Below are 70823 nucleotides of genomic sequence, written 5' to 3'. Positions count from 1 at the left end.
GGGACCCCGTGTGGACACTGTCTCTCTCACCCAAGTAGAGCAAATCTATGACCACATGGGAATTGAACTGAGGTTAGAAAAACACCAAAATTTAAATGGGTTAGCTCATACAGATCAAAGACACCATCAGGTAAAGTGATATGAAGAGTAACCATGACAGAGTGAGGACAGAGAAGGTGGGAGGACGGGGGCGGTGGGGGAGGGGACGGGGCAGGTGGGGGAGGACAGAGAAGCCGGGGTGAAAGGGGTGCTATTGGTGCAAGTGGTCAGGGCAGAGGTCACTTCTCTTTGAGTAAAATAAAATGAAAAAGGGACGTTCATGAGCATCTGGAATTGGAATGTTCTAGCATATGGGTGGAGGGAGTGAAAACCAGCTTCCCAGAAAGTGAGGGAACGGTGAGTAAAACAAGGTGGTCACGAAGGGGAAACTGAGCTAGGAATCCAAGGTTTGCCTTAAATGGGCTGGCCATTGGGAGGAAGGGCGTGTCTAACTCCACATCCGTAAGGGTGCCATGTCACAATTTTTTACTCAGGTGATGTGAAGAGTGTCACGACACCATTTTTTAAAAAATCATTCTTTATTCAGTTAATGTGACATCCAGCAGACTCTTGCCTTCTTTCCCTCCGTATTCACATCCTACTTATCTTTTGTTTCTTTTCTTTCTTACCCTGGCCATTTCTCCCTAAGGCCCTAAGGTTGGGAAATTACCCACCTAGCACTTGAATTAGGTCTATCTTTTTTTTTTTTTACTTAATTTTATTTTATTTTTACTGTTATTGTAGAGGTGATATACCGAGGGGTTACAGCTACATGAGTCAACCATCTGTATCTTAGACAAAGTGATGAGTTACGTTCACATTCGTGCCTACATTTTTCAAGTAATTTTCTCTATGAAATAACCAAAAAAAAGAAGCAATACTCTGCCTAATTTGTCTTTATGAAACCTGAGATGGAGACATATTCTTAAGAGATCTATAGAGATTTCAATCCTGCACAGAAAACCAAAAGACTGTTGATGTTGGGTGAAATCCAGCAGATGGATAAAACCCATCTATGGCTGGATTTTATCTCCCAAACCTGACCCATATATTTACCTTGAAATTGGAGTGAATCTGCTCATCTTTAAAAAAAAAAAAAACAGATGGGAAAAACATTTCCAACAAGTACATTTCCAAAAATGGCACTGGTTGTGGGCTGTGATTGTCAAATTCTGCGATTGCCTCAAAGATTTCCATCCCTCCATGAGCACACCTGACCCGGCCCCTCCTTGAGTGTGGCAGCATCTGTGAAGAGATGGATGGAAAGTTTCGGTCACATGACACGGTTCATGGCACCATGGCTCTGTGGCTGGATTCCGTAGATTTCATCACAGCCAGTGAAGGGGAGCTGGGAGTCAGTAAGACACAGGCACTGCTCTGAAAGGAAGCAGACATCTGAGCCATGCAGGGCTTAGGGAAGCCTCTCATGAAAGGGACCAGGGTGCCCCCTAGCGGCAGAGCATGGGCTCTGGAAAACAAGTGCAAGATAATGGAGCTTCTAGATCCTTCTGTTGCCAGGAAATGGATTCCTCCCACAGCCTGTGGGGAAAGAGTTTGACTGAGTCTTAAGAAGCATGGAGTCTAGGCAGCCCCCTGGGAGCAGGGAACTCAGCACCTCCAAGCTCCTGGTCCTTGGAAAGTGTGATGGGGGAAAAAGCCTCTGTGTAGTCAATAAAAATTGTACTCCGTAACCTGCAGCTAGTACGGGGCCATCTCCTCTATGGGTTTGCGTTTAATCAGTCATCCTGGGAACTAGAGACCTCATTCCTTATTCATTTAAGTCTTCCTCTCTTTTGGTTAAGGTTAACTAAAGGTCCATGAATCTTGTTTAATCCTCAAGGAAATAACTCTGTTTCACTGATTCATTTTCTCTTCTGTTAGTCTCCATGTCACTCGTGTTCCGATCTTCATTATTTCTTTCCGTCCTCTGGTTTTGTGTTTGGTGTGTCCTTGCTTTTCTAAGAGCTTGGGGTTCTTTATTTGAGAGCTCTCTTAACTTTTTAGTGTGGGAACTCATGGCTATAAACTTGCCTCTTAGCATTCCCTTTACTGTGTCCCAAAGGTTCTAGTGTGTTGTGTTTTCATTTTAAATTTCTAGGATTAAAAAAATTATTTCCTTATTTCTTCAATGGTCCCTTTGAATATTCAAAAGTATATTGTTCCTTGTCCATATGATTGTGAACTTGCTATAGTTTATCTTGCTGTTGATTTCTAGGTCCATTCCACTGCATTCTGATAAAATACAGGAAGTTACTTTAATTTCCTTGTATCAGTTAATACTTGCTTCATGTGTTTAAAGAAAAAGATCTACTTTGGAGAAATCTCTATGGGCTTGTGAGAAAATGTAGTGCTTGGTAGATGCCTGTAGTGCTATTATCGTTTCTGTGTCTGTTTGTTTTTTTAAAGATCTGAATAATCTTTTGAAGTCACTCATTAGTTGTGAGTTTATGTTGAGTAATATTTGGGTTTTGAAAAAATATGTATCCATAAAGTAGGAGTTCACAGGCATAGCCTCCTTTTGGATTGTTCCTTTTGTGAATAGAAAGTAATTTTCTTTGTCGTTTCTGATTTGAGGTTTGCCCTATCAGATGTTTCTCTGTCTTTTTATTTTGAAAATACATTTGCTTGAAATGTCTTCTTCTGTCCTTCCCTGTTAAGCCTGCATTAGTCTTTGCCAGTGAGGTACATTTTTTTTTTATTCAGCAAATGACTGGGTCTTGTTTCTTCATGTCATTTGCCATTCTGAATCTTTTAATTGAGGAATTAAGAGTTGTTATTTAAATATATGTAGCAATTCCTGTCATTCTGTTCAGGTTTTTTTTTTCTGATTCTCACTTACTCATCTATTAGTCTTGTGAGATTTATTCTTTCCTGTGTTATCATGCTCATGTTTATATCTTCTGTGTGTATAATTCCTCAAGTTTCATCTGTAGTGCTGGCTTAGTAGTTATGAATTCCTTAAGGTGCTTTTTTTTTGTAAATCATAGGTTTTTATTTCTCCTTAAATTGTAAAGCATAACTGAGTGGGATAAAGAACTCTAGGATAACAGTTATTTTCTTTCTGTGCTTGGAATGAATCTTCCCTTGCTTTTTTGCCTCTCAGAATTTCTGTGGTGATGCTGCTGTTACTCTTCTAGTTTATCTTTGTGTGTAACTTCTTTTCTCTCGAAGTTTTCAATACTGTTTTCTTGTTCTGTATGCTTGAATATTTTAATATATAGGTAGTATGCTGTGGAATGGTTTTCTTTCTGGTCTTGTCTATTATTGTGCTAAAAGCTTCCTGTACTGAGAAACTACCTCTTTCTCATGATTTGGGGGATTTTCTCCATTATTTTATTGAATATGTTTTCTTTGTCTTTAGCTTACATGCCTTATCTTTCTTAAATGTATCTCAAGAGGGACATATTCCATGCTTTCTTTTTTTAATACTTATCAGAATGTCCTAATTCAAGGTTTGATTTCAAGCTCTGACATCCTGTCTGCAAATTGCCCCAGTCTATTACTGAGGCTGTCAGGTGACTTTTGTACTTGACTTGAGCTTTTGATTTCCAGGATTGTAATGTGACTTTTTTTCTTTTAGGATTTGTGTGTCATTATTAAGTTTGCCTCCCACATCCTGCATTGTCTTCATTTTGTCCTTCATGTGTTTGCATTCTCTTTGAATTCACCCAGGTCTTCTTTAGCTTCTGTGATCATTCTTACCGTTCCTTGCCTGGAACTCCACCCCCTGCCTTGTCATTGGACTCCATTGCCGTGACATTGCCGAACGTTGGAGGAGATCGCCTTGCTCTTTCCTATTTCTTGTGTTTCTGCATTAGCATCTGTACGTGTGAGGCCAGCTTGCAGACTGGAAGTTCTAACCCATGTGGTCTTTCACTTGATGTATTCGGGCAGGGTGGGTGAAGAGGGGTTCTCACGCAGCTCAGTCCAAAAACAAAGCACCAGGATGTCCCCCCCCCCCGCCAGCTGCTGGAAGGAGGGAGGAGGGCCGGCTGGAGCCTCCTGCATTCCCCGTGTGCAGGTAGGTGGTTGCTGTGGGGGGGCCGATCGTCGGGAGAGGCGAGGCACCAGATCCCGTTGGGAGCTTCCCGCTTGATGTATCCGGAGCAACTATGACACGGCCGGAGTTTGCAGCCTGCAGACCAAAGAGTCCCCTGTGTTCCCAAGCTCTGCAGTTTGTGCTCCCAGGGGCAGCACACCCCTGAGCCAGGAGTATCCCCGCAATGCATCGGAAAGCGGGAGGCCCCCACGGAGCCTCGAGTTCTGCAGTGGGATTCGTGCACTCTGCTGTCACCACAGAACCCACCCCACACCTCACCACCAAACCCACTCCATGAGCCACAGGCTCCAAGCTCTGCATCCGGTGATCCCCCGGCATGGGGCCTGCTCCGCACCAGGGAGGGTGAAGCCGCCCTCCGCTGTGCTCGTGGCTGCCTGGGCTCGCCACCACTCCAACTTCTCGCTGTCCACACTCACCTCAGCCGCCTCTCTTCCACCCAAGGCTGCAGGGTGTCTCTAGCCACGGCTGCTCCTCCTTTTCAAGACTCCACAGTAGCTCAGTCTTGAACAATAGCATCTCCCAAGATGGCGCCGCGCTCTAACTCCCTGAGCTGCAGCCACTGTCGCTGTGACACCAAGTCCCGGGCTGGGTGTGAGGTTTGTCAGGGTGTGGGCTTATCCACACCCCGAGGATAGAATTCCCAGCCGCCAGAGCCCCCCAGCTTACCCTGTGGTGTGGCCTCAACTCAGGCTCCCACCCCCACCCCAGGTACCCAGGCAGGATCTTTGGGCTGCTTCCTGCTTTTCTCCATCTCCGTCACTCCTCTGGGTGGTTTTATTTTCGTGCATGCTTTTCGGCTGTCACTTCTGGTGTGTTTTTTTTTTTCCCCACAGCTCTTCCTCTCTTTCTGTCTTCAACGTGTGGGTCTTCTTTTGTTACCAAGGCTGCCTCATTCGGTATCAGAGAAAGTGCCTAATCCACATTACCTTCCTTAATGTTGACTCCGAATGTTCTCATTACTGTTCCTACAATAACGCAACTGAGCACTCAGCCCCTAGAAGCTAAAGCTCTGGGGACATTTGTTGTTTCCTAAGCAAAAAGTCTGGAGCTAGGCAACCCCTCTCCCCAAATACGGCTAAGGTTGCCAGACCCCGACATTATAGAACCAAGGTGCTAACCAGAACCATTTCCTCAATATTTCCCTAGGGCACCAAGTTACAGATACAGCCCTTTATGTACTACAGATTTTAGGGGGGTTTTAATGTTGATGAAGACTTAACTGTTGTGTGTCACAAAAGCCAAGGCAGAATGAACTGTGGGCCCCCGAGCATCTAAAATGCAGTCCATCTCTGCCACCTGCTGGCTAGTTGAGGAAGTACACATGGCCCTGGCCATCATGCTTTGTTGCCTGGTGACATCAGTATAAATGAGGGTTGTTTAAAAATCAGTTTCCTGATTTTCACCTCAAGTGGTGCCAGGCACACAGAAGTTAAGTTGATACTGGCAGTGTGCCAGTCATCTGTGTGGGCACTTTATGTGTACATACACCACGACTCCCAGTTTCCCATTTGGGAGTCCTGGCACAGGGAATCAAAAAACACACCTCAAGCAGTGAAGAACACAGGATTCAAAGTGCGTAATTAGCCCTCTAGAGCACCTGCTCCAATCTCAATGCTGTGCTACTGCATCAGAGGAAGATGTAGCTGGCCGAAGTAGTGCTAAATGATTTGTTACTTAATTCACCAACCCCTCTGGGAAACAGATCTAGAAGCTTCAGATAACAAACTTTCCCATCCCATTTACTATGCAGAGGGAAAAGAAAACAGAGAAATGAGGTGAGTGGCTCAGGGTCACACAGCATTTGACAATGGATTGGAGGATAACTGAGCTCTTGCAGCTGCTGCAAACTTTCAGCAGCACTTTGGAGGATCTCACATGGACCCCAGTTATGCTAGAGGACTGAAAAAGCAACTCATTTCAAAACATCATCACGAACTCATGACTTACTCTATCCCATCACTTTACAAATGGTTTCCTAGTCTGTCATGTATGATATTGTTTCCTGTGGTTTTATTTTGTTTTCCTGCAGTACTGGGGGTTGGACTTGGGACCTCCTCATACTTGAACCATATCCCACATCCTTTGCTTTTCAGTTTGACTTTTCAGATGGAATCTCACACTTTTCCCTGACAGTCTTGAAACAAGACCCACCCGCCTCTCCACGAGCTGAGAGTGTAGGCCTGTGCTACTATATGCCCCAGCCAGCCGCTAGTAAGGTTCTTGACAAGTGGTACCTGGATGATTATTTGCTCCACAGTTCCCTAAAACTCACTTATTTTGTTTTTATTATTTCTTGCCGTGGGTGATATTTGTCAACTATGTCCAGCCAAGGCCCGCCCAGACAGGAAGTGACGACATGGCTGTGCTCAGACATCAGGCACAAAGCACAGGCCTGTCCAAGGCCCGCCCAGACAGGAAGTGAGGACAACGCTGCGGTCAGACATCAGGCACACAGCGCACGCCCACCCAAGGCCCGCCCAGACAGGAAGTGACGACATCACTGTGATCAGACATCAGACACGCAGCGCAGGCCCGGCCAAGGCCTGCTCCGGCCGGAAAGCTGGACGTGGAGCATCGTCTGGCTCTGGACGAAGGACTCGTGGCCCGGGCCGTGTACCGGCTGGGCACGCGGGGTGGCTGGGTTGCGTGGTAACGGACGCCCCGGAGTGTGTGACAGTTGAGAGTGGAAAGTGTCCTGTTGCCGGAAATCAGGGTGAGATGAAGGGTGTGAAGCCCTAGCCGTCTCTCACAAGGCCGGGGGGGCCCAGCTGTGCACGGGCTGGAGCCACCTGCCCTCGCAGAGGGGCATCGTGGGAGGCCACAGCATACCGTGTCCCCAGCCCAGGTCCAGCTCTGCTTGGACAGGTTTCTTCCAGCCTGCCTGACACTTCTTTGAAGCCTTTTCCCCTCTGTAAATTGGAAATAATTAAGACTTGGACCCCATTGTGATTCGTGGAGTCAATATTGTGGTTCACAGCAAGTTTTGTTTTGTTTTAGTACATTAAAATAGAATACAGTTAGGTAGACTGAAATCAGGTGTGCATGTGTGTGTGTACGTGTGTGTGTGCTTGTGTATGTGTGTGTGTGCTTGTGTATGTGTGTTCATGTCTATGAAGGGGGGTCCTGGTGAAAAATGTCTATCCTGATGCGAAATTTTATTGTTTTGCTTTTTTGCCAGTCCTGGGGTTTGAACTCGGGCCTGAGCACTGTTCCTGGCTTCTTTTTGCTCAAGGCTAGCACTCTACCACTTGAGCCACAGCGCCACTTCTGGTGCTCTTTTTCTATATATGTGGTACTGGGGAATCGAACCCAGGGCTTCATGTATATGAGGCGAGCACTCTACCACTAGGCCATATTCCCAGCCCTGATGCTAAATTTTGAAGCCCTCTGTTATAACTACAGGATTTTTGTGAATGCTAACTGGGATAATTCTGTGGTGGGTGTTATAGAGAGAGAGAATAAGGTTATGTCCAGCGTACAGGTGACAGATAAGATGGGTGTAATGGAACCATTCTTTGTAGAAGTTATGGCTCTGTGCTCCTGAGAGATCTGGAGCTTGCACATTCAACAAACTCCCTAGTGGCGCAGAAGAGGAACAGCTCCACCACACTGAACATCACAAACATGGCATTTCTTCCTTGCCTTCCCTTTCCCTCCACAAACTAGGTGTCCACACTAAAGAGTCAAGAACAAGGAAACAGGACTCCATTGAGCAGAGGTACGTAATAACCCCAACTTTCATCAAAAATTCTATTCTCTGAGCTTCGCAAGATCTTTTCTTACAAAGTCATGACATCCCTTCTCGTTGTAGAAAGTTTGCCCAATTTGAATTGGGATGCAGAGTTGCTAGCTTGACAGCGAGCGGGGCAGTTGGTATTAGGGGACAAGCATCTCCAGGGCCTTCCAGAACAAGCATGGCCACCTCCTTCCAGCCTCAGCCCTCCTGTGCTTCCTCCTCTTGCCTGATGGAACCACTTCCAACCAGGTGCTCCTATTCTCCACCTCCGGCAGCCAAGCAAAATGGACTGGGCAATGCCGTGGGGAGTAGTGCTGCCCCCTAGGGGTCCCCACTTGGAATCCCCATGGTCGGAAATGGGGAGGGGAGAGGCATGAATTCCTCTCCTGAGTCAGGATTCCATCCATCATCCTTCACCAAGAACTCCAAACCACCCTGCAGGAATCCAACCTGGTGAGGAGGGTGAGCGATTGTTTGGGGAACTCCCTAGGAAACACTCGCCCTGCACAGCTGTGCCAACAGGGCCGTGTCTCCTCACGGAAGTTGACACGCGGTGGCTGACACCTGAAAATAGGATTCCTAGGAAACTGGGGCTGTAAACGCATCATCCCAGACGCCACCACGGGGCACAGAGGCAGCCGGCCCTGGGTGTCAAAAGTATTTTGCACACCTAGCGGGTGCAGAGAACTTTCTGGCACCATAGACAGCGAGGCGGCAGTGGGTAAAGGCTTGCCATTCCTCCAGAGGCACCGTCTGTGGTCCAGGCTGCCCTCCCCTGTGCCCTGCCTCCCCAAGCTGCCCCGACTGAGACCGACAGGGCTAAGGTGGTGCGTGGCACAGTCCTCAAACCCACGTGTGTCTGGTCTCATAGCCGCCCAGAACACAGCAAGCACTGGGTCACTGATCTTCAGACAGGTCCCTGTCACTTCGCCCTTGGGCCACCGTGGCCACCGTGGGCAGCTGACCATTCGCTCAGAGTCCGTATTGATCAAACCTTGCCCTGCAACCTGCGACCAGCGTCAGGATTAACCAAGGGCCCCCACCCAGACCCTGGTTACCTGGGGCACGCTCCACAGTGCTCTCTTGACAAAGTGGGAAGTGCAGGTGCCCACACTCACCTCATTCTTGTACATCTGATTGTACAATTCACTATGGTACATCTGATCATCGCATTCGTGACAGAAGGCCATCAGCCAGACCCAAACTTGAAACTGTCAGTGATCATGGCCACTCTTTATGTCACCTGTGCTAAGACCATCACATGTGCTCCTTCATCTTAATCACACCATCCTGAGCTGTGGTGATCTCACTCTTGGAAGAGAATCAGAAATGTTAGGTAGAACTGGCTCAGGGCTACACAGCTAAGCAGGGGTGGGATTCGCATCAGCCAGAGCTCCCAAGTAATTGCTCTGTACCACTGCCCTGTGTTTCCTACCTAGATTCGTTGTGTTTAGTAACCATTCCTGTTCTTAATCTCCACCAACTATTGTGAACACTTCAAATATGAACCCATACCATCTTCGTGAAAATGCCATGACTTGGCTACTGTTTCCAAACCCAGAGGTACAGGCGGAGACTACTGAGAGGCAGAGATGCTAAGTAGCTTTCCGGAAGTCACACAGCCTTTGTGATTCCATGGCTACTTTGTCTTAGGTTTATGAACAACACTAATGTCAGGATCTACTGCATTCTTTGAGTGACAGGCCTGGGCCCTCCCCACTCACCCACCCCTGATATGCACACACAGCAGTCACTACAAACTAGGAGCTGTTGTGCATCTGGCAAAGGTTGAGGAAATAGATGGTTGTTTCCAGCCCTCGGGCTCACCATAAAGTGCATGGGGTGGATCCTGGCCTCCGCAGAGGGACCAAGAAGATGCAAAGACCCAGCTGTGCCTCAGCTAAGGCTGGGCACACAGCTGTCGGTTGTCTGGGATTGAAGATAGCGCTGCATTAGAAACATCCCAGGACTGGGCAGCCCCAGCCAGCAGGGCCCAGTGAGAGCACAGTCCCCATCTCGTCACTGGGGCTACCGTGAATATGCGGGCTGAACACGGAAGGCTAATTGCCCTGAGCAACACTGTGGCATTTGATCTTGGTGCCAAATAAAACGGGGACAATATTGACCAAGATTGGGCCAACATCAGAATGCAAACACAAATGAAAATCCAGCTCCTCAGGCAGGAAGAGCCCAAACAAGACTCTCAATACCCATGGGGACGGATCCCAGGGCACGCGATCCCCTTGGGACCCAAAGCCGGGGCCTCTCATGGGTGACCCTGTGTGACAGCACTCTTCATTCACCCTGCCAGACCTGGGCTTTCTCCTGACCAACACCACGTTCGTAGGTGCTTCCCTCAGGAAGCCCGCATGAGCCAGGTGCTGGTGGCTCACGTCCTAGCCACTCAGGAGGCTGAGACCTGAGGATCATGGTTCAAAGCCAATCCAGGCAGAAAGTCTGTGAGACACTTATCTCTAACTACCAAAAAGCCAGACGTGGAGCTGTGATTCAACTGGTAGAGTGCTAGCCTTGAGCAAAACGAATCTCAGGGACAGTGCCCAGACCCTGAGTTCAAGGGGGAGGGGAAGGGGAGGGAGAGGAGGAGGAGAGGGAGGAGAAGCAGCCTTTCTGTCCACCATAGACTGGTTGAGACAGAGTGTCTCCCCCCCTCATAGTCTCCCTTGATTTACTGCTCTTTAAACTTTTACACACACACACACACACCTTCCTAAATCCTGTTGGTTTGTAAGCCAGACAGGAACTCTTCTTATCTTGTTTCCCTTTGTAATCTTAGTTCTCAGGGCCTGGCACATAAGTGAGCATTTAACAAATGCATGAACTAAAGGCTGGGTGGGTGATGACTGGGTGGATGGATTCATCTACAGCTTGAAGTGCGGGAAGAAGCTGGTCTTCGCTGAGCCTGTGATACATGGTGGGATTATAAAGCGCAGGTCGGACCCGGTACGGGAAAGAGACCTAGAAAATACCCAGCGGGGAGTGGACACGGACAAGGTAACCAGGGTGCTGGGTTCGCTGCCTCTGCGGAGCAGGGCGGCGTCTCGCCGAAGCCGGTGCCCGATACCAGGGCCACCATGGTGACCACACTGCCATCCGCGTGACACACACGGCTGACACCAGCTCATCCATCTCTGTGGCAGGGGACAGTGCCTGCAGGGGTGGCTGGGGGCTGGCCTGGAAAAGGCTGCTGGGAGATTTCCAGTGCCTTCCGTGCTGGGGGACCACCGCCATGCACTCCGGGCTGGCAGCTGACGACTGGAAACTCCGTCAATATTGGCAGAGGGGTGGAGGTCACAGGGCAGGAGATTAGGAGGAGACTCAAGGGTGGGGTGTGGCTCCACCTGCACCTCCAGGCGGAGGCCTGTGTCTCTAGGTGGGCTCCCCAGGCCCCCTCCCTGATACCCCCCTCCACCCAGGGCCCCAGGGCTCTTCACCATTGGAGCTGGGAGGGAGGGAGCCCGTGACATTCCTTCACACCAAATACAAGGGGCCACCCGCACAAGGCGCCAGGGCTGGCCACACATGGCGGCTAAGCAGGCAGAAAGCAGGGGACACTCACCTCCCTCCATGCAGCCCAGCTCAGGTGCTCGTGACGATGGCTTGGCGTGTTGTTACCCAAAGCCACACTAATTACCAGTTTGCATCCCTCTGGAGTGTTCCCCGAGAGCCCTGAGTACTGGGGCTTACCTTGTTCCTTTTTTGCCCAGGCTGTTAGGAAGCTCGGAGTCAAACCTATGACGTTCTTCATAGCAAGTCTGTAAATCAACACACATTTAGGCGTGATCCTGTTCTCCACTGTCCACCCTTCCCCCTCACCCTTGTGTTCCCTCTCTTCTTTCGCTATATTTTAACTCACGTTCCTAAACTGTACTGTACATGCTCTTGTAAGACGCTTTAACCAATATCCTTGCTGGGATTAGAAGGAGCTCTGCAGCCTGTCTGAATTTCCGGCCTGCAGAGAAAACAGAAAACAGGCTTGAGGACATGTGGCGTCTGGTCCCCGGGGGCAGTAGGCCACCAGAGCAGCCCGCTGCTGCCACTGGGTGGCACGGGTTAGATCGCATCTCCTTGGAACCGGGTGCCCAGATACGGTGATGTTGGGCTGCTGTGTGTGGAATGGAGGTGAAAGGCAGGCAGAGCCACCGTCTCACAGAACGTGTTCTCCCTGCTGACAGTGGCCCAGGGTGACTGGGGAAGGGAGCCAGGCCCCAGGCCCGCCTGGCTACCCGGGGAGGGTGGGGGGCTCTGGCCAGGACGCTTGGAGCACTGGGAGGCGGGCATGGGAGAGAATGCAGGTGCTCTGTTTTATGGGGAGGCCGGGGCAGCTGGATCCAGGAAGAGATTTGGTCTCCACTGGGCTGGCCAGGGAGGGGGCCCGGCTCCACCCGGGCTATTTGCCCTGCTGTGTGTATTCAGTGCTTCTGGACAAGGAAGCACAGGGCAGGAGCTGGGCCCAGCTGACAGCCTGGTGTTGGCCACACCAGCTGGAGTCGCGGGACTCAGCAGGAGCAGCTCCAGAGGACACCAGGGCGCCGGAAACACGCCACCAGGTAACTGCTTCAGACGGTCTGAGCTCCGCCGCAGGGTCTGTGGGTTGGGGGGGGAGGGGGGTTGAGGTTGGAATATAGAGGCTGAGGGCCAGAGTTTAGTTTGACCCTATCTCTGACACTTATCCACTGTGGCCTTGAATGTGGGAGAGCCTCAGTTTCTCCATCTGCGCAGTGCACTCAAAGATGGCCCTTCCCAGAAGCCTCAGTTCTTCCAGGAGTGGCCACTGGACAGGGCTGGGTGCAGTCACGTAACTCGAAGGTGCTGGGATCCGATCTCAGCTGCTCAGTGTCAGATCCACCGCGCTGCTTGGAAGTACTGGAGTGATGGGGGTGGGGGGGTAGAGGGGGGCTCGGGATCTAGACCACAAGTCACTCCTCTCTCAGCCCCCTTCCCCAGTGGGCTACCTCCCCCATCTTCACAACAGATTCCTTCACCCTCTGGGCCTCAGTGAGGTCAATAACACTGAAATCAGAGGATGCTTACGAGTCAACCCTCGGTGCTAAGTGGCTTCAGCTGGGGCTTCATCCTCATCTGTTTATTCCATCCGAGTCCTCAATTAGGAGGGTCAGGCTGGATGCCGCAGAGAACTGGTTCCAGTTTCTAGAAAGGAGGCTGTGGGATCCAGTCAGGATGGGAAAAAGGGGGATGCAAAGCCCCTCCCCCCCCAAACCAAGGGATACCCAAATCCCAGTTGTCAAGTTGAATTATGTTTTAAGATAAGTTGTTTTGGGGGTTGTTTTTTGTCAGTCCTGGGCCTTGAACTCAGGGCCTGAGCACTGTTTCCTGGCTTCCTTTTGCTCAAGGCTAGCACTCTGCCACTTGAGCCACAGGGCCACTGCTGGCCACTTTCTATATATGTGGTGCTGAGGAATCGAACCCAGGGCTTCATGTATATGAGGCAAGCACTCTTGCCACTAGGCCATATTCCCAGCCCCTTAAGATAAGTTTTTAAATGAGAAATTAAGACATGATTGTGAACCATGTGCTGTTGACTCATCCCTGTAATCCTAGCTACTTGGGAGGCTAAGAGCTGGAGGGCTGAGGTTCTCAGCCAGTCCAAGCAGAAAACTCTGTGACATTCCCGCTTCCAATAACCAGCTGGACTGGAGGTGTGGCTGAAGTGGTACCTGCCGAGCAAGCCAGCCAGCTAAGCAAGTTGAGGCCTTAAGTTCAAACCCCAACAACAAATAAAAATAGGAGACAAATGCCAATCCATGCCACAAAAACAAGATCAGCAACAGAGTTAAGTTTGATCTCATCTTAGCCCCGGTCCTGCGGCACACAGTTGTTCCTAAAGAAAAAGTCAGGAGAGGGTCTGCTGCCATGGTTTAAGTGGGACAAGCAAGACAAACCTATGACCCAAATCACAGAGGATTCTTCCTGGCAAAAGAGTTCTCAGACCCTGGGGAGCAGGTTTTGAGACTGGGTCTCTCCGTGTGGCACAGGCTGGCTTCAAACTCCTGGTCCTCTTGCCTCTGCTACCATGGTACTAGCATTACCACCACGCTCAGCCTCCAGAGAATATTCTTTAGAGGAAAGGGGAATGTGTTTTTAGGAAGCCGTGGTTCTGAAAGGCCCTCTGTCCCAGGGTGAGAATAAGGACTACCCAAGGAGAGGAGCTGGCCAGACCCCAGGAAGGGGGGATGAGACTCTGAGTTCCTGCAGTGGTTGGATTTGAATCCTCTGTCTGAGTCCTTTGATTTTGGCAAAGGGACTGTCACGGAGTGGGTAGCCTCTGTGCCTGGTCCTGAGCCATAAAGTACTGAAGGTCAGTGCTGAGCCCCAGGGACCTGAGTTCAAATCCCAGCTCTGCCTCCCCACAGGTTTGACTGCTGCTTTTCACATAATTCCATTGAGAAATGGGGAGCGAGGTAAACAAGGTGCCGCGTGGGGGGGGGGGGGGGGAGACACAGCCCACGTGAGCCTCGGTTTCCTCATCTGTGGAATCAGAGATCCCGAGGCTTCGGGAAGGGCTGGGGGGGCCACAGCAGACGACAGAAGCAGCGGCTAGCATCAGGGCAGGGTGCGGGCAGACATGGTGAAGCCCCTGTATCCTCCTCAAGCTTGGCCAGCCCCCCCACCACCACCGAGGGAGGGCTCCACCCATCCCCACCCGGCAGGAGCAGAGGACCGCTCCACGTCATGTGACCTGCTCAAAGCTCGGCGACGCAAGCTTCAGAATAAGAGAGCCAGCTGCACCCCTGCTTCAGCCAGCCAGAATTCGCTCAACCCCAGGGGAGCAGGGCAATAGCAGCGTGCACATCCCTACACATCCCCTTAACACGGTGCCTGCCCCTTCCCCCGGGACTCCGGGTGTCCCATGCCAGGGGCTCAGGGTGGGGAGCACAATCAGGGGTGTGTGTCTGCCCCTGGCATCTGGGGTGCAGTCGGCCGCCTGCACCTCTATGCATGGCGCCCCGGTGGTCGCGAGAGCCAGGTCAGGACGGGGTCTGCAGAACCAGTCTGTTGTCATCCGCATGTGACCTTTCCTCCGGGGCTGGAGGAGCGGCTGGCGGTGCCTTCGCCCTCGGCTGGGTGGTGGAGAGGCCCGTCGTTTGTCCACATTCTGCTGCATTGATCGAAGGTGTTTCTTGTTGACTCGGTGACTCACTCTGTCACCATTCTGCCCTTCCGCGGCCAGTCCCTTCCACTCAGCAGTCACTGAGCCGCCTGCTGGCAAAGAAGTTCCGGAATCACCCTTCAACTCCACTGTGTGTGTTTAGGCTCCCCGAGGAGGGTCCACTGTTATCTGTCAACTGGTGTCAAAGAGACGGTTGCCAGGACAACAGACAGACTGACACGTTCACTCAACCAATCAGAGGACAGAGCTCATGAGGCCACATATTGCTAAGAGAAAGAAACAGTATTAGGAATAAGTAGTGTTATCCACCAGACTCACACCATGCCGTGGAGCGTGTATAATCATCAGTGACTGATTTTTCCATCCTTCACCCAGATTACACCATATGCCTGTAAACCAGACATGCAATCGATATTTTATATTCTCTGTGCTCCTGGGTTCCATGCAAGTACTGAAGAAAACAGTGGCATGATTTATACAGCAGAAAGAAGGGTGAAAAATAGATTCCCCCCTGCTTCACACAGAACCTGTGTTGATCTGCTCAGCCTGCAATAGCAAAAATGCCACAGAGGAGGAAGGGGAGGGGATTTAATCCCTTACCAGTAGGTCGCAAAGTGTTTAATGTCAAATCAGATTATGAAAGCAAAACTAATTTCAGCCAGGCCCCAGTGGCTCATGCCTGTAAACCTACATACTCAGCATGCTGAGATATAAGGATAATGGCTCAAAGTCAGGCCTGACAGGAAAGTCTGTGAGACTCTTATCTCCAATTAACCACCACAGATCCAGAAGTGGAGCTGTGGTTCAGATGGTAGAACACCAGCCTTGGGTGAAAAAGCTCAGGGACAGCACCCAGACCCCAAGTTCAAGTCCCAGGTGTGTGTGTGTGTGTGTGTGTGTGTGTGTGTGTCTGACACACACACACACTCCATTCATTTAGGAAAAAGAAGAATAAAATAAAGGCTGGCAATTTCTTTTTGCCTTTTATTTTTCAGTATGGGGTTTGAGAAGAGGTTTAATTGTCAACCATCAAAACGCCCCTTTCAATTTCAACACAGCTGGTACACTGAATTCGCCTATGTTGTAGTTATACCTATCTACCAATAGGTGGCAGTGATCTCCTGCTCTTGTTCCATATAAATCCTGCTCTTAAAAAATAATAATAATGTTGAATGGACGGGAGTGATTTCACAAGTACTATGTAATTGTTGATGAAGACCAGCATGACCTGATTCTAAGAGACATCTGCAAAAAGAGCTGGATTCCCGTCTTCCAGTCCCCTCAGCCCTGTTTCTGAGAAGCTACCTCAAATGTACAATAGTAGAAGCTTTCAACATTTATACACACAGGTGCTGGTGGCTCCTGCCTATAGTCCTAGCTACTCAAGAGGCTGAGGATTGCAGTTTGAAGCCAGCCCTGGCAGACAAACTTGACTGGCTCTCTAATCTCCGATTAAACAGCAAAATGCCAGAAGTGAAGAAGTAGCTCAAGTGCACAAGCAAAAGACAGGCAAGAACACAAGGCCCTGAGTTCAAGCCCCAGTACCAGAACACACAGCACAAAACAAAAATAACGAGCTGTTCGTTTGAATATACCGTTCATGATGATCAATATTTCCCACCAGCCATGAAATACAGATGGAAATCTAGGCTACCCCTGACCTGTGTGGCAGGGGTACATCGCCTTCCCCAGAACAAATCCAAGCAATGTGTTTCAACCTCGATACATGAGCAGGGAGGAGGTGCACCGTGCTCCTTAGCATGCCTGTGAAACTTTGGGTTGGGTTGGGTGTTGATTTTTTTTCTCCCTCTTTTCTCTAGGACAGGAGCGATGGGTAACCAAATGAGTGTTCCACAAAGAGTGGAAGACCAGGAGAACGAATCGGAAGCAGATACTCCCATTCACAAGGTAGAGGAGATGGAGTCACGGGGACCCCAGTGGGTAGAGCCGGGGGAAGGGGTCAGGGCCTGCCCACTGCCCACGCAGAGGAAGGGGCAGGAGCAGTGGGGGGAGGGGGGCTGATCCCAAGGTGGCTTGATAAAATAGTTAGACCTGGCCAGGCACCGGTGGTTCAGCCCTGTAATCCTGGCTCCTCGGGAGGCTGAGATCTGAGGACGGTGGTGGTCAAAGTCAACCAGGGCAGAAAAAAGTGATGAAACTCTTGTTTCCAATTAACTACCCCCCAAAAAGCTGAAAGTGGTGCTGTGGCTCAAGTCCATATGGCAGAGCACTAGCTTTGAGCAAAAAGAGCTCAGGAACAGCACAGGCCCTGAGTTCAAGCCCCTGGACCTGCACCAAAAAAACGTGGACTTCCAATGTCATCCAAGGAGCTAGCTAAAACTGCAGGCCTGAGGCCCAGCTAGCCCGGAAGCGGACGTTGCAGACATGGGGTCTTCGCCGGTCATCCCAGAAGCCCATCCATCCCTGGAAGTGCGATCTCACCGTAGATCTCCCCCGTCCCCGCTCCTGGGCGTGTCAGGAGTCCCTGCAGCGAGGTTCTGGCATCCGGTTCACACGTGCCAGGGCTGCTCCTGAACACACAGGAGGCCCCTGTGGCTCAACACCTCGCCGCCCCAAATGTCCATCCAGCCAAGAATGAGCACGCCGGGCTCCCATCAGTGACTGGCGATCTTAGCTGATGATAGAAACCCCTGGAAAACTCCTACCCCGTGGGGCCTGAGCTGGGCCGCAGACCAATGAAACCGGAATCTGTGGGGAAGTGAGGGCAGGCAGAGATGCCCACGTCCTTGCTGCTGGAGCGCACGGGCTGGCTGAAAGAAGAATCCGTTTAGAAGGCCGCCCTCGGGAGCAAGGCCATGGCTGAGCACAAGGCCCCGGGTTCTGTCCCATGAAGAACAGAGGCCAAGGAGACCCAGGCAGCTCTTGGAGCACCCACATCCAGAAGGCAGAAAGCATGTCCACCGTCTGTGCTTCTGACATCCGCTCAGCGAAAGATGCGGACAAACGAAGACTTGGAAACCTGCGGAGAAGGGCGCAGCGGCGGCTCTGTGTGTGCCCCTCAGTGTTGCGCTACATTGGTTTTGGGGACAGCCCTACCCGCTTCTCCCGCCTTGCCGGCCACAGGAGGCCAGGGCGTGTCCCGGTTGGGGCTAAGCAGAGATGAGTAGGGCCGCCAATACCGCCCGTTCCCACGCCCCGCCGCTTACGTACAAGAGCAGGCTCTGGACACGGAGATTTCGGGGGAGCCATCCGATGGATTACCGGCTTCCAAAGGGTTTTAGTCAAGGGAGGGGTTTCTATAACAGTAATGGTGGCAAGAAGAGGAGGGACTAACTGGGTATTAACGATTGGCTAATGAACTGTCCATCACGGTGATGTCACGGAACGTCCCGCAGAGGCGGAGACCACGGCCCACAGAACTGCCTTCTTGGGATTGACCTGGCGCCATGGTGGCACACAGCGCAGCCAAAAGGCGGGGGCTGGTTGGCTGCCTCTTCCGGTTTCTGACCGGAAGGAGATGGGAGCGGCTGGCAGCCAGGAGTCCCAGGTCTTAAAGGTATAGCCATCCCCTACACCTCAGCTCAGGAGAGAAGGCTGGATTCGCAGAGATCCAATGCAAAGGCCCACACCACCGGCCTCAACTCTGAATGCAAGCTGGCCTTTCCCAGATGCTTTGAAAACTCCTGCTGCCAAGCCCCACCGAGACCAACTGGGAACACAGCCCGGGGTTCCCAAATGACCCCCAGGGCAGCCCCCAGGAGCCAGGCGGGGAGAAGCCTGGTGCACCAGGAGGCTCTGCCGTGGAGAAATGGAGAGCCAGGGCTGTCTGAGGGGCGCTGGCAGCAGCCCACAAATGTGCCCCGTTTGTCACTTAGGACTGGAAACAGCATTAATAAAGTAGTCGCTCTATTTTCAAACACTGCCAACTGGTTCTGAGAGAAAAAGAAAAGGTCAGGTAGCGCCTTACACTTAGAAAGAAGTTGCAACAGTGTAGACTGAATACTGAGCAGAAGCACACGTGCAGACTCACACGTACACGTGTGCCAAAGTGCAGGTGCACGCACACATATACACATGTGTGGGCTTACACACGTGCACATATGTGTGCAGTTATGTGTGTGCACACCCATGCACACACCCACGTGCATGCGTGTGTTCACAGCCATGCCCACGCCCGAGTGAGCCTGCTGTATCTGGCAAGTCTGTGGTGTGGACTGGGGGCGTGGCTGATAGTTTTGCAGGTGTGGGAAACATCTGGGGGACACCTGCCCCACACAGACCGCTGTGGAATCGTGAAATTCTTGCCCCACACCCTCCCCTGATTAGACTTGGCCCCTTCGATGTCAGCCCGGGAGTGAGTGCTTTTGTCATTCGAGCTGGGGGGGTGGGGGGGCGGGCCTCAAGAAACATAGCCATTTGGCCGTAATGCTGCCGATTCTGTCGCAGGTGACGTGGGACAGCGGATGTGATCAGAACGGCGTCGGGGTGATCCTGTCGACTCACACAGTTCAGCACTACAAGGAAGGTCAGTGAGTGCCCCGGCCCGGCTGCCCTTCCGGGCTGGGAGGGGCCCGGGGCCTAGGGGATGGAAGGGCCAAACCACCGGTGGCTCACCTGGGAAGCTCTCAGCGTCTTGAGGCAGCGGCTGGCATCCTAAACCGCAGACCCCGATGGGCTCCCAACACCGGAGCCCCCCACGTTCAGAATCCAGGGTGTGGCCGGACTGGTGCCTTCTGGGGGGGGGGAGGCAGGGAAGAGGGGAGAAGATGGGGGACTGGGAGGGGGGAACCCGCTCTCTGTCCTCGCTTGGGAGTGGCTATCTTCCCTCTGCTGGGGGCCCACATGTCCCCCTTTGTGTAAGGAGCGATCAGGTTAGGGTCCTGCTTTATCGCATGACCCTCCTGGGACGCGTGGTTGACACAGATGAGATCAGGGTGGACCCCACGTCACAGCAGAGCTGGCCCCCTCTTGCGGGGTGCCGGGGTCCCTCCTCGCATGGCAATCCAGATGTAGACCCTGGTGAAGAGTGGAGGAAGGCAAGCTCCCCAGTGGCCCAGGAGCCCACCATGACACAGTTCAAAGGGACAGGACAGGACAGGAAGTCACTCCTCCCCCTTGGGGCAGGGGGGGCGGCAGAGGCAATCCATCATCCCGGAAGGAGACTGCGATGGAATCAGATGTCAGCCGCAGAGATACCACAGCCCCTGTGGACTCCCCGATTCTCCAATCCCAGAAGACCCGTGAATGACAGCCACGGCGCACCTTGGCCGCCTAAAAGCAGAACAATGAAGAGAGAAAGCCCAAGGCAGCAGATGCTTTCCGTCATCTCAGGAGAAAGTCGAGTAGGACAAGGGTTCGCGTACAGCTATGAGGATGTAATGCCCACGTGCTTGGAGGAACAGTTTGCTCCCCAGTCACAGAGACGTGCTTCCAGAAAAGCATCCAGGCCATGGAGCAAGGTCCCCGCCCCCTCCCCTACCCCTACCTCGCCTTCACACAGACCTCAGTCCTGGAGCGAGGCTGGGGGAGGGCAGGGGCCAAGGAGGGCGGGGCAGCCAGACACCACTGGCTCACATCTGTAACGCTGGCTACCAGGAAGCTGTTATCTGAGGTCTGAGGATTGTGGTTCCAAGCCAGCCTGCCTGGGCAGCCTAGTCCATGGGATTCTTATCTCTAACTTGCCACCACCACCACCAACAACAACAACAAAAAACCCACGAAAGTGGAACTGTGGCTCAAGAGTGCCAGCCTTGAGTGCAGAAGCTACGGTGCCAAGACCCTGAGGTGCAGCCCCAGGACTGGCACCAAAGAAACAAGCAAGAGAAAGGAGCAGGGGATGGGAGAAGGAAGGGGTGGGTGAGGCGGGGCCTTCAGAGCACAGAGACTCCCACAGGTGGCGCTGTAACACCCTCGCATGCTGAGCGTCCGTGGCGGGGCTCTGGTGGGCCTGCTCCCCAGCCCTGGGGCAGCCGCCCCGGGAGCAATCACACTGGCAGTAGGCCATCTTGGATGACCAAGCGAGCCAGCACAATCCCCAGGATCTTACCAAGGGGTGGGGAGGAAGATTGCGGCAGGACAAGATGTAACAGAGAAGCAGATGACAAACAGACGGACGGATAGGCAGACGGAGGGAATTGAACTTGGAGCGCGGGGAGCCACAAGCCAAGGAGAGCAGGTGACCTCTGGGGGTTAGAAACGTTGAGGAAGAAGGTTCTCCTCTAGAGCTGCTAGAAGCAGCCTGTTTTTTCACTGGTGATCTTCAGAACTGGAAGACGGTCTATTTGGATCATGTTCGGGCACCAAATGCACCTTCCCTTGGGACAGCAGCGCCCTGAAGCACTGGGATCCATCCGGCCTGGTCACCGGTCCAGCGGGGTCAGAGCCCACGACAAGCCAGGGCCCCCCTCGAGCCTGCCCTCCCTCGGTGGCTCTCCCAGACTTTCCCCATCCGAGTATCCACGCCTAAACCTTCATGTTTGTGCCTAACATGCCTCGTTTTTCTCTTGCTTTGATTGCCTGCTAGAACGTGAGTCACATGAGTCTCCCTTTAGATAAAACAATGGCTTGGTCCTCATGCTGAGGATGGTAGAAGCTGACAGGATTGATCTGCGGAGCGCATCATTTCTCAGCAACAGAACAAAGCCTCTGTTCCCAGGGATAAAATTAACATCTTCCTTTGGTATCTATTTAGTGTTTCCTAGAAGGAGGAAATGCCTGGTTTTGCTTTCTTAAAAAGTAAATATGATGGGGCTGGGAATATGGCCTAGTGGTAGAGTGCTTGACTCGTATACATGAAGCCCTGGGTTCGATTCCCCAGCACCACATGTATAGAAAACGGCCAGAAGTGGTGCTGTGGCTCAAGTGGCAGAGTGCTAGCCTTGAGCAAAGAGAAGCCAGGAACAGTGCTCAGGCCCTGAGTCCAAGGCCCAGGACTGGTTAAAAAAAAAAAAGTAGGGCTGGGGATATAGCCTAGTGGCAAGAGTGCCTGCCTCGGATACACGAGGCCCTAGGTTCGATTCCCCAGCACCACATATACAGAAAACGGCCAGAAGCGGCGCTGTGGCTCAAGTGGCCGAGTGCTAGCCTTGAGCGGGAAGAAGCCAGGGACAGTGCTCAGGCCCTGAGTCCAAGGCCCAGGACTGGCCAAAAAAAAAAAAAAAAAGTAAATATGAGCTGGGTGCTGGTGGCTCACACCTATAGTCTTACTTACTCGCAGGCTGAGGCCCGAGGATCGCAGTTCAAAGCCAGCCTAGGCAGGAAAGTCTGTGTGACTCTTATCTCCATTTAACCACCAAAAGCTGGAAGGAAAGGGAAGCTGGAGGGGTCCAGTGGTAGAGAGCTAGCCTTGAGCACAAAAGCTCAAGGACAGAGCCCACGTCCCGAGTTCAAGCCCCAGGACTGGCACCAAAAAAAAAAAAAAAAAAGTAAATATATCTAAGTAGAATTAGTCAAATTGAAAGCTCATACTTGATCATAGACCAACTATTGATGAGAGAATGATCACATTCGCCAGCGTCGGTTGACACTGGAGCTCATAAACAATGCCAGAAATCACCACTCCGTGACAGAGTACAAAGACTCTGGGCATGTTCACCCAGCACCCAACACCGACTGATTCCCAGTTGCTCCGCATTTGACGGGGGGACCATGCTCTTGGTGTTTTTTGTTGTTGTTGTTTGTTTTTGGCCAGTCCTGGGCCTTGGACTCAGGGCCTGAGCACTGTCCCTGGCTTCTTCCCGCTCAAGGCTAGCACTCTGCCACTTGAGCCACAGCGCCGCTTCTGGCCGTTTTCTGTATATGTGGTGCTGGGGAATCGAACCTAGGGCCTCGTGTATCCGAGGCAGGCACTCTTGCCACTAGGCTATATCCCCAGCCCTACTCTTGGTGTTTTGATGGGGGATTTTTGTGGTTGTTGTCATGGGGGGCGGAGGGGTTCTATTTCTCAGGCTAGCCTTGAACTCAAGTTTCCTACCCCAGTCTCCAGCAGCCCGTATTACAGATATGCATCCCAGCACCCGTTTACTCTTTAAAGAAGAAACAAAAATGTTTCCAAAACTGCCCCTGTAGGCAGCTTAGCACCAGGCCTGTGCAAGGATGTGGAGACCTTTCTTGTTTTTGCTGACAAGGGCCGTCTGGATTTTTGTATGTCTGTTTGCCAGTGCTGGAGCTTGAACTCTGGGTCTGGGCGCTGTCCCTGAGGTTTTGTGCTCAAGGCTAGTGCTCTACCACTTGAGCCACAGCTTCTTTCCTGGCTTTTGGGTGTTAAATTGGAGAGAAAGAGTCTCACGGACTTTCCTGCCCAGGCTGACTTGGAACTGATCTTGGCCTCCTGAGTAGCCAGGATTACAAGCACCTGCGTCTGGATCTTTTTTTTTTAAACATCATCTTGGGGTCGTACAAAGTTACCAGTACAGGCAGATGGCAGTGGGCAGTGGACAGGAAGTGTAGAAGTGTACACATCTTGTACACATGGTTTCTCAAGCTTTCTATAGCCTGTGGGCCGAGCGTCCTCAGCCGTGCCAAGGGCTCAGGCCAGCTCTGGCCTCTGCAGCCCTCTGGAAGATTCCAGTGCAGCTGAGTGGGAGGATAGAGAGAAGTCATGGGGAACTTGTCTTCATGCAGCTCCAGGTGTGACTTGCTGTAGGAATCCCAGAGCTGACAACGAGCTACTTCCACGACAGCCTGATTTTAGGATATTTAGAAATCCCTCATCTATGCCCGCTGAGTACATCTGTATGCATTTGTAGGCTCCGAGTTTGGTAAGGCACACCTGGCTTGAGATGTTGTCTTGCCCTAGGGTAGAGACAAGGAAGGGAAAAGACTAGGAGAGATCCGTCGTTTCTGGTAGCACTTGTATGCTGAAGGCGTACTCATACCCAGCTGAGGGGTAAGAACCCAAGAGCAAGCCAGGTATCAGGTGTGTCTTCGTGAGGGGTAATATTTATTGGAGCAACTCGCCAGTTTTATGCTTGAATTAACTTGGTACTTGACATATTTTTGGAGGCATGAGTGAAGAGAAGGGCAGACACCATGCATGTCACCTTTTTACCCCACAGCCACCTTTGGTTTAGGGGTGCTCTCTGGACAGCATGGGGTTAGTATTTACCTTTTTCTCACACTAAGTGTCCAGACCCAACTGATAATCAAGAATTCCTCCCTGACATCCGAAAGCTCGTACTTTCCTTTAGGCTCGAATTTCTTTGCCAAACCATCCTGCCTCTTTCTTTTTAAGTGAAAACCGTGAAATGTGCTCATTCCGTAAAATGTTCAAATCTAACATCCCCTCCAAGCCGTAAGGATCTGCCCAGGGAGTCCTGACTTCAAGACCTGAAAAACAACAAACTCATCTGCACAACACAGAAAGCCACGGCTGTTTGAAGTGTCATTTGACTCCGGTCATGCGACCGCACATGGGTTCCCCCCCCCCCCCACCGCAAGCTTTGGGGGCCCTTCATCAGTTTTCCCCAGGGCCCTTCCCAACCCTTTGATAGTCAGAGAAAACTCTCTTTTGAAGAACTTCTTCCCTTTCGGTCCCATGAACTGCTGTAGCAACCGTAGCATCGCCAAATTCTAATCCTACAACGACCCCAGATCTGATCTGAGATGCTCATCAACATTACTCCACGTGATTCTCAAAGCCCTGTCATTTTTGTAAGGCAATCTACCTCCCTTTGCGACGAGAGTCTGCTGTCATGCTTTAATCCTGCAGGTTAGGAGACCAGCACAGTTACATAGGAAGTAGGGCTAGGGCTAGGTTCCTGAAGTGGATGTTTTGCTTGCAGATAGGATCATGATGAGATGCTTCTGCTTCCTTCTCAGCCGTCAGTAGTGGGAGGATTCGGATAACAAGACCTCAGCTGTCTCAGGGATGGCTGTGTCTGCCATCTTTGCCAAAGGCTTGCAAGACTCTGCCCTAGGTTCTCTGCCAGTGGCCTTCCCCACATCACCGGACTTAATCCTACTGCCAGCCACCGCGAGAGACACTGGGGTTCTTGCCAGAGCACCCCAAGGCTCTGCCCACTTGGGCTTAGCTCACATCCAGTGAGGAGGGAGCAAGACACAAGGAATTTTAGTAGTGTCCCTTGTCCACGGGGGTCAAACCCCAAAGGCCTAGTGGCTACCAGAAATTGTAGGCAGTACAAACCTCCTCTGTACGGGGCTAGTTCCTGTGCACGCACACCTCGAGCAAAGTTCAATGGATAAATGAGGCACAGTGAATGATCAATAGCCAATACACTGTATTGTTTACAAAAAGCTTCTATCACAGCAGTCTGGGAGGCAGGGGCTGGTCGGGACTGGGGCTTGAACTCAGGACCTCACACTAACTTGATTTTCTTCTTTAGTTTTCTTTTTGTTTGGGGGTGGGGGTGGGGGAGGCTATCCTAGGTCTTGAACTCAGGGCCAGGGTGCTGTCGGGCTTTCTCCCTCAAGGCGAGCGTTCTACCACTCGAGCCACAGCTCCACGTTCAGCTGTTTGGTGGTTATTTGGAGATAAGAACATCATGGACTTTTCTGTTCGGGCTGATTTCCTACCTTCATCCTCAGATCTCAGCCTCCTGAGTAGCTAAGGTTACAGGTGTGAGCACCATCGCCGTCTTTGCAAGAGTCCATCACCCTGAACTGCAGGGCTTCCTCGTCCACGTGGGAGGACTGTGCTCTGCTCACACGGTGCGCCTGGCGGGCCGGGGTGCCCGCCCCCATTTGTTTTAGTGCCCCGTTGATCTGCTTTTAATGTTTGCCTACAGTGTGAGGTAGCTGTGGCCTCTCTTTCCATGTGGATGTTTTTATTGGGAAGACGAAGTATTAGAAAATGAGTTTCACATCCACCCAGTTCCGTTCCTGTATGTATCGCTCTGCTCTCTTCCCTCCTTCCTAAACACCTACTAGACAGGGTGGAAGAAACTGGAGGTGTTTCCCTGGGGGGAGTTCATTCCTACTGATGCCACTTAGGGGGCAGGTACTGAGCGGTTCTCTGAGATTCTCCCCAGGGCCCTGACCCTGAGCTGAGCATCTGCTCCATTTAAACGGGCAAAAGGGAAGGATGGGTCGTTACTGTCTGGTGTGATGATCAAGTTCACCTTCAGGCACGGCTGGATCCAGAAGTCCAAATGATGCATTGGGTACCTACTTCCTGGACCTCCTGGCACCGCTCTCATCTGTGTTTGGATCTTGGGTGCTAGCCAACAACACCCAGTGTGGTAGCCAGGGCTATGCAGACGCCACCTTTATAATTATCATTTAAAAATTCTAAATTAAAAAACTCCAGGCAGAAATGGCAACCCCTCTGTACATCTTCATAATAATGAAGTTATAGATTAAGCAAAAGTACCCAGGTATAACCCTGCTGGTTTGCTAATCCAAGCACAAATAAGCAATAGTACGTTTAGCAAAAGCCCCAGGATTGGTCCTGATCAGTCACCCCAGGACAATTTATTTGCTAGGCTAACACGCTAGCACTGAAGCTATGCCTACTCTCTTAGCCCTTCTGTTTTTATTTTGTGTTTAGGACAGGGTCACCCTAACTTTGCCCTGGCTGGCCTTGAACTCACAATCCCCTTGCTTGCTCTCTCAAGCAGCTGAGATTACAGGCCTGCACCACTGAACCCTGGCTCGTCCCCAGTTCTTTTCAGAGCCTCTGTGAATAAAGACCTAGCAAGCTCAAGGCCCTGAGTTCAAAACCCTTTCCCTAGATGGGAGCGAGCGGGGAGCGGCCCCCCGCGGCGCCCCTGGCTCCCCGGGCTGGTGACTGGGCTCCGTCTGTGCTTGTGTTGCAGTGGACGTGGCCATCGGCGCCGGCGAGGACCAGGCCCCGGCCGAGGACGCCGCGGCCCAGGCGGGCGGGAAGAACCTCGGGCCGGCGGCCAAGCCCCAGGCACCAGCTGCTAAATCGCGTTTTTTCTTGCCGCCCTCCCGGCCGGTACCAGGGCGTCCCGGGGACCGAGGCTCCGATTCCGGGGCGGCCGCCGCCGCCGGGCTGGATGGCAGCGCGGGCCGGGCCCCCGCGGACAAAGGCCCGAGTGAGCACGTGGCGCTTCCGGGGGCGGATAAAACCCCGGGGCGGCCCCCGGCCGGGGCCCCGGGCGCCCCGGCCACCTGCTCGCCGGCTCCCCTCCCGCCCCGGCCGCGGCCCCAGGACGCCAGCATCTTCCACAAGCTCTTCAAGCTGGAGCGGGGCGGGGACGCGGCGCCCGGCCATCACCCAGGAGAAGCCCGGAGCGCAGAGCGCGGGGAGCAGGCCCGGGAGACGGAGGGGCCGCCGGGGCCCGCCGCCGAGGTGAGTGGCCGTCTACCCATCCCCGGGGCGCGGGGCGCGGGGCGCCGAGGTGAGTGGCCGTCCACCGTCCCCGGGGCGCGGGGCGCCGAGGTGAGTGGCCGTCCACCGTCCCCAGAGCGCGGGGCGCCGAGGTGAGTGGCCGTCCACCGTCCCCAGAGCACGGGGGGCGCAGGGCGCGGGGCGCGGACGCACCAGGCCTCAGGTGGCAATGGAGGGGACTAGCCCTCCCCCCCCCGGCCCCGCCCCCTAGGGCAGAAACAGCTGCTGTTGCTATTGCGTGTAAAAGAGAAGAGGCCACTCAAAGGCTGAGGGGCGCACCGGCTGCGCTCAGCATCCCTGGAGTCTGGACAGAAAGAGGGACCCAAAAGCGGTTCCCTAAAAATGCGTGGCTGGGCAGGTGGCTTAGCGGTAGAGCTCTTGCCTGGCAGGCATGAAGCCCCGGGTTCGATTCCTCAGCACCACACAGACAGAAAAAGCCAGAAGTGGTGCTGTGGCTCAAGTGGTAGAGCGCTAGCCTTGAGCAAGTGAAGTCAGGGGCAGTGCTCAGGCCCTGAGTTCAAGCCCCAGGACTGGTGGAATGAAAATGCACATACCCTGCCCATCTCAAAGAAGCTCTTGCCTAGAGTCTGGTTGGGCTTGGTTGGACAGGTTCCCACAATGGCTGATCTGTCTTTTGCACACCCCCTTTCCCCCCTAACATTTTGTATACTCATCAGTTTCCAACAAGTTAGAGCAAGGCTTTTGTAAAAGCTAGGTTTTGTGTTTTTTTTAAGGAGATATCTTGAATGAGTTATATCGTTTCCTGGGCAAAAAAAAAAAAGGCAGCTATTATAAAAGCAGTTATTACAGTAAGAAGCATTAACCTTGAAAGCTTATTTGTGTTCCGTGCCCCTCCCCCCCCAAAAAAAGAACTCCGGGAATATAGAGGAAATAAAAGTTGGTGTATTGTATTTGAAGGCTATATTCCCCCATTTGAGAAGACTTTGAAATAACACTATGCATCAAATTGTAAGAATAAAGTTAAATCTCCTCCCACCCACACCCCACACCCCTGTTTAGAAGGAGGTGAAAGATGGGAGTCTTCGGACATGGCTGTGTCTCCACACTGTCACCCAATATATTTGTCCTAATAATATGGTCATGAGACACTAACAAGGTGCTAACGAGTCTTTAATCAAACACTTGCAAGACCAGGCTGTTCTTAGCACTACACACATACTACTTTCCCTAAGGAAAATGAATGTTCGCCCACCTGTGCTTTCAATGCATCCGGGGCGACAACAAGAATTACACAGTGACAGCTACACATCAGCTCAGCATGGCAGACAGCTGAACTTGGGAGAAACTGAGGCTCCACGTCCAGGTGCTTATAACCCGTTTCTATCAGTTTCGCCTCCGAGAGCTCATTTTCAAGACACCATTTAAAAATTTAACTTTTCCCCTTCCTATGTCCATCTTCCAAACGGTTCCCCTTCCAGGAGCTGATTGCATTATCGCTCCTGTGATTCCAAAAAGGAAGCCTTGAAATTCATCCAGGCATCTGCCCGTTAGCAAATGAGACACGGTGCCAGGCGTGTGCAGGGCCACGGTGGGTTCGAGTCCAGCGGGGGATGATGAACACATAAACCTGGGATGGCCACACGGAGTGCCACGTGCTCATCTGAGGATGCAGGCCCGGGGGAGCAGTCCATAAGCCAGGACTCCCCCCCCCCCCCGCCCTGCCCCAGAAGCTACTGACCTGGGTGCTACAAACTAGCTGTCGGTGTGCATGAATAGCTGAGAAATTCTTGCTAACTGTCCTTGAGAAACTCTTGTTGGATTTTTATTATTGGTCCTGGGCCACGAAAGACATTTGGGTGTGGATGTTTCGATTTCTAAATAGATAGGTATTTGTTTCTTTGCCAGACCAAAGCCATCCTTTCCCAGTTAGGAAAAGATTGAACCATTTATGAGATGAGTAGAATTATGAGATAAGTAGAATCATCTCCTCCTCCTCCTCCTCCTCCTCCTCCTCCTCCTCCCCCTCCCCCTCCTCCTCCTCTCCCCCCCTTTCCTGGGACGTGAACTCAGGGCCTTGGTACTGTCCTTGAGCTTTACACTCAAGACTGCCATTCTACCACTTGAGCCATACCTAAACTCGCGGCTTTGGGGTAAGTTAATTGGAAGTAAAAGTCTCACAGACTTTGCTTCTCAAGTTGGCTTCGAATTGCAATCTTCAAATCTCAGCTGCTCCTGAGTGGCTAGGGTCACAGGCATGAGCCACCAGCATCAGGCTGCCCCTGATTTTGTGACACCACAAATTTCCATTTTGACTTTGAATGCCCACTCTGCATTAGGTGCGTGTAAGACATTTATTTCTATAAGCTATGAGATTGCCACTTCTTTTTCAGGCTGGGAACATGTGAGTATTCAAAGACATAAGCCTGCAAAGAGGGTTAAGGGGAAACAATAGATTTCGGATTTGTACAAGTTTCTCTTCAGATACATCTGTGGTTGGAAGTCAGGCACTGTCCTATGCAGTCCTGGGAGAATGCCGTCCTCAGAAGAGAATGTCAGTTAATGTCCCATCAGTGGCTTTCTAGGAGGGAAGACCTCATTATGCATAGATGGGTGTCAATGTATCGATTCAGAATTCTTAGAGTAAATTATGCCCTGCTGTGCCCTGTCAGCGGCCCCTCCCCCATGCTCTCCCCCCCCCCCGCCCTTCCCCCACTACCCCTGGACCCAACTCCTGGCGGGATTGGATTCTCAACCACAAAGCCACAGAACTGTGAATGTGGAGAAAGAGAGAGAGAGCAAACCACCACTTCATTCTGGAGAAACATAGCAACCACAGTCTTATTTTTGTGCCTTAGAAAACTACATTCAGAGCATGGCATAATTAAAACAAGGCAAGAATTCATGAACAAATGGAGCATTTACCCCATAGGCCAAAGAAAAGATAAATTATGTGCCTGAAAGATTTCACTGAGCTGTGATTGACCCAAACCAACAGGCTGGCAGGGATATCTTTGGCCAGAGCCTGAATCAAGTGTGTTCAGGGCAGAGGAGAGAGGAGGAATGGCCTTTTTTCCTCCGCTCCCTCCCCCGCATTATAAGATAAGCATTGAAAAGCTTCATTACACGTGCACAAAAATGATCATATAATGGAAATTTGACCTTTTGGTTAAAAAAAAATAAACAAAAACAGACACTAAGTTTCTGTGGTCCACCTAGGCCTTCTAGAAGCATCTTTGTGATGGGAAGTGAGGGATGCAGGGTGCACATAAGATTGAAGGAAAATGTTTCTTTTCTGTTAAAAATTCAGTCAAGGAATGCAGTTGTTGCTTAAACACCAACCATGTGCAAGGCCTGAAAGATGTCCCTGGTTCATTCAAGTAGTCTAGCCTCTGGTAAGAGACAGGCTTTCTGTGTGTGCATGCGTGCACACGCGCATGCGTGTACCACGACCGGGACTTGAACTCGGTGCCTCGTGCTCTCGCTTGGCTGTTTCACTCAAGGCTGGCCCTCTACCACTTGCGCTACACCCGGGTCCAAGACAGGCTTTCTGAAGAGCAGTGCTCTGGTTCTCGAACAGTGCAGAAGTGTTCATTTCCTCCTCTCTCCTCTGCCCTGAACACTCTTGATTCAGGCTTTCGTCGAAGCCAGCATGAGGTTTGGCCTTCTTCTACACCTCACACCTCACCCCCCCTGCCAGATCCCCCACGTAGAGCCATCTCAGTTTGGTCCAGGACTAATCCCCTCCTCACCCGGCTTCCCCGTCCCTTGCTTCCTGGTCACTCTGCCTTGATTTCCCTGGCTGATCCTGTGCAAACGTCGGTTAGAAACGGTGCCCACTGGAACGCGTGGGACACAGCACCTCCTTCAGGTCTTTGCTGTGGGAACTCTTCCAGCATTCCTCCCATCATGCCTTGCCAGCAGCCAATCCATTTTTCCATAAGTGACTTCAGTGAAGCCCTGCTTACTTGTGGACCCCTCCCAATGACAGCTACCCTAACCAAAACCAAGATAGGAGTGGCTCGTGGCTCATTGATCCACCCATCTTCTATAAGCCTTGGAACCCATGTCTGCTCTTGGGTAAAGGAAGTGTTGAGATTGAAGACCCTTATTGATTTATAAGAAGCAAGTCCTGATTGCTTTGTCTGCTAGATCTCTTCCTATGCCCCACCTGTGGCTGCACGAATCACTAGTTCATTTCATCTCATTAACACAGCATCTCTGCTAGTGAATAGCCATGGGTTGTTGAGGACTCACATGTAAATATCCTGCATTAGACCTGGTCCAGAAGATTCGAGATGAATTTTGCAAACACTGAGGTTGGGTCTACAAGTAGTGAAGAGGGGCAATGCCACGATTGACAGTAAGAGCCTCATACTGGGGCAGAGCCAAAAAGGGACCCCGTAGTTGTCAATCGGTGCTTGCCCAGCATGTGTGAGACCTTGGGCTTGGTCCCCAGAACCGCATCAATACGAAGATAAATCCATGTGTCCCTAATGCCAGGTGCTTTGATTTATCTTAGTTTAATTAGATACTCAGCGGAATCGTCTCTCTCTTTTCCACAAGGACATGGGAAATGGATCCTTGGAAATGGTTACATCTTGTTTTACTCAACTTAAGTTTCCCTCTTAGAAAATGTTTTATTCCTCTCTAAAGTCTCTGATAATTTTTCCCTTTCTTACCTGGGTCCCTAAAAAGCTTGGTTCCACTGAAAAAGCTGCCAATACAGAATTTAAAATGTTACAACGTGCATGCTTTTTAGAAGGAGCCCTTCTCTGCATTTAAGAGTTTATTGAGAAATTGAGCAAAATGTCACAGGACATGCATTCTCTCTACCTCCTTCCTCTCTTATCTAGTTTCTTAAGAATTTTTTTAAAATTGTTTGTAAGAAAAAATTGGGGAAATCTGAAAGATCCACTAGGAAGGATTTCCTGGAGATTTGGGGTGTTTTGTGTGCAGTACTGGGGATGGTGGGTAGGGCCTTGAGCTTGTTAGGCTAACAAGTTCGTGTAAGCTTTTTGTTCACATTTTGTTTCTTGAGAAAATCGTAATAACTTGAGACTGGCCTCAAGCTCCAGATTGTCCTGCCACCGCCTGAGTAGTCGAGGCCTCAGCTGTCTGTTGCCATGCCCAGCTGGACTCTGGTGGTGTATGGCATCCCTCCTTCCCTTGAACACCATAAAGAAGGATGACACAAGGATAGGATCTGGCCCGCGAGGATGCTCACACCTAGGATGACATACACACCAGTATCTTTGGGTGCAAATAATTCCTTCATGTTTGTCCACCTGTCCATTTTCCTGCACCCAAAACGGAGTCGTTTTCACTTGGAAATATAGAAAATGGGCCTGGGTGTGTGGCTCAGGAGTCTAGCATTCCGGAGAACTTGTGTTCCATCCCCATTGTGGAAAGAAAAGGGGGAAAAAAACGCAAATTTCAATGTGGTGAGTGAACCATGTGGTAGGAGAAAAAAAATCCATCATGTGGGCAATTCCCAGGTTTCTCCACTAGGCTGCGCTATGGAGTCCCAACATCCAGAGCGGGACCAGAAACAGCCCTTTGTCCCTAGTCACCGGGCCTGGGGGTGGTCATTCTTCTCGCTGTGAATCCCCAGGCTAAGCCACCCTGAGCTGGAGGGACACACAGTTCCCCACTCAGAAGTTACCCCAACTCCTTAAACTCACGTGAGACACCTAAGGTGGTGTCCTGAGAGGAGAAGACGGGAAGGAGGAGTCTGCTTGGGACCTGCAGCAGCTTCCAGCCTTTCATAATTGGCTTTATTGATCTTCCTGAATGGGCTCTGAGCTTTGTAATTTAAAAAAAAAAAAAAAAAAGAAAGAAATCACTGCTTAGGAAGTACTGAGATTCCAGGAAATGCTTTTAGTATTTCGTCTTGGTGTTCCTTCCTGCTAGCTAATTTCCTTTCCTTTCTAGCAAATTGGAGGCCTCATTCTATCCGCAAGCATTAACTAAGCCCAATTTTTCCCCCCCTGAATCTGACAAACGGCTTCACTCAGTTGACTGCTCTTGGAAGAAGGAGAGCAAGCCCTTAACGATCAGTGATCGTCTGGAGACCATCTCTGACTGCCTGGCAAGTTAAACCCTTTCGTGCAGTGGTGAGAAGGAGGGGAGGAAATGAGATTCCTCTTGCCTTTGATCTCAGGAAGTGTGCTGCTCTCCGATTTCTAACAGATGCAAAGCAAGGGGTCTGGGTCCCTTCAGCATTTCTTGCGCTCAACCATACTGGGCGCTGGTGCTGGTGATGGAGACTGGGTAGAGAAGCAGGTACAGGTTCAGTATGGCTGAGATGGCAGAGTCCCCCGCTGGGACTCTTTAGGCTCCATCCTGCCCTCCCTCAGACCCTGCTTCTAGAAAGAAGGCTGTGATCCAGCTGACACCGCGCACCTGGAAGAAGGTGCTGGAAGTCTCATATGGGCTCCATTACCAACCATCAAATTAGGATAAGGCTGTGTTATTTTTCAACATGACAAATGGAGGTCACTTGGTGTTCCTGGCTGTTGGCCCTTTGAAGCCAGCAGACAGGAAAAGCACACACAGGCTCACGGATGGAATACAGCCCAGAGAACACCTGCTTTCTTAAAGGGAATGTCCAAGTATTTCCTGGAGGACATTTGTGCTTCTGTCTAGAATTTCTATTGGCTAAGAATGCCCGGTGATGCTTTGAACATGCCAATGACAGTTCGTGGTCAGGAATGAGCGTCCTCTTACAACTCCAAGAGTGTGGGCTGCAAACCCAGGGCCCAGAGACGGGAGCCTCCTCTCAGTGATATTCATCTTGATGTTCTCCATGCTTTTTAAACATTTTAATTAATTATGTACATTTCATTGAATCTAAATTTTAGTAGGTAATGAGCTTACCTGATCCATAAGACGTAAGAGATATCTCTGCCTACCAATGCCATTTCAAGATAATTAATGCTTGCATTTTTTAAATGTACCTTTCTTGGATTTCTTTTGGCATAAATAAGAAAGTTATTTCTTATTTCTTTTTTTTCAGTTAATAGTATCTATCATATCTGTCCATAAAGAGCCTCCTCATTTGGAATTCTTCTACAAAGTTTCCCAAGGGATGGATGGATGGGTAGATGGATGGATGGATGGATGGATGGATGGAGGATGGAGGATTGATGGACGGATGGATGGGTAGGTGGATGGATGGATGATGGGGGATGGAGGGATGGATGGATGGATGGATGGATGATGATTGATTTAGCCAGGTCCCTATTGTTTTTTTTTCTAATTTTCCCATGATGTGTAATTTTGAAAACTTGTTAGTTCACACATGTGAATTTAGGTGTAAGATCAACACTTAGAGGCAGAACAACTGGGTAAAAGACTATATCATATCATATCAATTTTAGCAGCAGTGCTAATTGCTCTCCAGCTGGACTGAATTAACTTCTGATTTTATCTGGCAGTGCCCCTCATTGGCCCAGCTGGCTAGGTGAAGGCTTTTATGAACATGCAGATTTTTTGTTACTTTTCATTTTTTCCTTTCGTGATTTCTAGATTTCAAGTCAGAGATACAAGAGCCATCAGAGTCAAAAAGTACAAAATGTTTTGCATACTTTCTTCAAGTGTTCCTATCCACTTGGATTTTATTTTGGCGAGGGGTGGAATTGTGACACCAAGTTAAATTTTGCCTCAGACAATTGCTCTGCTGTCCCCTCCATCTTTCACTGAAAAGTCTTTCTTTACTTACATGATTCAAGACATTATCTTTGTTGTATACTAAATCCCTGTGTGTCTTTGTGTAAGAGAATGGTAATAAAGTAGAAACATATATAATAGGCAAGAGGGGCAGGAGGAGGGAATTTAAAGCCCTTGGTAAAAAGAAAATTGAATAAGCACTTGAAGGAAGGGAGTCAAGACAGAGCAGTATTTACAAGCTCAGCCCATGTGGCTTTGGGTCTGGTCCCAGTTCTACTGTGTGGTTTTAGTCTCTATTCTTTTCAGTTTCCAACTTATTCATTGGTAAAACGGGAATTCTAAATAGTATAGTCTTCACCGGATTCTTTTAAGAACTAAGCTGGATCTTTTAACATGCTTACCATAGCCTGACATCTAGGGCTTAGTCATTTTTACTAGTATTGCGAATCTGTTTCCTTCTATCAGACGTTCCTCAGATAAAATTCATCGTACAAAACATTTCATCCCAACGTGCCACCGTATGGTAGCTTATTTAATTATTCCAACATGGTTAGACTTCCGGAGAGATCCTTTGCTGCCTCTCTTCCTGCTCTGTGTTCTACGAAGGTTTGTAAGTCTTGAAATTACTGTAGAGTCATACACAGCTGTAAGAACTGTACTGGAAGGAAAAAAAAACAAAACCCTAAAGCAAACTGCCCCGCAGAGATGCCCCGCTCAGCAGGTAGAGGGCGCTCGCCACACTTCAGACACCAGCACTGCCCAGGGGCCAGCACTGGCCTTCTCGGCACCACTAACTGAACTCCTGGCTAGCACGGATAACCATTTCCCCTGTCCCACAATTCTGCTATTCCAAGAAAGCTATCTAAACAAAACCATACACAGTGCACATTTGTTTTCCGTGTGTGTGCTGGTACTCGGGCTTGAACTCAGGGCTTGAGCGCTAGCTTTCAGTTTTATCCGCTCAAGGCTGGTACTCTGCCACATTGAGCCACACCTCCACGTCCAGCTTTTTTTGCTGGTTTATTGGAGATAAGAGTCTCACAGACTTTCCTGCCTGGGCTGGCTTTGAACCTGGATCCTCAGGTCTCAGCCTCCTGAGTAGCTAGGATGACAGGCGTGAGCCACGGCGCCCCGCTGAAATCTAAACCATCAGTTGAAGGAGGAAAAGGCACGGCACACGCATATTCAGCCCCCCGCCCCCAACCCTCCAGCCAGAGATCTGACTAGCAAAGCCTAGGTGCTGCAAGAATATGTAATAAGTATTTTACTATTATGCTCTATCTAGTATTCTAACTTGCTAAATCACAAGATGTACATAGCTCTAGTCCCGGAAATGTGGTCGTTTGTCCTCTCAAAATACAGACTACAATAAAAGTGTGAGCCAGGTAGCAGTGGTTTACACCTATAATCCTAGCTCTTCATAAGGCTTGAGATCCTGAGAATAACAGTTCAAAGTCAGCCTGGGCAATAAAGTCTGTCCGTCTCCAAAATAACCGGCAAAAAGCTGGGAGCTGGGCTGGAGACATAACCCAAGTGCTAAAGCACCAGCCAAGCAAGCAAACCGAGCGGATGTGAAACCCTAAGTTCAAACCTTAACACTGCATAACTATTCATCAGTAAGGACACTGGACAACAAATAACACTACAACCCACAAATGCAGTGGGTGCCGTATCCAGTGGTGTAAGGTAACTCACGACAGCGGAGAGCTGCTCCTGCTCTTCTGTGACGCGAGGAAAGCCAGTGGGCACAGAGAGCCTGTCCCACGTAGATAAAGTTTTCATGCACTCTCTGTGTCTATTAAGTAGTCAAATGCTACATATTTATTCAATGCCATCTGTGGGTCTCTCTGTGCTTGGTACTTGAGAAACAACAGTGAGCGGGGAGACACAAGCCTTTGTGGGGTGGCCCTGTGCCGGGGGGGCGGGGCTGGCACTGGGGTTGATCCAGGAAGCCAGGGCAGGGGCCGACCGTGGCCCAGATAATATGGGCGTGGGCGCTTTGGCTGGATGGTGAGGGGTGAATGGAAATTCATTACCTGCAGGCACACTGAGGGGCAGGATATTCCAGACAGAGAGCCAGGAGGTGGCAAATAGCTTGCCATGTGTTTGTGAAACTCCAAGAAGGCTGGCCAGGAAGAAGAGAGAGAGCGTTTGGCCAGCACCACACCACCCTGGGCAGGCTGTAGATGGGCCTGGGCCTGACTCTGGTGTCATGGCCACGGTGAGAGGGAGGGAGGGGATAGAGGCAAGGGGGCTGCTGGGTGGTAGATGGGATGGAATGAGGACGGAGAACTCAGAACTCAGGGTGCTAGGACTCAGCCCTGGACAAGGGCAAGGCTGGCAGGGCCGGATGCATGCAGCTCTACTGGGCGCGTTACAGGAGAAAACCAGTTCTTTTCAGGCCACATCCCGGCCACCCCTTAATCCCCCAGGCCCTACAAGCAGAATGGTGAAAGTACTAGGTTGTTCGGTCGGGTTGGAAGGATTCACTACGGTAGGGCTTACGGAAAAGCAGAGAGAGCCATCTGCGGGGAGGAGGTACAAAGACCAAGTCATGAGACAAGAAGAACGCCAAGATGGGAAACACCCGCCCTCTCGCAGAAGTGACAGGAAAGGGGTTTTGTTCAGAGCCCGGCCTGCACCCCCCCATGTCTGTTTCCCTCTGGCCCCTCCGTGTCCTCTGAGCCACTGCAGATGCTGAGTGTGTTAGAGACGGGGGGAAGGGAAGAGGGAAGGGCTCTCACAAACCCCCCATTGTCCTGCGCACCCCGTGGGCAGAAGAAGTATGGCTGGAATTAGGGGGTGAGGGAGAAAGGGGTGTGAAGCACCAACATGACTTCGGCAGTTCACATTGGGCAGGCTGCAACTGTGAAACGTCTGTGCGGCTCCCAGGAGACGGCTGACAACGAGGAGGCGGCAGGACCAGGAACCGGATCCGCGCGGAGCCCTGCGGGCCTGGAGATCACCGAGGAGGCTCGCCCGGCCACGGAGACGGCCGAAAGCAGCTCCGTCATGAGCTTCCTCAAGACTCTGGTAAGCCACTTGCTTTTCTCCCCCAACTCGGTTGCCAGCTGGGAGAATTCTAAGAATAATGCGTATCTGAATGGCGCGAGACGGCATGGAGTATAGCCCCCTGGGTGGTTGGAACCGTGTGACAGCACTACATAAGGGAACTGGATGAGGGAGCTCAGAGTGAGAGCAGGACAGGAACCGTGGGTGCCCAAACTGTGACACGTGAGCTGCCTCGTAGGAAAGGCTATTCCGACCCATCCCTTCTGGTCGTTGGTGATGAAAGGGATCAGAAAACACTACCCGAGTCGCTAACCCATCAAAGCAACCTTTCCACCCACAAGGCGAAGTAAGCACTGTGGAAATCACTCTCTAGCTTGTACGTCTGAGTCCAGGGCTTTCATTGGCTGGAGGCCCCAACTTGTCTTGACACTGCTCACTTGGCTCTGACCTCCCAACCAACCCACCCCACCCACCCCCAGAACAAAGCCCAGGGCCTAGCATGGCCTAGTGCTACCTGCCTACTCCATGCCAGGCACTCAAGGGGAACCGGATGAATGAATGCAAAGCCAGCCAGCCCCAAATGGGTTTGGAGTCTAGGCAAAGACTAACCCCAGGACTAACCTCAAGAGAGAAAATGACAAAAAGCAGCCCACAGAATGTGTCTGGAGTAATGGTAATAGAACCGACAGCAAGTCTGTGGCCTTTCGTGACATAATTTTGAAGATGGTCCAAGTCTTAATGACGGTATAATCTATGATAGACTATAGATATTATAAATATTATCAGGATATGTACACATATCATTATAAAATATTCACTTTGTTAAGTTTTTATTACCCAGAGGTCATGGGGTTTGTACCAAGCTAAGAATACTTCCTTCCTTCTTTGCTAGTTAAATTATGCCAATTTAAAGAATTATGCATCTATGAAATAAAATTTAATCCAAAGACCTGTGGTTTTTACATTTAATTTTTTTTCAAACTTTAAGGTTTCACCTAACAAAGCTGAAACAAAAAAAGATCCAAAAGATAAGGTAGGTAGCCCAAAGTCCTTATTTGCTTGGCTTTGTGCATAGAATTGGGTTTAGCTCTCTGGCTGCTTGACTCTTTGTTTTTTTAGTTTACTGTTTGTTTGGATGCTTTAAATCATGTAGACAGAGCTTCTGTTACCGTCTTTAGAAAACAGAGCTAGGAGGGGATGTTTGGGTTTGAATTGCAGGTTTTTGGGGTGTCGGGGAGATGTATTTGTCTGGGTCATTTAGCTAGATCAGTGTGTACCTGAATTTGACCGTGAAGATGCTGTTCACCAGCACTTTTTTTTTTTTTTTTGCCAGTCGTAGGCCGTGAACTCAGGACCTGAGCACTGTCCCTGGCTTCTTCTTTGCTCAAGGCTAGCACTCTGCCACTTGAGCCACAGCGCCATTTCTGGCCATTTTCTGTATATGTGGTGCTGAGGAATCGAACCCAGGGCCTCATGTATATGAGGCAAGCACTCTTGCCACTAGGCCATATTCCCAGCCCCACCAGCACGTTTTTGAGTATTGGAAAAAAAGGAAAAAATAACCATTCCCAGGTTGTCTTGTGGTTGGGGGATGGGTATAAAACAGCAGCAGGTAATTGTGGCCCTGTATTAGTGCCCTTTAAAACAACAGAAAGAAAGCCAGTGGGTTTGTTTAAAAACAAAGTTCTAAGCTGTTAATGCCATTGCCCAAAAGCCATCCAAACCTGAAAACCTGTGTGATGGACAAGCTGGTCAGAAGACATCGGAGAGCCAGGCTAAAGGCAGCAAGAAAAAGCGCCTGGACAGCCCCAGGCTAGGGCTCAACTTTAGGAGATTCTTTAGGCATAAGGTCTGTATCGTGCCGTGTGTGGAGGAAGAGGAAGGACTCTGGTCTTCGCCATAGATGCCCGGGCATCCTGGGCCCGTGGCTCGGCTTAATGAGGCCTGAGCCTTGGGTGACCAGATCATTAAAATGGGCTTATTCATTATGTAAGTCTGGACTCAAATCCCCATTGTATAAGCATCTCTGAGGACCAGGGTTCTGAATTTATTCTCACCTCATGTTTCCCAAATATCGCTCCTTTGCATACCTGCTTGGCCACTTTTAGATATAAACTAGTCTATAGTTTTATGTTGAAATCCATAATCTTTTATCTAAAGAAGAACTATATATGCCCGGAAAACCAAGCCACTGTGCATATGAGAAAGACAACCATGCATGTGGGTTAATAAATGGTGACATCCTCACTCCCCCGTCTATGCTGAGCTCGGGATCCAATGTGCTTCTGGCTTTATGAAAAAGCACTTGGCTAATAAGAGAGCATACTGTAGCCACTAGCACCCAAAGGAGCCTTTTCCAGGCACGCTACTGAGCAGACGAGGATGTGGGCATTGGAAAAGGGAGAGGGTTTTCGCGATCAAACGTTATTGTATGTTGTATTTCTGTGCAACGTGAAGTCACCTATGGCCCGGTAGTGGTATGCTGACTGCACTTTGGGAAACACTCTTCTAACCCCAGGATAACAGCTCTGTCTTTTTGTATCTGGTTCCTGTGTAAACTAAACTTGTACTGACCCTCAATAATAGCCAGGCTGATTTTTACGAATAACAATGAATGAAGGCAGAGCGGGTCATCCCACCCCGCGGCGGGACCGTGAGGACAGCGTGAGGTCACTTTTGGAGACACCACTGTCCTGGTTTGCAGAAAGCTGCCATTGTGTGCCTGAAGCCATCCATTGAAAAGCTTCCCGAGGGACAGGTGGCTCAGGCCTCTAATCCTAGCTCTTTAGGAGGCTGAGATCTGAGGATTGGCAGTTCAAAGCCGACCCAGGCAGGAAAGTCTGTGAAACTCTTAGAGCTGTGGCTCAAGTGAGTTCAAGCCCCAGGACTGGCGTTAAAGAAAAAAATCCTCACACTGGATCTGCATGCTGGGAAATTTTATTAAAATAAAACATCAACCATTCTCTCTACCAAGATGGACCTTATAGTCCCAGGACTGTGAGTATAAGTAGAAGCTCGCTAGAAAGTTCTCGTGGCTGAATTTATAGGTGCTTAATCCGTGAGATGAAGAGGCCTTCCATTTCCATACAGGCTGTTTTGTTCTGTATAAAGAGAAGCAGGGGAGATGGTAGCTATGTACAGCGGTGGTGTTACAGCCATTTCAGTGTTTGGGGGAGAGTTCCCTGACTGCTCATGAAACCCACCACAGAGCAAATCTCCCACTTGAGCCTTTATAAGTAGGGAGCCTTGGAAGTTTCCGGAAGGTATGACCATGCCCCTCCCTTCTGCGGTTCATTTTGTCATTCATTTCCGGCCCTGCACATCTTCACACCTGTGATACCTTCTTCCTACTCACAAATGGGCCACCCAAGTTCAATGTGAGTATTTCTAGAGCTTTCCAAAATCTTCGTCTCGCATCCTGCTCCTGAGGTACCTCAGGAGCAGGACCCTGGAAAGAGGTGCTGTTTTCCATGCAGATATAAATTAAAGTAAGATAACAACTCCCATACAAACTGGATTCCCACTTATGCGACAGTTGGTAGAGTTCCTCCGCCTCACCTCTGTACCTAGGACAGTTCATGTCGCTCTTCAATTATCCCGTTGTTCTCAAATGATGAGGCAGGAACCAGGCACCAGTGGCTCATGCCTGTCGTCCTAGCCACTCAGGAGGCTGGAAAGTCCGTGAAACTCTTATTTCCAACTACCCACCAAAAAGCTGGAAGTAAAGTTGTGGTTCAAATGGTAGAGAACTAGCCTTGAGCACACAAGTTCAGGGACAGCACCCAGGCCCTGAGTTCAAGCCTCAGGACAGACACAAATAAGAAAAAAAGAAAAAAGATGAGGTAAATCGTGTGTGACCCCTGGTCATGACTGTGGGAAGTTGACCTCCCAGGGTTTATCCTGGTGTTCTAACTAGGGCCAACAAGGGAGACATCAAGCAGATTCAAGAATAAAACATCACCTTGTAGTGCCGTGGTGAAAAAGCTACCAATTGAAGCTGACTTTGCTGGTTTGTTTGTTTTCCCCACCTCAGTTTTCCTTCCTGCAACAAAGAATTTTCTTAGTTTACAACAAGGGAGGAAGGCTGGCATTAGTAAGTGTATTGGGGCTATTGTAATAAATTATAAGAGTACCAGCCTTCCTGATCCAGTCCAGATTAATCATTGTTCCTTGGCTTCATTGCATGGGAAGCTTCAGCATCAAACTTGGTCACAGGTCATCTAATGTTTTGTGACAACAAACGAGGTTGGGCATTCATTTAAAACATATTAGTCATGCCCAGAAATCCACCTAAGTCTACTCAGTGCTCTCTCATGCAATAAACCAGCTAAAATCCGTCTCAGCCCTTAGGATTCATAGGCTCTGCCTTGCATTCATTGTGTTTGCATCTTATTGTGATGTTGACATGTTACTAACACCCCCCCTCCCATGACCTGCACTCAACGGCAAGAAAAGGAAGACAACTTCTTGTGAAGGTAAGCTGCCTTGCCATGCAGTTAATCTCCAAACCCAACACGTTAACATTTCACAGGCAAGGTCTCCAGACAGGATGCAGAGTTCCCAGCTCCAATCGCATTTCAGATAAGCAAGAAAAAAAAAATGCCACTGTTCCCTAGAAGCATGACCCTATAATACTCAGAATACCTACGCAAGAAAATTATTCTTTGCTGGCCTGAAATTCAAATCTAATGGGGGCATTCTATATTCTCACTTGTGCATTCTGTATTCTCATTTGTACATTCTGGAGCTGGCCCCCTTATCATGAGATTGCTTCCTAATTGCCTACTGGGAATATTTGCAGTGCCCTCTATATTTCAAAGAATCCTGGTGCTGGCAGAATACTCTACGGGAGAGTTCTTTGGAAAGTTGGAAAAAGAGGGGTGGACAGGGAATGAAAAGACCATTGGTCCTCTGATTAGGACCCTGGCCATGGTGGTACTTAGTGTGGTGTTCCTCTCTGTCTGTCTGTCTCTCTCTCTCTCTCTGTATGTGTGTGTATGTGTATCTTTCTGTCTCTGTCTCTGTCTCTGTCTCTGTCTCTCTCTCTCTCTCTCTCTCTCTCTCTCTCTCTCTCTCTCCCACTGTCTCCCTGTATTTTGCATGATAAAATTCATGCCATTCACAGCCAACACCCTGTAGTGCTGTGTGGGAAGAAGGCAGACAGGCCAGCGTTGTCCAGATGTGACTTTAGTTTTCCTGTTGGTAAGATCACAGTCTCAGTTTCCTCACCTGAATGGGACCAGCCGATCTTTAAGATGCCTCCCCACACCAGTAATACTGTGAAATTTTTCTGAATTTATCCCCACCTTCATTTTCACTGCTAGCTATTTGTTCCCCCTTTTAGTCAGAGAAGTGAATCAAGAGGTGTGAGAGCCTTGGCAAGTTTAAGGACTAGAGTCACGAGTCCCCTGGAGCAAACGTTCCTAAGATGAAGATGTGGAGGAGAATGAGGTCAGGACAGATGGTCCAGGTCTGTCTTCACTTGCAGCCAGATACAACACTGTGGCTCTGACTCTTTGTGGGGTGCGGCACAGCGTAGGAACGCTCACCCCTGGGCTGAGGACATCCGATGTGTTGGGATTCAACCTCAGCATGGCCTCTCTAGGAGAGGGGAGAGAGACCAGGAAAGCACAGGGGACTGGACAATTAAGGCAGATGCTGGGCAGGAAGGAGGGGAGGGAGCATGCGTGAAATGACTGATATTGGAAAGAGCTTTCGTTGTGAAGGCGGAGCTTCGACAAGAAGCGAAGAAATGGAATCTGTGGGGCACTTTTCCAGCTCAAGACCCTTCACCAAGTTCGAGTTGAACTGCTTTAGACCTTGTAGCTGAGATCGAGGATCTCTAAAGGAGACTGTGAGAGGAAATTTCTAGAACTTCTATTGCAACTCCTCACTCTTCCTTAACTTCCAGTTTGGCTTAGCAAAGCGATACATGTTTATAAAAGATATTTGCATGCATTGGGGATGCATTGAGTTCAAACGGGTTTTTTGGACAGAAACAGGATCAAAATCCTCTGGAGACCAAAGGCCTTGGTAAGAACTTCACGTTCTAACAGAATTCCTCTGCGTCTTCACACCTGATGAGTTTACATAAACAGCAGGAATAATACTTCTCTATTTTCCCCAGAAGGAAAATATCCTGACCTCCCTCCAAACCAAGATTTTAGCACAAGCCCATATTCAAGGTAGACATTTGGGGAATACTGAAGATTAGGAAGAAGAAAACTAACCGAATGATGAGAGCCTGTATTTATTTTTAAAAATAAACAATCTTTTCGCTTTTAAAACGGTGGAATTATTTTGAGTTTTTCAGCTTTTCTCTTTAACTCTATAGGGTCCTGAAATGCCACCCACCCCTTCAGCCAACCTGAAATCAGACAAAGGTAATGTCACGTCCCAGGAGACTCAAGGGTCAGCCAAAAGCGCTAAAGGCTGTAACGCACCGGGTCACGGGCCTTCCGTGACAAGCAGCGACACACCCAAGGAAGGTGACAAGGAGAAGTCGGGACCCAGTTCGCTGCCTCTGGGAAAGCTATTTTGGAAAAAGGTTAGTCCCCGGGGTGAGGAGGACTTGTGAAATCCTTTCTGGTTATGCTCAATGATGCCTCAAGGTTTCCCTTCTTCTTCTTCCTTCTCTCAGTGACGCAACTCCTCAGGCTTCTGATGCACTGATGGACAAATGCCTATCCTATTAGACAGGTGTTTCAGATTTTTCCCTCTGCCTGGTGGGTGTTTGTGACAAGTTCTGGTGCCACTGTCCTTCTGAAATGCTCAGTGAGGGTGGGCTCTCCCTAGTTTCCTCTGAGCAGCTTCACCCTGGCAAGCTGGGGCTCCGTCTTCTCTTCCCAGCCAGCCAGAATCAGTGATGGCTAGCTATGCTTTCTCAATATCCACGTCACCAGCTCTACTGACCTGTGCTGTCCAGGCTGGGAAAGCCGCACGGCCATTGGCTGGATACTTCTGCCACGCTTGAAATCTGTAAGGTTCAAGGTTCAAGCTGTTCCCAGGGGAAAAAATAGCCCGGACCAACATCACTGTAGAAATTCACTTATTCAGACTCACTGTCTCCTAGCCTATCTTCTTATTCAACTTTGGGATCTTTAGTAGATTATTTCAAATAATGAAGGATAATAATGAGATAACAATAAGGAGATAATAATGAAGAATAATAAGGAAAAATAATAAGGAGAACCTTAAACCAGATCACCTCTATCTTATTATATTTGTCTCTTGTATCCCACAAGAAGAAAGAGTGCCACCATTTTCTTGATAGACAGGTTTTCATTCCAGAGGATGTGAAGCACTAGACATTGAGAGCACAGTCAACCAGCTCCTGTGCTTTCCTTGCTTGTGATTTGGGGTTGGGTTCTGTGTGGGTGGAACTGGGATTTGAACTCAGAGGCTTGAGCTTGCTAAGCGGGGACTCTTACTAAAGCCATGGTCCTTGCCGCCTAGTTTACATTCTTGTGGAAGAGTCAGTATTCTACTAGGAAACATAACAGGGACGTTTGTTTTCTGTTCTTTCCGTTTAAAAGGTGGTGGTGATTATTTTTTAAAAATCAGATTTGTTAGCAAGGCACTGGTGGCTCATTCTTGTACTCAGGAGGCTAAGATCTGAAGATCGTGGTTTAAAGCCAGCCCAGACAAGAAAACCCAAGAGACTCTCATCTCCAGTTAACCACACACACACACACGCACACGCACACACACACAAAAGCTGAAAGTGGAGCTGTGGCTCGAGCGGGAGAGGACTAGCCTTGAGTGCAAAAGCTAAGGGGCAGCACCCAGGCCTTGAGTTCAAGCCCCAGTACTGACACACACACACACACACACACACACACGTAATTTTTAGTGACCAAGAACCTGTATTTCTTACAGCATGAGGCTTGCATACAAGGGACCGTGTGTGTGTGTGTGTGTGTGTGTGTGTGTGTGTGTGTGTGTGTGTGTATTCCTTCTCACTGAATGTCTTATATGGGGAGCCGGGGGGAAGGCAGATCTTAGTAGTCAAATTATGCTGGTGGGCGGGTGGGGGGGCGAGGGGGACAAGTTTACAGCGTGGAATCGAAGGGAAGGGTTGCAGAAGGCCGGTCGCAGCGCAGCCGGTTCCACGCGTGCAGCGGCGGCGGGACGGACCTGCCTGCCTGGGCCCCGGTGGGCCCCTGCCTCTCACGCTCGCTCTTGTCTTTCTTTTAGTCGGTTAAGGAGGAATCGGTGTGCACAGGTGCGGAGGAGAACGTAAGTGACCTCGGGACGGAGCCAGTGCGCTCGCTCCCGGTGCCAGTGCGCCCTCGGGCGTTTCCATGGTCTCGGGCTCTGGGTGTGTGCATGTGTCCCGGGCTGGTTCATTCATCTGCTGTAGACTCTTTCACCCTTTCCCAGGATGAGGGACCCCTAGGGAGTGACACTGGGGGGATGTTTTTATTTTTTCAACTCTTATTGATGGATGCAAAATAAATGCGAAAATCAGAGCCTATGCTTCCACCGTTTGGAGTCATTTAGAGGCTGAAAGAGTCTACTTCACACGGAATGGCTTTGAAAACCCTTAAGGGATAACGATGCAACATCTCCCCCTTCATTTCTGCCTTGGATGGCCTTTCATCTTTGTTTCCATGGTGATACAGATTCTTCCATACTAACAGGAGGCGGTACCCAGGGCAGGTAGTTGCACTCAATGTAAGAACATCTTGTAGCCATCTAAGCTGAAACTGCTGGTATGGGCCAGAGAGCTGACTCGGTGGGTCTCCCCACGACAGGAAGAGGTGGAGCTGCATAGGCCTTCAGACTTGTTAAAAAATGGCCAGGCTGGGAGTGTGGCCTAGTGGTACAGTGCTTGCCTACATGAAGCCCTGGGCTCCGTTCCTTGGTACCACACATACAGAAAAAGCCAGAAGTGCTAGCCTGGAGCAGAAGAAGCCTGGGGACAGTGCACAGGTCTGAGTTCAAGCCCCAGGACTGGCAAGAAAGAGAGGAAGACAGAAAGAGAGAGAGAGAAGAGGGCCAATTTTTAAAAGTCATAGTATATTTATGTCCAAAAGGATGGAACTTAGGAGGACACACACACACACACACACACACACACACACACACACACACACACACACACACGGTATCTTTTTAAAACATCTTCGAGGGAGATCAGTAAATAGACCTCATGAATTTCAGGCCTAAGACAGCAGCTCTCTGCCCTGAAATAAGCAGTGGTTGAAATTTGTATAAATGAAGCGAAGTGGATTCACAGCTTCTTACAACAGAAAGAGAACACAGTCATTTTGTCAGCGCAGAAGATGTTTGGCTCTGTCTGGTGCCTCTTGCTTACTTGCCACGGGGGCCAGGTGTGTTTTCGTTTTTATCTAGTTCCTAGCAGCAAACAGATGTTGAAAATCCAAACATATCGTAGAAATGTTATCCATGATAGCAAGTTAAAATTGAATGGCTGCAATGTGATTACGATTAGGAGAAAAATATTTAAGACCTGTGTGCTGGTTTTACTGTTTACCATTCCTCCCTTCTTTTCCTTCCTTTCTTTCTTCTTCTTGTTTTTTTTTCCTTCTTCTTCTTCTTCTTCTTTCCTTAAGCCAAAATTAGCAGCTCAGCAAAGTTCAGGCCTCTGATAATTCTAGAAAGACCTGGTGAATTTTCTGGCTATTTTCTAGAGAGTCCAAGGTTTTCCCTTCAGTAGCTACCATCAATACAGCATGTGCCATTTTGGGCCTCAACAGGACAATCAAATCCTGGTAGCCATATTATAACAAAAATACTTTAATGACTGCCTTCCCTGGGGAACGTGTGATTGAGTTTATTTTTAAAATCTCTCCAAAAGTAACTTTTTCATCAATACAAAGCCACCAGTATCTTCTCAACCCAGGTCAGATGGATTCCACATTTCTCAAAAGTTCATGTAAAGAAAAGTAAGATTTTTCAAAGCCCATAGACGTTCAGAACTTTTCCTAAATAGGCTTCTTTTCTTACCAGAAGTAAAATCTACCGTGACTACAGAAACTATGGTAACTTTCAGCTGAAGTCCGAAAATATTTTAGCCATTATTAATTGAATCAGTGATCTGACTGGTAATAAGTAATTACAATAAGAAGTTTCCTTGCCAGTAATATGTAAGAACCAAAGCCATAGACATGTCTGTGGTTTCTCTCTCTTATGTGAAAGAAAATTCAACCTGGATAGGAAAGAAAAGGGAATATATCGGTTCTGGTCACTACTAGGAGAACCTGCTTCAGATAAAGTGTGCTCAGGGCCCCTCCTCGGCTCCCCCTCGCAGCCAGCATCCCATAACCCAGTCCAGAATAAAGGCGAGAGGTATCCAGGAGCGACGTGTGTACCTGCCCTGGAACTTGCTCTCCTTCCTTGGCTCACGTGCGTCCCCACGCTCCCGTAGTCTGCCTTCGCCGTGTTAGGCCGCAATAACAAGCAAGCCCCCAATTCCAGTGGCTTGTCACAACCAAGATTTCTTTTTCTGTCCCACTCACGGGACAAGTCAGCTCTAGGTTGGCTGTGGCCGCTTCCTGGGGCCTCTTTTTGCTGGCACACAGCATGAAGACACAGTGTGTAGTAGGATGGACAGCTCCAGCAGCAGAGAAGATAGCACCCTGGGTGAGGCCATCGTCGCCGGGCTCCTAAAGCGCCTGCTCACGTGGCATTCTCTCACCGGAAGGGGGAGGGAATAACTGCAACAATAACACCTTGTGCCAAGTGCTACCAGCCCTAAGCCACCGTGCCCAAGGGGCTTGGCCCTGCTGGTTGGCTACCATGTTCTAGTTGGCTTCCTCCAATCACATGGCGTTAACGTGGGGACAGCAAAGTCTGCGAACTAGAAACTAATGAGGGAAATAGTGACTGGGCAGGAAGGAAGACGGCTCAGTCTTCGTCTGATAGTGACATTGGAAACCTAAAAAGGAGTGATCTTAGAAGATTCTAAAGGAGTGGAGGTGTGGCTCAAGTGATAGAGTGACAGCCTAGAATGAAAAGGCAGAGAAAGAACATGAGGCCCTGAGTTCAATCTCCAATGCTGGAATAAAATAATAATAATAGTAATAATAATTTTAAAACGGGCTGGGAATATGGCCTAGTGGCAAGAGTGCTTGCCTCGTATACATGAGGCCCTGGGTTCAATTCCCCAGCACCACATATATAGAAAATGGCCAGAAGTGGCGCTGTGGTTCAAGTGGCAGAGTGCTGGCCTTGAGCAAAAAGAAGCCAGGGACAGTGCTCAGGCCCTGAGTCCAAGGCCCAGGACTGGCAAAAAAAAAATAATAAATAAAATAATAATAATAATAATATTTTTAAAACTTTAGACAGGTGCTGATGGCTCAGGCCTGTAATCCTACCTGCTCAAGAGGCTAAGATCTAAGGATCAAAGTTCAAAGCCAACCCAGAAAAGTTTGTGGGTTCTTACATGCAATTAACCAGCAAAAAAAAAAAAAAATAGAAATGGAGGTATAGCTTGACTAGGGGAAGTTTTTGCGCTAATCATTTTCCCAAGTCTTAGCCCTAGTGACAGGTGCACAAACGATTTTTCTAGAGCAAGCCTGTTGGGACGTTTGAGGCTATAAGCAGACCCTGCAGTGAGATGTGCACTTTGTGTATTGAGCTTACCCTGCCATCTTTAAGCACAGGGCCAAGCAGGGGGGATTTCATTCTAAACTGCAGTACAAAATAATGTAAAAAGGAAAGGAAATAAAAACTGAGCAAAAATCTGATTCTAATTATAGCCATCAAACCCGAAGTCCAAATGTGCAGATGTGCCATGTACTCTAAATAGGAAAAGACTTTTTCCAAAGCTTCAGCCTGGAAGGAAATTCTACAGCGTAGCCAAATAAAAAATCGAGTTCTGAGGCCCGTGTATGCCAATCAGATTGTTCTGGGGTTCCATGCCAGCTGTCAGGGGTTCTCCTTGCTTCCTGAAAGCCAGCCTCTTGGCCTAACTTTAAAGGAAATAGAAGCCCATGTATTTCACCTACATTTGAAGTAGTTGTGTTTCAGAGAATGAGCTTTTGTCCTGGGTTTTATAAGTTGCCACTTGTCCACATTTGGAAAGAGGCGCCCATGGAATCATTGCCATTCAAATAAGGATGGTTTACAAAGTCACAGTCATTCCACCCAGTCATTTATGAGGAGAGGAATTTTCCCTCCAGCTATACACAAAAAGAATCGTGATTGACCCAGCTACTCAGGAGACTGAGATCTGAGGATTGTGGTTCAAAGCCAGACGAGGCAGGGAAGTCTGTAAGGCTCTTCTCTCCAATTAATCACCAAAAAGCCAAAAGTGGGGCTGTGGCTCAAGTGGTAGAGTGCTAGCCTTGAGAGAAAAAAAAATAGGAGCCCCAGAGAAACACAGGGACAGTGCCCAAGCCCTGAGTTCAAGCCCCAGGTCCAGCACCAAAAAGAAAATAATCGTGATGTCTAAAGACAGAACCATCTGGGGTCTATAAATCAAACTCTGTGCATTACTCCCCATTCTTCCAGCCTTCTTCCCTTGATCATAAACAGGGTTGGCAACTACCCTCCCCAAAGTATTTGATGGTGATTTGTCTAGACCAGAAATCCTATTTTCTTCATCACTTATTAATCTAGGGATAAGGATAGGGCTTCATTAAGGCCAATGAAAATTATGTATCCTGAAGTAAAATATCAGAACTCAGAAGTTCACTTATGGCAAATCCTTTGCTGTGACCACCACCATCCTCCCCCACCCCCCCCCAAAAAAAATCCTCCCATCTCAGGACACTGAATTGAAGATACGATACCTGGAACTGGAACTGCTATTTTGTGACCATGAGACAACAACAGAATGAAAATCCAGCATACTAAGGATAGCAGAAAAAGGATATAAAGCACCAAAATTCTTAGAGACACTTTAGAACCCATGAGAAGCCCCAAGCACACTGCCTTCAAAGTCCTTGTTCCATGTCCTCCCGGCTAGTCCCCGATTCAATGGCCAGCAGAGAAGACCATACTCCTTGGAATGCCTGTAATCCCTCCAATATGACTTGGGCCAAGTCCTTCAACCATTGACACCTTTCTTTGCAAAAGGAAGGCAGTTTTCTGAAGTTATATGTAACAAATGCTTACGCAGTAGAAGATACTGTAGGAGGTAGTTATTAACACACTCATCTTTAAAGAATGAATGTATGGGATGGGTGACTCCGGATAATTTGTGCTTAAGGAGTCAATAGGTCTAACATTAACACAAGTAACAACCACTACCACTAATTGAGTGTTTATTATGCGCCTGGCAGAGACCAAAGAACTCAATGTGTGTGGCAGACTGTTCTAGGGTAAATGCTATGTCACTGAGCATGGGAGGAAATGACAGCATTGCATGGCCTCAGACAAGGTCCTTTAAGGGGAAAAACAAGGGTTAGGTCCTGGCAGCTTGCTGCATAGCCTGAGGACCTCTGCAGCAATATCACACAGCGTACACCCCTGTCTGTGCCCGAAGCCCTATGGCTGAGACTTATTTTCTAGATTGTGTCCACATTCAGCCCCCAACCCAGTTGGCCCAGGTTCATTTGCATAATCTCATGTTTTTTCTTTTTTTCCTTCTCTGTTTCTGTCTTTGTTTCTCTGTCTTTCCTTCTTTCTCTCTCTCTCTTTCTTTCTTTCTTTACTGTTGTGGGGTCCACCCCATGTGACATCCATTTACAGCCATCCTGTCCCTTTTTGTCTCACGGCTGGGCATTGCGTACTAACACCCCAGAAGGGACAAAGTGAGAGGTCACATCACATCTTAGGGAGTCCCGGGATGTGGCCCTGTGGTGTCCTTGCTAAGCTTTGGGGTGTTCTGCATGTGGACTTGGTGTCGGGTGCTTCTCCGTGTCCGTTGGTAATGTTGGTGAGATGATAAAGCTGGGTGGCCACCTGTCACCCCTAGCTACACAGGAGGCCGAGACCTGGGCATCGTGGTTCGAAACCAGCCAGGGCAGTGAGCCTCTTCTCTCCAATAAACTGCTCAGAAAAAGCCAGAAGTGGCATTGTGGCTCCAGTAGTAGAGAGCTAGCTGTGAGCACAGAGAGGCCCAGGGACAGGGACAGTGCCCGGGCCCCGATTCAAGCTCTAGGAAGTGGGGGGGGGGGGCGGATAACAGATTCCTCTGTATTCGGGTAAGTGGGGGCATTTGCAAGCCAATGGTAGGTTCAATGGCTGCTGCCTGGGCAGCCTTCGTCTTTGGAAGTAACCCCCAGCATGGAGAACAGACAAAGGAGCTGGGCGGGGAAGAAGCAGGGGCACCCCCGCCCCCAGCAGTGAGGGGCAGGAAGGCGCATGCGTCAGGAAGTAAGGACGGGCGAGAAGGCGCATGCGTCAGGAATAAGCCCCCCCACTTTAAATGACGGGCAAGAAGATGCATGCGTCATGCATCAGGACGAAGCCCCGCTGTTAGGACGGTCGAGAAGGCGCATGCGTCACAACGAGAGCCCCCCCCCCCAAGGACGGGCGAAAAGGCGCATGCGTCATGCATCAGGACGAAGCCCCGCTGTCAGGATGGGCCGGAAGGCGCATGCGTCAGGAAGTAAGGATGGGCGAGAAGGCGCATGCGTCGGGAAGAAGCCCAGGCTGGGCAGCCCGGAGGCTTCTGCCATGCCCTTCTGCAAAGGCCACCGTCCCTGCAGAGGTGTCAGGGGTCGGGCTGTGTGGTGGAGGCTGTCACGGCGGACTCAAGGAAGACGACAGCTCCTGATGGGGGCCCAGGCCAGGTGTCATTTGCCTTTGCGGTAGCCCCAAGGGTTGGCATTGGTGGAGGAGGAGGGCGCGCGCGCACCCCCCCCCCCACCCTCCAGGCAATGCTTTGCACCCCAGCCGCGGAGGCGCTCTCTCCCCGGAAGTCTACCTGCCAGTCACCCGGCAGCTGGCTGCCTGGAATCGCATTCCGTCCTGTCTGGAAGGTCTGACGGGGAGCCCCGGGTAGGAAGCGCGTGGTGGGGGAGCAGCGTCTGCCCGGGCGGGCGAGGCTTTCCGTTTCACCCTCCCCTTACCGGGGCCAAACAACTCAGGTGGCGTGTGAGCCCGCAGTGGAGGCTGTGGAGGTTGGGAGCGCGGAGTGCGCCTTGCACACGGTGGACCTCAGCGAGGGCCAGGCTGCGCCCGAACCCGCGGAAGCCAAGCTCCGAGAAGAGGCGAGCACACCGCGGAGGAGCCCCCTGATGGTATTTCTCAGGCAAATGGTAAGCGCCAAGGGAAATGCGCCCCACCTCCGTGAGGGGGCCTGGGCCGCAGGTCCGGGGATGGGGGGGGGGGGGTCGGGACTGTTGGTGACCCTTGGGGCGCAGGGACTGAATAGGAATGGTGCCAAGTAGGAGTGAGCTGCTAATACTCTAACCCCTCTTTAACCCCACCCAATTCCCTTTTGAACTAAGAAAGAGGTGGTCGAGGCTCCTACTTGTGGGCGGAGAGGCACAACTACCTAGCAGTCAATGTTATTGCCTTCTTTCCATGTTGTGTGCCTTTAAAGTTTGCTTCTGTGGGTGCCCCACGATACTGTGTTTCTTCTTAGTCTGATACTGAGCTCCCTTTGGTTCAAGTACATGTATGTACCTAAAGAACACGAGGCAGGTCCAGCACTGGTGGCTCATGCCTAGAGTCCTAGCTACTCAGGGGGCTGACATGTGATGATCTCAGCCTGGGTAGGGAAGGCCAAGAGACTCACATCTCCAATTAACCACCAGAAAACTGGAAGAGGTGCTGTGGCTCAAAGTGGCAGAGTACTGGCTTTGAGCCGAGTAGCTCAGGGACAGCACCCAAACCCTGGGTTCAAGCCCCACAACTGACCAAGGGAAAAAAAAAAAAAACCACAAGGCATTTTTCTTTTTTTTTTTCGCCAGTCCTGGGGCTTGAACTCAGGGCCTGAGCACTGTCCCTGGCTTCTTCCCGCTCAAGGCTAGCACTCTGCCACTTGAGCCACAGCGTCATTTCTGGCCGTTTTCTGTATATGTGGTGCTGGGGAATTGAACCCAGGGCTTCATGTATACAAGGCAAGCACTCTTGCCACTAGGCCATATCCCCAGCCCCCACAAGGCATTTTTAAGGGTTGTGTTATAGATAATCCAAATTATCCAGGTCTGGTGGTGTTCAGCTGTAATCTCAGACTGAGAGATAGGAAGATCGTAAGTGTGAGACCAGCCTGGGACACAAAGTGACACCCTTTCTCAATAAAACAAAGCAAAACAAAAAATCTAGTCTACTGGGCGTAGTGGCTCCTAATTGTAATCCTAGCTACTCCAGAGGCTGAGATCTAAGGATCATAGTTCAGAGCCATCCAGGACAGCAAAATTAAAGAGATTCTTATCTCTAGTTAACCAGGAAAAAAAAAAAAAGCTAGAAGTGGAAATGGGTGGTTCAAGAGATAGAGCACAGGTATTGAATCAAAAAGTCAAGAGAGAATGCATGACCCTCAGTTCAAACCCCAAGACTAGTACCCCGCCCCCAGAAAAAAGTATACACACATTACATAACTTCAACACCCAGGGACTTGTATAATACAATAAAAACCAAACCTAAAATCAGTGGGGGGTAACAAAACCTCAAGTGAAAGGCCATTGATTTAATTCTCTTTTAATGAAAAATACGAACTTAATTAGAGTGTGTCTTTATTTTCATTATTTGGGAGTTTAATCCTTAGAGAAAGAAAGAAAATTCTCCAATTTCATAAGATCAGACCCTTGAAGAGTTCTTTCTAGTCCACAAACAAAATGAAACACAGTAAACCCCACACCAGTGGGGGCTGAAGTGTATTAGAAATGACTCTGTCAGAGATTGTCTGCAAGGATCATATTCTTTTTTGTGTTGGTTCCTCGTGGAGTCAGAGGTGTAAAGTAGGTAAGGGGTGCTATGTGTGGCTGGGCTATCTCTATTGCTGGCCACTGGCTCTACAAGTTAGCACAAAGATCACAATTCGCAGTTTTTAAACCAGTTTCTAATGCCAGGCCAAGAACAAAAATTGAGTGGTTTCTGGCAACTCATGGAATGACAAATGAGATTGCCAATATTTCACCAAAATACGGCGAATGATCCGTTTTCTGGATTCTGAATAGTTAAGAAATTCAGGAAAAAATTCAAAATAGAGTGACAGCCTCTTCCAATCAGCTCCATTTAAAAGAGGAGAAAACACAAGAAACTCTGAATAACGCATGAAAGAAAGAGCTAGGGCTGGGGATGCGGCTTAGTGGTAGAGTGCTTGCCTAGCATGCTCGAAGCTCTGGGATGGATTCCTCAGCACCACATACACAGAAAAGGCTGGAAGTCATTGTTCTAAGCATTTTTTCCAATCCATTCATTTACTTTGTTCAACAAAGAATTGACAAGCACTCCCTTACGTTCCAGACACTGGGGTTCTGGAGGGAGCTTGAATAATGAGGATTCTCCATCCTCATGGAGAATAAAACCCATGAGGGGAAAAAAAAGACATTCAACTCCATGCCCAGACCCGGTGTACATGCCGGAGTATCTCACACACAGCTTCTCCAGCTCTTGAGCGCCTTTAACCACTTGCCTTTAGGCACATGTATTAAGAGGCCCTATTCCTGGAAGTCATGTCCAGCCACTGCTGTTGAGGAAATAGCTTTTGGCAACATAATCATGGCTTCCGATTAGATTTAGAGTCTTGGATTTATACAGAAGTGGGGGAAGGCTTGTAAATTAGTGATGGACCTGCTTGCCCTGGAGGATAGCAGAGATTTTGGAAGGATTCCTTGGAGCCAAATAAATGAATGTTTCAAACTCATTTTAAATGGTATTAGAAACGTGTGGTTTAGCTGGGTGCAGGTAGCTCACGCCTGTCATCCTAGCTACCTAGGAGGCTGAGATATGAGGATTGTGGTTCAAAGCCAGCCTGGGCAAGAAAGGCCATGAGACTCTTATCTCCAGTTAACCACCAGAAAACTGAAAGTAGTACTGTGGTGCAAGAGGAAGAGCACCAGCCTTGAGCACAAAGAAGCTCGGGGAAAGCAGGCCCTGAATTCAAGCCCCAGGACTGGCAGAAAGAAAGAAAGAAATGACTTTCAATAAATAATTGTTTTAACCAAGGAAAGATGACATACACCCTTAATCCTAGCACTTAAGAGGCTGATGTAGAAGGATCATAAGTTCTAGGTCAACCTGGGCTACACAGGGAGACTCTGTAAGAAAGAGACAGAGACAGAGAGAGAAATATCGGAAGAAAGAAAGAGGAAAGAGAAAGAAAGGGAAGGAAAGAGAGAGGGAGCAAAGGTAGGAAAGAAAAATGGAAGGGAACACAGGAAGGAGGGAGGGGGAAGAGAAAGAGGGAGAGAATGCTTTAATAGACAACTGAATTGCAAATGCCATTTGTACACAGTTTCTCCAATCATCCTATTATTGGCTTTCTTCCTTCTCCCCTCTTGTCACTCTTCAGTTTCTTTCACATATTTTAATGTGTGAATTCCATGGCAAAATGACACTTAGTTGAGACATTGTATTTCAAGACAAAATACATTGCCTAAATCCTTGAGGAACCATTTTCTTTCCAGAAATCAACCTCTCATAAAAATAAAAATATAAAGAATATCATCTTTTACCTAGTTGTATTTCAGTTGAAAGACAACAAAGTCTTGTAAGGCTTGATGTCCTATAGCTCACATGCGGAAGCAGCACTTCACAGAAATTCTACAGGTGCCCTGGACTCCTGAGTCCAAGCGGCATCTAAGATATCTGCGTGTGCTAAGTAAAGCAGCGACCTCATGCATATTAATTCAGCTGCACAACAGGAAGTTAGATATCTAACGTGCTAGCTTGTTTCTACGAAGTGAGTGATCAGGGTGCTGAATTCATACACCCACCAACCAAGTAGGCAGACTCAAAAGGTAGAGATGTGTAGATTTTGGAGTTATCATCTATCTATACATCTGCACATATATACACCTCACCCCTATCCGTGGCATTGCATGTTATCTTTCTTAACTCCTCCTCACAGCTCTTTCCATGGACCATTAGTTTTAGGAGAAAACCTTGGCTAGAATGGCATCCTCAGGCTTAGAGAGAGAGACTATGAACTTTAATATTGGGCCAATAAAAGGCTTAAATCGGGAGATAGCCAAGAAATGAGGGTCTTGTTGGTTACACTCAACCTAAGCGGTGTAATTAAAAAACTGTTCAGAATTACTATGTGGAGAGAAAAATCCAGAGGGGAGTCTTCCTCACCCCAGTCTTTCCCCGAGTATTAAAATATCGGTGATCTGTTCTTTATACGAGACGAGCACTTTACCACTAGGCCATATTCCCAGCCCATGATCTGCTCTTTAAAGGAAGAGTTGAACCATGCCTCCAGCCTCTTTTTCCCTTGGTTATTTTTGAAAGTTGGTTATATTTTGAAATATATATACATACATATATACATATCTGTAATATGGTCTTACATTATGCCCCAACTGGCTTAGATATTGTTCTTCCTGTATGTGTTTCTCTGTGTCACTAGGGGTGACACAGATACAATTGCATCCACCCATTGGTGAGATGGAGTCTTACAAAGTTTTATGCCTGGGCTGACCTCAAATCATGATCCTCAACCTGTACCTCCCAAGTAGGTAGGACTACAGGTGTGAGCCACTGTACCCAACATGGTCTTTGGTTTGTCTTCATCCTGAATCTCTAGACCGAATGACTGAGCTCTTCCATTTCAGAGTTTCTAGCACTGTGTGCACTCACTGTGCCTGTGGTAGCTGAAAGACCATTGTGTGTTTGTTATTGTAGTCAGTGAGAGGGGATGGAGGGATCACCCGCTCGGAAGAAGTAGATGGGAAAGACTCCAGCTGTCAAGTAAGTGAGTTTCAGCTCCGTTTGGTGGCGGGTTTAGCTGCTGGGTCCTCTCTTCTCCGTAGCCTCACTTCCCATGCGATTCTGAGCCACAGCTTCAGATTCGGCACCTGCCGTGAGAGCAGGCGCCGTGCTAGGCTCTGCAGACACAACACAGAGCAGCTGCAGGTCCTGTCACTTCTCGCTGCTCTCTCCTCTCTCACCTGAGCCCTTCCAAACCCACCAGGTGTTGCTAGGTCTTCTCCATTCTTGTTGGTACTGATCACAAATTGTAACCATTCACCACCCGTGAGCTGCCTGTGTCCTCTGCCCCTTACCAATTCCATCCAGAATGCATGGAGCCGGCAGGTTTCCATTCTTTTTTTTTTGGCCAGTCCTGGGGCTTGGACTCAGGGCCTGAGCACTGTCCCTGGCTTCTTTTTGCTCAAGGCTAGCACTCTGCCACTTGAGCCACAGCACCACTTCTGGTCATTTTCTGTATATGTGGTGCTGGGGAATTGAACCCAGGGCCTCATGTATAGGAGGCAAGCACTCTTGCCACTAGGCCATATCCCCAGCCCAGGTTTCCATTCTGGATTGAATCCACAGGCAAGGAGACCAGAGAAGCATCCGTTATTATCTCCTTCCCCAGCGGTGAGAGTCCTGTCTTTTATTACTTCCACACAGACATGAAAACTGAAAAGGGAAAACAGTTTATTCTAGGCCATGTAGCCAGAGTGGATGGAACTAAATCCACACCAGGTCCCTGATTCTAGATCCTGAGCTGTGTGTGTGTGTGTGTGTGTGTGTGTGTGTGTGTGTGTACACTATGGCTTGAACTCAGGGCCTGAGTGTGTCCCTTACATTTTGTTGGCTCAAGGCCAGCCCTCTACGACTTGAATCACAGTTCTACTTGTAGATTTTGTGTGTGTGAGTTAATTGGAGATGAAGAGTCTCACAGACTTTTCTGCCTGGCTTCAAAATAGGCTCCTCTGATCTCAGCCTCGTGAGTAGCTGGGATGAACAACATGAGCCACCAAAACCTGGCCAGATCCGGAGTGTGTAGCCAGTTGCTAGATCTTAAAATGGTCTACCCAACTAAAACGGCACAGGAGTTTGAGTGGCCACTGGCTCCTGGCCTGTCTGAGGTCTCCTGGTAGCAGTGCAATTCTCTGGAGCCATAGCCGGCTCTGGGACATTTGCATCTGAGCACGAGCAGCTGGGTGGTGACAGTTTGCCCTGTGCACAGAACGGCTTCTTGGGAACCCTGCGGCGGCTGCTTGTAACTGTCCGTGTGAAAAATCCTCTTGAAGCTGGCATAAGCAGAAAAAGCCTTCAGGAATAGCTAGATCCAGGAGTAACCCATGCTATATTAGTACCTGGTTCCTTTCTTTCTCCTCTGTCCCCTCCTCAGTTCTCTCGTGTTGGCTTCCTCTCAGAGGGCCTACTTTCCTGGCATGACTTCAGTTCTGGAAACTCCAGGTTTCTATAGTCACCATTTCGATTCTAGTAGAAAGTGACATGGCCCCTCTGGATAGTTTTAGCAAAGCTTCTGTCTGGCTTGGACTATCCTGAACCAGTCGTAGTCATCTAATCGTGTGCAGTGCTCTGATTGGCCAGGTTCATTTCCCTAGGGCATACAAGGGGGCGGGGCCCAAATCTACCAAAAAGTGGAGAAGAATGCACAACGTTAATTACCAAAGCATTAGACACATCAGCGAGTCCCCCGCCGTGTGTGGCCTTGCTTTTCTTGTTTTCCGTTTCACCTGGAACTCATGAGCAGTTGAGCATCTCTGCTGTGAGACCCGCGCCCCCGTGGAGAATTGTCTCCCCGCCACTAAAACGGGCTCTGTTTCAACTTGCTGTAGACTTCGAACTCCTCGGAGAAGGCCACCCCACCCCCGGAGCCGGAGCCCCCGGGAGCAGCCCCCAAGGGCAAGGAGGGGTCCTCCAAGGAGAAGAAGTCAGCACCTGAGGTGAACAAGCCCAAGAGCAACAAGCAGGAGGCCAAGGAGCCTGCCCAGTGTACCGAGCAAGCCAGGGTGGATTCGAACTCACTGCAGAACGAGGACAAGGCCCAAAAGAGACCAGAGAAGCGGCGGCAGTCCCTCGGGGGCTTCCTCAAGGGCCTGGTAGGTGGATTTTTTTTTTTTAATTTCTTTTTTGCCTCTTCTTTCGGGATTTTAGGCAATATTTCCTCCTCCAAAATGGAGTAGCCTGGGGAGTTGGCCCGGGTTTGGGGAGGAGGAAGGCGTACTCCTTGGAGCTGGTGGGCACGGTGGCGGGGGGGGGTGTCAGACGCGGAGCAGGCGCAGAACTGGCTCGCTGGGGTGCACTGGGCCCGGCGAGGAGCGAGAAGCCGGCTGCAGGGCCGTGGCACGGATCAAAAGGCCTGCTTCCCGTGACAGCCACGCGTAGAACCTCTGACCCCTGATGCCACATGCAGAAGGCCGTGCTCCAAGTTCTCCACTCTGATCCTCAGATAGGGCATTCTGGAAAAGGAAAACGCCAACACGGGGCGGGGTCCCAAAGTGGCCAGAGGCTTAACTCCCGACGGCACGAGTGGGCTTTGGGGGCATAGAAGCATATGATATTTTGGGGGGGGGGTAATACAATCCAAGTTTATTCCACTTGTTCTTGTATCACATCACATGCAAATGTGTTGTGGTCATGTCTGAGCTACAGTAGTGTTAAAAATCCAGGAGCAAACAGCTTCCATCGAAGCAGATGTCCATGAGCTAGGATATTTGGTTGGGACCAACATCTTGATGTTCGAGGTGCTAACCTGAGTCTTTGAAGCCAGTGTAACCTTGTAGGACTATACAGAAAGGGTTTGTTGGCCCAGTGCTGGTGGCTCACGCCTATACTCCCAGCTACTCAGGAGGCTGAGATCTGAGGATCAAGGTTTGAAGCCATCCTGGGCAGGAAAATCCATAATGCTCTTTTTTTTCTTTTTTGCGGGGTGTAAGGAGGGGGTTGGTCACGGGGCTTGAACTCTAGGCCTGGGCGCTGTCCCTGAGCTCTTCAGCTCAAGTCTAGTAGTCTTCCACTTTGAGCCACAGCCCCACTTCCGGTTTTCTGGTGGTTCATTGGAGATAAGAGTCTCATGGATTTTCTTACTCAAGCTGTCTTTGAACCGTGGTCCTCAGACCGTAGCCTCCTCAGTAGCTAGGATTACAGGTGTGAGCCACTGGCACCCGGCTCCATAATACTATTATCTCCAATTGACTAGCAAGAAAAAAAAAAAAAAGCTAAGGGACAGCATCCAGACCCTGCATTGAAGTCCCAGTGCACGCTCACATGCACGTACACGCACGCACACACACACATTAGTGAAATGATGATTGCTGTTCCTATAAGCACCATCAGCAGTCTGCTACCATTGCTTTGTTTTTCTCCAGGGACCAAAGCGGATGTTGGATGCCCAAGTGCAGACGGACCCCGTCTCCATCGGACCCGTGGGCAAAGCCAAGTAAACAAACCAGCGCCGTCCCACCAGGTTCTCCTACCCCAGGAGGCATTCTCTCTACTCCATCCCCTGCCCCCACACACTGTCTGTACAGACCCCCTCTTCACAGAGCCACCCTGTAGAATTCTGCCTGCACACGAAGCCCAAGCTTAAACCCAAGCGGTTGTACATCGAGGTGTACCATTTACGTCTCAGAGCTAAACTTTCCTAGCAGATCACCAGAGCAGGCTAATGAGTTAAAGCTGGAGAGTTGATGGTAGTCAAGCAAGAAGAGGAGGGAGGTGGAGGGAGGCATTTGTCCTTCGAAATGGACGTAGCAAGTAAGTTGCAGGAGAAAAATACCCATGAAGGGGAGGGGAAAAATGGAGCTGTTGAGCAAATGCTCGTGTCTAAACCCTGCAGAGGGGAGAGGAAGAGCCACCTGTTTAAGTGACTGCTTCAAAGAGGCAGAATTCGGGCAAGCTCGGGGTTGGGCCTGTGCCAGTTTCCTCGAATGGAGTACGTGGGTATGAAGAAGAGGGAATTCAGAGTTGGTTTTCAGATGGGGTCCTTGAGAATCATTGACGAGATGGGAGAGATTTCCTGGAAGGGCTTGAAATCATTTGGGGAAGTGATTGTTTCAAGGGTCTCGGGGACAAGGGTGAGAATTACAACTGCAGAAAAGATAACAATGAAGTAAAATGAAAGTACATGGGGTTGCAGGTGTATTTTGCAACACAAGGGGGAGCCAGAGCCTCCATTTTTTTTTCTTTAAATTTGCCACCCGAATCCCTAACAAAGATGGAATGCTTCTCAGATGGCTGAAGGGTTGGCTTCGTATGTTCTGTCTCACACGTATCTCAAGTCTGTCTGTAATTTCCTAATGTTCTCAGGTTCTCTGATTTAAAAAAAAATCCCTATAACTCCAATTAATAAAAATTTACAGATTATTCACATACCTAAGGGTTGCTTTTTGTTTTTTGACGTTTCCCCCCAATTCCTGTACAGAGGACTAAACAGGACTGTGAGTCCATTAAATGTGAGGTGAAGTAGAAAAATGACTGCCCTGGGAGTCATGTATACTGTACCTTTCTTTTACTGATTTAATAATTAATAATAATAATAATAATAACTACATCTCCTTCTCCAGAATCTCTTGATAGGCAGCGTTTAAAGCAGATCGCTGTCTGCTACGGCTTGATCTCCACTTCCCTTGTCTTCTCCGGAGGACAATTCTCCCCCCAGATCTGCCTGGGTTTCCTGGCAGAGTACACGTCCAGAAAAAAACGCTGTCTTAGGCCAGGCCGCCGGGCACAGAGAGAGGAATGCAGTGTGTGTCCGGTGCTGAGAGCCAGCTTAGGGAAGGAAGAATAGGAAGGGGAGGAAAGAGAGAGAGCGAGCAGGGAAGGGCGGGGCAAGAGCTGGCCTCAGCTGGCGCGAAAATTGCGTCATACATCTGGCTTTACCTTGAAGACAGGGGACCGGCCCCGTGTCCCTGGAGCTGAGTCACAGGCTGCCCTGGGAGGCCAGAGGGCCACAAGCAAGGCCCATCCATAACCCAAGGAGCTGAGATCCTTGAGCAGGTGGGGGAGGAGTGCACATGCATACATCCACACACACACACACTTAGGTATATCTACACCCATCCCTTGCACATGCACACATTCACACAGCAATGCCTGCAGGAACGGACCTGTGCGTGCACACACGGTCGTGCAAGGAGTACAGAGTCGCACGTGCGTGTTGGCTCACACACATGCACCCATTACCTGTGCAACCCACCTCCCAGAGGGCAAAAATGATCTCTGAATGAATGTATGGTCCAAGCATGCGGGGGGGGGGGAGGGGGGAGGATAGAGTCACCTTTGGCCAACATTGGTGGGCATTCGGGAGCTGGGTCCAGAGAAGACCAGACTCAGTGAGGCGTTGGTGCCTCACGCCTGTAAATCAATCCTAGCTACTCAGGAGGTTGGGATCTGAGGATCACGGTTCAAAGCCAGTCCCAGCAGGAAAGCCCATGAGACTCTGATCTCCAATTAACTACTAAAAAGCCAAAATGACACTGGTAGAGCACTAGTCGAGCAAAGAAGCTTGTGAACACTCGCCTAGGCCTTCAGTTCAAGCCCCGGGGACAGCATAAAAAAAGGAAGGGAGGGGAGGAAGGGAGGGAGGGAGGGAGGAAAGGAAGGAAGGAAGGAAGGAAGGAAGGAAGGAAGGAAGGAAGGAAGGAAGGAAGGAAGGAAGGAAGGAAGGAAGGAGGAAGGAAGGGGGAGAAGGGAGGGAGGGAGAGGAAGGGAGGGAAGAAGTAGGAAGGGGGGAGGTAGGGTCTCCTAAACACACAGATTTGGATTTGGTGGTTGGCTGCTTCCCAGCATGCACCAGCTGAGTTCTAGATTTAAGACAGAGTGAGCAAGATTCGGGTCCGGCCCCCGCCCTCCTGACCAGATGAGGAGGTGGCCCCTCGCCCTCAGAGAGCTCCTGGGGGCCACTTCCCGTGGGAATACTTGACTGGGCAGGAACGGCCCTGGGGCCGCTGGTGGGGGTGACTGTCCACGTCATGTGCCCCGGTGACTGCAAGAGGCTGAGTCCAGGAAACCAGGCAGCTGGCGACTCCATTGTCCCGAATCCCCCCGGGGGGGCGCCTGCTGCAACCTTCAGTCAGCCCCCGGTCCCCGAGTCCTTTGAGGAAAGTGACAGTATCATTTGCAAGTTTCACCTCGCTGGGCCCCAAGAGAAATGTCCCCAGGCAGGAGGGGCCGGGAGCAGACCCGGGGACTGAGCCCCCGAGGACAGCTCACCTCCTCCCCCTTCCCGGAAACCAAACAGGAAAGAAAATAAACAAAAAGAGGCTCTCCACAAAGAGTGCCCGCGGGTGGTGCACCTGCAGCCCCCCCACCCCACCCAGAGGGGGACAAACTGTTCCTGAAATGCTCCTTTGCCTTGTCTGCTTCTTTAAGGCATGACTTACGGATGGAGTGTGAACCCACCTGTAGTCCAGAAGCAAGCGTGGGGCCCACCTTTCTGCTGTGGATTGTGTGTGTCTGGGTGTGTTTGGTATGTGTGTGTCTGGGTGTGATATATAATGATAGGTGTGCTTCTATGTTATGTGTTTGCGTGATGTGTGTGGTATGCACGTGTTGTGTGTTTCTGTACGTTCATGTATTTGATGTGTGATGTGTGTGGTGTGCATGTTTGTATGTGCTGTGTGTGTGTATTTGGTGTGTGGTATGTGTGTCTGTATGTGTGGTGTTTGTGTGTGAGAGGCATGTGGTATGTTTGTGTTGCGTATATATGTGTGTTGTGTGTGGTATGTGTATAATGTGTGTGGTATATGTGTGATGTGTGGTATGTTTGTGTGTCGTGTGTTTGCTGTGTCTGTGTAATATATGTGTGATGTGGTGTGGTATGTTTGTATGCGTTGTGTGCTTGTGTTTGTATGTGGTGTGGTGTGTGGTATGCATGTTTGTGTGTCTGTGCAGTGTGTGTGATTTGTGTGGTGTGCTTGTATGTAGTGTGTGTTGGTATGTATGGGTGTGTTTACATGTGTTGTGGTTGTGTGTGTGATTTCTGTGGCATAGTTGTATGTGTGTGGTGTGTGTGTGTGTGTGGTGTGTGTGTGTGTATTGTTGAGAGGTGGTTGCATTTCTGCTGCAGTCACCAGAAACACTGATTTCCCATGGGAGCTCAGCAAGCCCTGAGGACCGGGACAGACTGGGGCTGGGGCTGAAGACCTTGCCGCGCAGGCCCAGCCCGGGCAGCGCGAAGCAGCAGGGCGAGGCCCGGGCGCCCTGGCCGGCAGAGGCGGGCCCGGGGGGGGGCGGCGGCGGCCTGGAGGGGCGGCGTGTCCTCCGGTGTCCTCCTCGCGGGTGCGCTCACGCCTGACTTTTCTGCTGCTTTGTTTTTAGGTCCCCAGGGAAGCGCATCCTCTCCCAGGCCAGGAAGATGTGGGCTTTCCACGAGCGGAGGTAGAGAGCTGGACCACTGGCCAAGCCACTGTGTGTGTGCGCGTGCGAGCACACACGCACACACACGCACACGCACACACACACGAAGGCACGACTCTGCCTTCTGGTTGCAGCTGACCGTGACTTTTTGGCTGGCATATATAAAAGAATTCATTGAAAGGCACAGTTGTTCTCCTGCCCCTGAGGCCTTTCCTAGAACTGATCACCTTGAAGGAGGGGTGGCATCCCTAAAGAGATGCGGGCAGGGAGGGAAAGGGACAATGAGGGTGGCCAGGCCCTGGCCTTTAAATGTGTTGCTTTCCCACCTCTCCATCTCTGCCTGTCTGTCTGTCTCTGTCTCTGTCTGTCTGTCTCTCTCTCTCTCTCTCTCTCTCACACACACACACACACACACACACACACACACACACAGCAGTTGGATTGCCCTCATGTGGGTGCAAATAGTCCAGGCACACTGGATCCCATTACGTTACCTTCTGAGAAGACCACCGTGGGCACCACCGGCTCCTGGTCTAAGAACAGATTTCCCCAACGGGCACCTCCCTGTCATTTCATCGGCCACATAAGCCAAGCCCATCTTAGCTCCTAAGAAACAAACTCAGGCTGACACAGAGCTGCCAGCCCAGCTACTGGGGAGACAGAGATCAGGAGGATTCAAGCTGAGGCCAGCCTGGGCAAAAGGTAAGACCCATCTCACTAAATTAAGCTGGTAATAATTATGGTAGTGCACTTCTGTCATCCAAAGTGCACTGCAGGGATGGGTAGAAGGACAGACGTTCTAGGCCAGCCCCTGGCAAAAATGGAGAGTCTGTCTAAAACAAAACAAACAAGCAAAACAAAAACTAAAGCAAAATGGCCTGCAGGTAGGGCTCAAGTGATAGAACTGCCTAGAAGCATGAGGCCCTAGGTTCAAATCATAGTAACCCCAGGGCGGGGGGGGGGGGGGGGAGGGGGGAGGAGGGCGGGAGGGAAGGAGGGAGGAAAAGCAGGGCCAAGGGTATAGTTCAGTGCTTCTCTAGTACAAGCCAAGCCCTGTGTTCCATCCACATCCCTGCAAAAAAAAAAAAATCATCATTAATTAATTAAATAGATTTTTAGAACAAACATCGCCTCCCCTACTTCCCTTGAAGGGAAGGAAAGGGAGCTGGGCCGGCTGTTCGCTGTCTCCTTTATCACCGCCAGGGCTGGGCGGGGTTCTGCTGCACACCCCTCTCTCAATGCTGCTCTCTAAGCGTTTCTTGGTGGGGTTGTTTTTCTTGCTGCTGGTCCTAAGGCTTGAACTCGGGACCTGGGCGCTGTCTTTGAGCTTTTTCACTCAAACCTGCCACTCTACCACTTGAGCCACAGCTCTGCTTCAGGCTTTTTACTGGTGAATTGGACATTCGGGTCTTGGGGACTTCCTTGCCCAGGGTGGCTTCAAACAACGATCCTTAGATCTCAGCCTCCTAAGGAGCTAGGATGACAGGCATGGGCCACAGGCTCTGCCCCCTCCCTGAGCCTCTCTAAGCCTTTGAAGAATAGTTTTCTCTGTGGTCAACACTGTGCTCATTCTCTGCGTGAAAATGATGTGGCCCTGCCCGCTGCACCCTCCCCCCCCCCCCCGAGAAATTAGGGGCTCCCGTCCTAAGCAGCGAAGTCCTTGTGCACGCCGTAATTCAGGTCGTCAGTGAAGGAGGAAGGTGCTCTTTGCATGAACTGGTTTTCGGGGGGATTTCACTCTGTGGATTCTGTCACCTCCTCCAAAAAGCCACTGCTTTGGTCTTCTGCACCCCAGCCTTCCACAAGCAGCAAGCCATGGCCCAGGAGCAAGGAAAGCCGCCAGGCAGCTCAGGAAACGCCTGCATGCACTCATTCCACCCGGTGGACTCCCGCGGCTTGCTTTGTCTCCTCCCACGATGGAGACGGGCAGCACCTGCGTGGGTCTGCCGTCACGGGCTCCTGAATCATACTCTCTTGACCAAACGGCCCCAGAGCTCATGGGGTAAGGCCGGCTGTTGAAGAAGCTCCTTCTTGCGTCACTTCCTGTCACTAGATCCTGGCCTGTCTAACTCCAGCCGCACGGGGGCACTCCAAGACCTGGGGTTCGGCAGTCTCTACCCAGGCTCCCTTCCACGACTGCAAAACCAAACAACTAGGCCAAAGTGGCATTAGGAGAGCGGCTGTCTGTCCAGTGACTTCTAGAATACAGTCACGTTGAACGAAGAGAAGGGAAACAAGGAAACTAGAGGAGGCGGGTGGGTGGCTTCCTGGGACTCTTAGCCATCCACACCAAGATTGGTGGGTGGGGTTGGTTTTTCCATTCTTAACTGCTCCTCCTTTGAGGAAGCTGGGGAAGGATGAGGGATGGCAGAGCATTTAAGCTGGCATCGCTGAAGAACGCTGAAGTCACCCTCGCTGGCCTTCTATGGTCCAGAAAGTCACACACACACACACACACACACACACACACACACACACACACGCCCGTCTGCCTCCAGACAGAAAGCAGTTGGCTTTCCTCTCCATTTCCTCTGTCAACAGTTGGAGAGCAAAGGTGCCTTCGGGCAGGCTGCTGTAAGCTTGGAGTGAGCTAGGCCATTCCAGACTCGCTTGGCGAATGGGCTCTTCCAGCATCTGAGACTTTAAGCACCGAGGAACAGAAACTCCCACTGACATTGACTACCGATAATTATAACAACATGGATGTTTATCATTTCACCTGTAGGCGCGATGGCCGCTTGCTTTGGTTCTCTGAGGCTCTGCCCTGCTGATATCCACACGGAGGAAGTGCAACCTTCCACACAAGAGGCATTACGTCACAGCCTGCCTGGGGACCTCTGAGCTTCTGCTCACCTCGTTCTGTGGGTTGACTGCATCCTCAGACTATGCAAACCGTGGAATTCCTGTTGTGACAGGCAAGAGATTCGTGTCATCTGTTCCCATTGACCGTTTTGGTGAAATCAGGGTTGAGAAGACAACAACTACAGTGGTGACATTGACAGGAAAGTGACCACTCGTTGGCAGCAGTGTTTGTTTGTTTGTTTGTTTTGAGGTGCGCCACTGCCTGAGCCCAACGTTCCTACGAGAGCGAGACTGGTCAGGCCTGGGCCTGCGTGCAGCCCGCCCTCCAGGATGGGGAGCTTCTCAAGATCCGGGCTGCTTGTGCTTTCGTCTCATGCTTGCGAGCCACAGAGCAAACCTCCCAGAGTGGCACCCAGCACCTGTCACCGCAAGCTGCCACGCGGCTGTAATGCCCGGAAAAGCATTGAAGAGCACTGGGCTACGTAGAGACGCCGCCACTTCATGGAGCATCCATTCAGTATTTGGTCCAAAGACCAGCCCCAAAGCGCTCAAACAGGAAAAGCTGACACAGAATGCTATGGCTCAGAGAGAAAACAAAAAACAACAACAAAAAAAAAAACCCTCACTTAAGATTGTTCATGCCTATAGGAGAGACGGGCAGGCAACAGACAGTGGCTTCAGAGACAGTGCTACAAGGCTATGCCAGAGCAGTTTGGCCATGTATAGAAGGGACAGTAGAACTAACTCACAAAGAAGAAGGAAGGCTGGACAAGCAGTTCCCAGTGGAACGAGCAGGTGGCAAGGCACAGAGCGCCCAGAGAGAATAGCAAGGAGCTGTACATGGCTGGGCTAGGCTGCGGATGGGTCCTAGAGAGGCAGCTCCGGCCTGACTGTCCACTCACAGAAGGAGTCCACTGTAAGGAGCTGAGACTAACTCCAGGCGCTGAGTGCAGCTTCGTGGGTAGGTAGCATGCTTAGCATGAGCCTGGCCCTAGGTTTGGTCCCCAGAATGCATAATGACACACAAACTGTTTTTCTGTAGGGTAATCGGGAGCTATCAAAAGATCGCAGTGACACAGTGGCTTGGGTTACAATGCACTGTGGCTACTGGAGATAGGCTCAAGGGCAAACCCAATTCAAATACTATGCACTGAGTGAACTCGTCGTCTGCAAGATATTGATTATAAACTGCCTCATTTTCTGTTCATACTAATGTGATGATTATAATACGCACTTAGATAAAGCCTCTAAGCGGATGTAACCCTTCAAGGGACACTTAATTGTTATCTCCTAGTATAAGTAAGCATTTGGCTCAGCCAGCTACCCAGAGAGTCTACAGCCATGACCCAAGGCTGTGAGGTCTTGAGCAGCTCCTTTGCCTCTCTGGGCCTCGGTTTGCCCCTCTGTGGTGTGGGGGTGCTCACAGCATGTGTCTAGGGAGATGCTGAGCAGAGGGAAAGAAATCATCACTTAAAGTATGTGAGCACAGTGTCCAATGGAACAATGCGCATTACAGGTGAGCACGGGTGCAAGACCTGTGCCTGACGTAGAACCCGGCTCTCTCCTTCAGGGACCCAAAGGTGAAACCACACCCCAGGCTCCTCTCTGTGACAACTAGTTGGTGGTAGTGGGAGAAGGAGGAAGAAGCTGAAGAAGGAAAAGGAGAAAGTTGAACAAGGAAGAGGAGGAGGAAGTTGGAAAAAGAGGAGAAAGAAGAAGTTTGAGGTGGAGGAGGAGGAGGTAGAGGAGGAGAAGGAGGAGGAGGAGGAGGAGGAGGAGGAGGAGGAGGAGGAGGAGGAGGAGGAGGAGGAGGAGGAGGAGGAGGAGGACAAAGATGGTTTTCCTGGTGTGCACCCCATTATGGAGTACATTGGGATTTCTGGGGAGGAGTTTCCTTGGCGGTATCCACTTACATGAGCAGCTGGTTGCCATAGTAACAGAGGCCCTGGGTGCCCCGCCCCCTGTCACTTCAGCACTGATGGCTTCCCATCTCAAAGGGTCTTCTTGGCTTTTTCTTCTTGGCTTTCTGCAGGGACTGCAGGAGCTTCTATAGCCCCACTGCGGGGTATCCTGAAACTAACACCCCCAAGGATTTAAACCCCCAAGGGGCAGTCCTGAACCTGTGAGGGGTGGGAGGGGGCAGGCAACTAAGCGTCCCCCGTTCTCAGTGCAGATGTAAGGTGCACGCTGCAGGCTCCCATAGGGCCGCCCTCCGTGCGGGGACATGGAAGTCTCAGAGGTAATGGTATCACGAGCACACTCTCTCCCTCTGTGCTTCTGGGGATCGCCATTTCCCTGGGGTCACCCCCCAAATCAGCTCCCTATGGCCCACGCCCCTGTGTCATTGACAGATGTCATTGACTGGCAGAGCCCCAGCCAGTAGTGTGATGGAAGGAAGTAAATATGGGTACAGTTGGCAAAGTTGCTGGGTAATTGGAGACAAGAGTCTCCGGGACTCTTCTGCTCAGGCTGCCTTTGAACCGTGATTCTCAGATCTCAGCCTCCTGAGGAGCTGGGATTACAGACATCAGCCTCCAGAGCCTGTCTTCGCAGAAATTGCATGGTCTAGTCCCCGCCAAGCACTTAGCATGGAGCAATCAGTACTTAATAAATGTTCAAGCCTGTGCAAATGTGGAGACTCAACTGTTCTCTGTCAGCCTATTAAATTCCCACTCAGACTTGTTTCTTCTCTCTAATACTCCTGCTGCTACTTCAGTCTCTCCAATCTGCCTTGAGTCACTACTTTACCATCACTGAAAACCAAAACAGCATCTTTCTACTTGGGCACTGGCCCTGCTGGGGGGCTGGAGGTGGTGGGGGAGAGCCCTTCTCTTTGCTTCCTGGCTCACACCCTCTCTCCTCCCCACCCCTCCTCCCCTTGTCTCTACTGGACAATTGCTCACAAGTAGCTTAGCAGTTTTGAGAAGACAAAAACAGGAAATTAGGGGCTGGGGATATGGCCTAGTGGCGAGAG

General features: G+C 50.1%; 1 protein-coding gene across 1 annotated transcript; it reads left to right on the top strand.

Moving 5' to 3' along the window:
- The first annotated feature begins 10702 nt into the window (after positions 1-10702).
- Bcas1 (brain enriched myelin associated protein 1) lies at positions 10703-61868 on the top strand. Its single transcript, XM_048349416.1, has 14 exons — positions 10703-10847; positions 16811-16893; positions 19393-19471; positions 26721-27351; positions 37321-37382; positions 37734-37921; positions 38889-38933; positions 39615-39749; positions 44235-44447; positions 46097-46138; positions 52906-53076; positions 57614-57679; positions 59524-59787; positions 61057-61868. Exons 2-14 carry the CDS (start codon positions 16816-16818, stop codon positions 61129-61131), a joined length of 2049 nt encoding a protein of 682 aa, XP_048205373.1. The 5' UTR covers positions 10703-10847; positions 16811-16815; the 3' UTR covers positions 61132-61868.
- Positions 61869-70823: the final 8955 nt, after the last annotated feature.

Source organism: Perognathus longimembris, chromosome 6 (assembly GCF_023159225.1).
Source record: "Perognathus longimembris pacificus isolate PPM17 chromosome 6, ASM2315922v1, whole genome shotgun sequence".
Lineage (NCBI taxonomy): Eukaryota > Metazoa > Chordata > Mammalia > Rodentia > Heteromyidae > Perognathus > Perognathus longimembris.
This window is presented reverse-complemented; position numbering and strand designations above follow the sequence as displayed.

Excerpts from the sequence above, each read along its gene's own strand:
- Bcas1 (XM_048349416.1), top strand. The coding sequence starts at position 16,816 with ATGGGTAACCAAATGAGTGTTCCACAAAGAGTGGAAGACCAGGAGAAC. Across the intron at positions 39,750-44,234 it reads GGAGATTCTTTAGGCATAAG|GGTCCTGAAATGCCACCCAC; the intron begins GTCTGTATCGTG and ends TTAACTCTATAG. Across the intron at positions 53,077-57,613 it reads TGGTATTTCTCAGGCAAATG|TCAGTGAGAGGGGATGGAGG; the intron begins GTAAGCGCCAAG and ends TTGTTATTGTAG.